Below are 72,089 nucleotides of genomic sequence, written 5' to 3'. Positions count from 1 at the left end.
GATTTAAAAAACACACTTTGATTAAGCAAAACAAAAACATAAGTAAATAATATACAGAAAGAATCAGGACAATGTTAGAGCAGAGAATATATGAAATGCCAGTAAATTTGAACATTTCTGTAAAGTGGACAATTTCCTAGCTCCTAAAGTTTACCAAAACTGACACAAGAGGAAATTTATAGCTGGAGTTCTTTCACCAGTAAAGGAATTATGTCAGTAGTTTACAATCTTTCACCAAGAAAATACCAGACCCAGCCAGATCATTTGGGAGGTGAATTCTATGAAACTTCTATTAAACAGATAACATCAATATGAACAAAGAAAAACTTCTAGAGATAGCGAAGGAAGAATTCTCCTTTATTCATCTTATGAAGTCTATAAAATCCTAATACTGAAACTAGATTAGGACTGTAAGGAAAAAGAAATTTACAGGTCAAATTTACTTGTAAATATAAAAGCAAAAATTTTAAACTATGATATTAGCTACCCAAGTTCACTAGAGTAAGAAAAAGCATGAGCAAGTTAGGTAATCCAATGAATGAAAAGGTAGTTTAATGTCAAGGATATATATCAATAGATTGAAAACACCACATTTTATTTCTTTCATCTGTCTCTTTAAAAAATGATAAGTACTTATATTGATCTCTCTTGTACTAGGCACTGTGCTAAGTCACTTACATATTTACTCCTTTAAACTTTCTATCATCCCTGCGGGAAAGTTCTATTTTGCTTCCATTTCTTAGCTAAGACTCTAACCCCCAGGAAAGTGAAGCAACATTTGTAAGTTTTTGTGGATGGTCAGTGATGGGACCAGTACAGGAACATCCAAAGTCTGTGCTTGGAAACAGTGCCCCATGTTGACACTCACATTACAGATGAAAGGAAAGGAACCATGCACTTACCATATAGATTAAGTCTCACATTACAGGTTAAAGGAAAGGAACCATGCACTTACATTATAGATTAATACCCCCATAACAGGTTAAAGGAAAAAGAAACATGTGCTTCCTCAAAAGTTGTAAAGAAAGCATATCCATTTCTTAATATATTTCCCAATTTCTTTTGCTTGTTTTCTGACCTTTGTAGTGCATTTTGCCATGAGGCAAATTTTATTTCTTATATCATTAAATGTATCCTTTTTTCTTTGTATCTGAGAAAGGTATTCCTCATGAATACTTTATTTCATGTCTCCCAGGTTTCTGATACTTTTACAGTTTCATTATTTTTTAACTTTTAACTACTTGCTGTATCTAGAATTTAGTAATGATAGCCATATTTTCCCACTTTTGTTGAATAATTTTTGCTACTGATCCAAAATGTGAATTTTATTTTAAACTCAATTCCCTTATGCTCTTGCATCTAATTTTAAGATGCTTCCTATTCCACTGGTTGTTTTGCCTATCTAAAACAAAATGCTACCTTAGTTATAATGTAATTATAATATAATAAATGTAATTAGTAAACATAATACGACATATAATAAATAGCATATATAAAATAACAAAATATAATTTACCATATAACAAGGTCCAAGGAGAGCAATACTATACAATCACTTGAAATATCCCGCAAAAGATAGTTTATAAAATTCAATATTCATTTGTAATTTAAAAGAAAGAGTAAAATAGGGATTGATGAATGCTTCCAAAATAAGAAGAAATTATATGTCTACAAGAGAAAGAGGTAAATGATAAACTTTAGTAACACTGGCAATAAATGCAGGACAAGATGAGGATGCCTGATATAATGTTAAAGAAAAAGTATTATGTAACATTGTTTTTGCAGCACTGATGAGTTCAGTGAAAAGAGAATCTCATAGAAAAGAGTATCTCGTTCTTCTTAATGTCTGTACACTTGTCCATTGCATGAACATAACAGCTTATTTAGCCACTATGTTACTGATCTGCATCTGGATTTCTAGGTTTTCATGGAGTATTTTATTATGCACAATTGTTTCAAACACTAGGACTTCCTCTTATGTTTATATCTTTTGAAAGAAACAATATCTCCACAGATGATTTATCTGTGCTGGCTGCTAGCTGACTTTGGGTACTTCTCAGTTCTTCCCTTTACCTTCCTTGTCAATATGAAAACGGAAGGCAAGAAGGTCTCCTGTTTAGAGGCTGTCAAGATAGATCTTGGTGATAAAGTCTTGGTGGTAAAGGCTAAAAGTATCAACCCAGAACAAACGTTTTTCCAGCTGTAACTATGTGTGATTCCCTTAGCTTGATTCCGTAGAGGATGTCAGACCAGACTGTAGAATCTGCCGTCAAAGTGCTTCCAGTAGGATGAGCTAAGTCAAGTATGGTGGCATATGTAATTCAAGATAAAATATAATGTCTCCTTTTCTCTCCTAGCAAAACTTGGTGGAGTGAATGTAGAAGTCACTGTATGCTTTGAATTAAAGGAACACAATAAATCTTGTTTTGGAAGGTAAGTATTCTGGTCTCTTTGTGGAGATGAATTGGAAATTGTCTAGAAGAAGGAAAATGAGGTTAACCAAAGTTAAACTCATAAATAATTGAGCATTAATTAGATATCTGTGGTCTATGTTTGTCTTTGATCATAATTTCTCCCAATTTATAGACCTCTTTGATACTTGATGAATCCTTGTCAAAGATGCACTTAACAATGGTTATCACTTGTGTATTAGGTTTTGCCTGGGCCCTGAAGAAACTATCCTAAATTACCAGCTATGATTGTCACTTGATTTCCTCACAGAGAACAATCAGAACTCCTTGTCTTAAGTGGCTTGGAATGTGAAACTAGTTAGTCTCTTAGATATTGTTAGAGGACCCTACAGAGCCCATTGGTGAAAGTTTGGAAAACATGGGGCTTCTTAAAATTGATTCTTGTAGTGCTATAGGAAAGATCACTGAACCAAAAGGATAACGGTGTTTCTGGTTCTGTTGTTAGCATTCTCCATGGAAACACTGCTGAAGCTTCTGGACTCAATTTCCTTCCCCATATGTGAATGTCACTGAAAATATCCAACTCCATTCTATCCCCATATAACTTCAGGAACTAAGCAAAATGAAGACTCAAAATTCATTTCAAATAATGAAATGAATATATAACGTAGAATGGAACTGGGAAAATACCTGGTTTAAATTCTGGAAAGTACCAACTATACAATTCTGGATAAGTTGCTTACTCTTGCTTAGTCTAATTTAATGCCCATCTCACAGGATGTTATGATTAATTTAATATCTTTGTATAACACAGAGTGTTATGTAATTTCTTCTTGTTTTTCTTGAGTAAATACATATCCTTAAGCAACTCACTGTAAACAATAGTTACTTACTTGCTTAAATTACTCTTATCTTCTATTATCACCTGAACTGTGTCCTGCTCAAGTTAATATGTGGAAGTCTTAACCCCCAATACCTCGTAATCTGACTGTATTTGGACATAAGGCCCTTAAATAAGTAACTGAGTTCAAATGAGGTCAAATGGGTGGGCTCTAATTCAATATGACTGGTGTCCTTATAAAAAGAAAATATTAGGACACAGACATGCACAGAGAGAAGACCATGTGAAGACCAAAGGAAAACATGGCATCTACAAACCAAGAAGAGATACCTCAGAAGAAATCAATCCTGTTGACACCTTATCTCAGATTTCTAGCCTCTACACCCGTGAGTGAGTAAATTTCTGTTGTTTAACCTCCTCAGTCTCTGGTACTTTGTCATGGCAGCTCTAGGAAACTAATACAACTTTTTATGGCCTCCTTGTCTCAAGTTGAAAGTTCAATATTTGGCATCATAGCTAAGAAACAAAAATATCATCTACATTCCTTGTTGTAGTCTTTCTTCCCCATTCTCATTGCTAGTAATTTCCATATTTGGGTCTGTTTTCTGTATCTTGTAAACAGAGCATTACGCTCATTTCTTGTCTTCCTGCTAATATACAATAAATGTGCAGATACGAAATAGATTTTGGAGGAGTGCAACATATAGTTGGTACACGTGTGATATGTGTGTATTCATATAATTTATACTTTTTCTCTATTTTCTTCCTTTGGTGTGAGCTAAGATTCTCTGCTTTTGTGACTAGCGCTCCTGAATACTAATCCCTGAATTTAATTCACCAAAAATTGTCAAAAATAATAATCATATGGGGAAAGAGAGAGTGATAGAGGGAGAAGAACAAACAATCAGGCAAGGGCAGTACTGTGAATTATTAGGCTCTTATTAATAAGATTATTTTAGTCTAGAGGAAATGACCGTAAGTACCATCAGTGAGCCCAGTTGGTCTTTACTGAGTGCTAGACACATCCCTGAGTTCTGTTCTTAGTCTCCAACTGTATGATGACTACTGTCTGGAAGTATTATCTGAACAACTAAAGTCACTTAATGGAAAAGGAATATGTCTTTAGAGAAGCAACAGTAATTTTTCTATCTGATTAAAAAGCAATGTTGACTGTCTGGAAACCTCAGTCATATTTGTAAGCAGAAAAGCATTGGCTATTCAAAGTGGATGATGTAAAGAGATGAGCAGCAACTTTGGCGATAGGTATACCCGGATTTAATTCTCACTTCTACCACTTGGCAGCTGGATAGCCTTAGGCAAGTTTCATACCTCCCTGAAATTCACTTAATTCAGTCTGTAAAATGGCATAATAACTTATTATAGCATCCTTTTAGGAATTTTAAATCAGTTATTGAAATAAAAGTACACACTATATAGACAAGTATGGATTCCTCAATAGGTGTTTGACCTTTCATTTCTCCAGTATCCCACCCCCATCAAATAAAGAAAAATACTTTTTTAAATTTACGAATATTTCATTATTCTAAAGTTAAAGCCATAAAAATAAAAATAATCAAATGGCCTACGATCATACCATTAGAAGAACAAAAGAATAGGTGTTCATGAGAGTTCCAAATTAGAATACAAGTTTTCATTAGGCACCTGTTTATGTATGCTATTCTGCTCTTTAAAATAAATAATTAAATTTGAAAGACTTATTTCCTCACTTTTAAGACTTTATTAGTTTACAAATTACATATCGACCTATGCTAAATATTATACCAACCCATGCTAATGAATTCAGTACAGAAAACAAAAAACACTGCACTCAAGCAAACTACATATATATGTGTGTGTGTGTGTGTGTGTATATATATATATATATATATATATATATATATATATATTACTTAAATGCATTTATATCCTAGCGTGTCTCATAAAGCATTGTGGTAACTCACCGGAATACAAACAATCAAATATAATGGCAAAAGCACTTAATATAAACAGGGCCAAGGAAACATAGACAGAAGATGAAGAAAAGATGAGGGAAATGTGAACAGGAGGAAGTGTAGTTAATCGAGTTGTATGTTTTGACCTTAAGATTCTCTGTGCGGGGACTTCCCTGGTGGCACAGTGGTTGGGAATCCACCTGCCAGTGCAGGGAACATGGGTTTGAGCCCTGGTCAGGGAAGATCCCACCTGCTGCAGAGCAAATAAGCCCGTGTGCCACAACTACTGAGCCTGTGCTCTAGGGTCCATGAGCCACAACTACTGAAGCCCGTGTGCCACAACTACTGAAGTCCCAGCACCTAGCCCGTGCTCCACAACAAGAGAAGCCACAGCAATGAGGAGCCCGCACACCACAACGAAGAGTAGCCCCCACTCGCCCCAACTAGAGACAGCCTGTGTGCCACAACAAAGACCCAACACGGCCAAAAATAAATAATAAATAAATTTATTTAAAAAAAAGATTCTCTGTGGATAAAACAACATGTAAATAATTGGTTACAAAGCCACATTATTTGAAGGTGCCAGACTGCATATTAACAGTCTGACACAAAGGGACAGCACAGGAAAACGATTCAAAGATAGAGATTTTTAAATATTTGCAGTTTGAAACCTTTTAGAGCACGTGTAATGAGCTCGACACACATTTCAACACTCAACATGTTAATCACATGTTCAAAGTATGTCTCAAAGTCATTGGAAATAGCTGTTGTCTCTGTCCCTGATATCCAAAACTGATCTGTGATGTGTAAAACTCAGGAGGTATTGATATCCACTTTTTGGCATCTGAACAGGAAACAAAGTTGTTTCGCAGTGATAATAAAGAATGAAGTAAATGCAAAAGGATACAAAAGACAAAGTACTGAGGGAATGTATTAACAGAACGAGTCAAACTAAATTCTGGTGAACTGGGGCCTACGATTGTACACACTCCATGGAAATACCCCAGCCTAAATACTGGCATAGGAGGAAGGGTACTGCGAAGCCCATCACAGTATAATCCTTTAAAATGTCCCTTTCAAGGTTGGCTCCACTCAACACTGAGTATAGGAAATCTTCCCATCAGGCAGAAACACTGGCTGCCCAATGATTGACCAAGAAATTAACACACTAATGAATAAATGATGCTAATTTATTTCTATCCCTGACAATGGGAAACAGCATACACTCTGTGTCAATGGTATGTCCTCCTTCCCACTTTTCTAAGTGGTAAATTATGTTTTTCCCTTCATTGCTTTATATCATGTGTGGCAGGCATGATGGGAAATGGCTATCAATGGTTCTGTTATTGATTTCTACCTTCCTTTCACTGTGGCTAAAGAAGATACTTTGTATGATTTCAATTTCTTAAAAATGTATTGGTACTTGTATTGTGGCCTAACATATGGTCTTTCCCGGAGAGTGTTCCATGTGTACTTGAGAAAAAGGTGTATTCTGCTGTTGTTGAGTGGAGTGATCTATATACGCTGTTAGGTTTAGTTGGTTAAATGTGTTATTCAGTCCCCCTACCTCTCTACTGATCTTCTGTCTAGATGTGTTTTCCACTATTGAAAGCAAGGTATTGATCTCCAACTATTATTTTAGAACTATCTATTTCTTCCTTCAATTCTGTCAATGTTTGCTTCACATATTTGGGGGTTGTTTGGTACATATATGTTTATAGGTGTTCTATGTTCTTGATAGATTGAACTTGTTATCAACATATAGTGGCCTCCTTTTCCTCTTGTGATAGTTTTTGATTTAAAGTTTATTTTGTGTGATAGTAACATAGCCATCCCAGATCTATCTTCCTTCCTTCCTTCCTTCCTTTCTTTTTCTGTCTCTCTTTCCTTCTTTTTTGTTACTATTTGCATGGGATATTTTATTCTATGCTTTAACTTTCAAGCAACTTGTGTCTTTTGAAATCAAGTGAGATTTTTGCGGACAGCATATACTTGGATTATGGTTGTTTTTAAAGTCCATTCTGCCAATGTTTATCTTTTCATTGGAGAGCTTAATCCACTTACTTTTTCAAAAATTACTGATGAGGAAGAACTTAATTCTGTCTATTTCCTGCTTGTTTTCTGTATGTCTTATGCATTTTTTGCCCCTCATTTACTCCATTACTGACTTCTGTGCTTAGCCGATTTTCTTGTGGTGAACTCTTGATTCCCTTTTCATTTCTTTTTGCATATGGTCTATTGATATTTTCTTTGTGGTTATCAAGAAGATGACATTTACCATTCTAAAGTTAAAACAATATAATTTCAATTGAAACCAACTTCAGTAGCACACAGAAACTCTGTTCCTCTACAGTTCTGTTCCTCCTCTTTACATTATTATTGTCACAAATTACACCTTTTTACTTTGTGAGCCCAATAACATGGATTTATGATTATTTTATACATTTGTTTTTTCAATCATGTAAGAAATAAAAAGTAGAGCTACAAGCCAATAACACAATACTGGCTTTAGTACTTGCCCATGTATTTATCTTTACTGGAGATTTCTATTTCTTTCTACAGCTTCGAGATGCTGTCTAGTGTCCTTTCATTTCAACCTGAAGGTTCAATTTAGCATTTCTCATAGGGCAGTGGTAGGAAGTTGTAAAATAAATGCCCTCAGCCTTTGTTCATCTGGGAATGCGTTAATTTCTCCCTACGTTTTGAAACCAGTTTGGCCAAATATAGAATTCTTGGTGGACAATTTTTTTTCTTTCAGCACTTTAAATATGGCTGGCCTCTTGCTTCCGTGGTTTCATAGAGGAAATTAGCTCTAATCTTTTTGAGGATCCCTGCTTTGTAACAAATTTCTTTTTTCTTTCTCCTTTGGGAGAAAAGATTCTTTCTGTGTCATTTGGCTTCTGAGAGTTTGATTATACTGGTTTTTGCTGTGGGGTTCTTTGAGTTTCTCTTAGTCCTGAAATCAGCCAAAGATTTATAGCAACCAAACACATAGTGAACCAGGGAAGAGGCAATTTGAAAATGGCAGGAAAGCTTTGTGGCATTTTTACTTGCCCTTGCCCCATCCACTGTTAGTGTAGTGATGGTCTTAAAGTGGTGGAGTCTTAATGCAGTGATAGTCTTAAAGTAACAGCAGACCATTCCTAGAATGGGACCCTCAATCCTGCTTCAGGAGGGAGCAGAAGAGACTGTACTCTCAGATTATTATGTGTATCTGTTCTAACCTGTCTGGGAGCTACCTGAAGGACTGACACAAGATGCTTATCTCTGTCTTAGCTAACTTGGAACACAGTCTGGAAAAGCAGCGGTCAATGCTCAAAAAAGTGCAAGTTGAACTAACAAAGCACAGATGGCTGGGGCAGAAGACTGTGCATTGAAATACAGTAGACCACAGAAGATGCAGGAGCCAAAGTTGGGGGAGATTCTTTGGGAAATTAGAACCTACAAAAAGTACACATGTGTCCAGAGAAATTAGGAAAGCCACATGCATACTCGAGATAAGATGCATGTTCTGAAAACACCAGAGGAGTCTCTAAGCTTTTACCATGGGCTGAGCCCTGAACTCAATGCAGGTCAGCTAAATGTTGAAGGAGTGATCCAGCAATCTGCACAATGGGCAGAGGTGTGTGGTTTTGGGTGTGCATGTGGATGTGCTTGTGTGTATTTATTTTTGTTTGTTTTAGGTGCAGGAATTCAAGGAAATCTCTGTCAAAACATTAGCTAAACATGAACTAAAGGAACAGAGACTTCGGTGCATACATACGATAAGGAAAACAGTCATTGCAAAAATAGTTTGGAAAGGTCCCTAAACAAACAGACTACTACAGCCTCCAACAATCAAAAGCCCAGGAAACCCTGGGAAAGTGGGAGAATCTGATTTCCATAGATACCACATTATAATATTTGAAAGACAAATTTTCAACCAAAAAAATCACAAGGTATACAAAGACATGGAAAAGTATGGTCCATTTAAGAAAACAAATTAATTGATGAAACCATCCCTAATGAAGCCCAGACATTTCTCCACTGCATATTCTTGCCTCCTTTGTCATAGATTCATTGACCATAAGTGCATGGGTTTCTTTCTGGGCTCTCTATTCTGTTCCAGTGATCGATGTTTTTGTGCCAGTACCATGCTGTTTTGATTACTGTAGGTTTGTAGCATAGTCTGAAGCCAGGGAGCATGATTCCTCCAGTTGTGTTCTTCTTTCTCAAGACTGTTTTAGCTATTCAGGACCTTTTGTGTTTCCATACAAACTTTAAAATTATTTGTTCTAGGTCTGTGGAAAATGCCCTTGATATGTTGATACAGACTGCATTGAATCCATTGATTTCCTTGGGTATGATAGTCACTTTAACAATATTAATTCTTCCAATCCGTGACCATGGTATATCTTTCCAGCTGTTTGTGTCATCTTTAATTTCTTGTATCAGTGTCATATAGTTCCCTGGGTACAGGTCTTTTACCTCCTTAGGCAGATTTATTCTTCTGTATTTTATTCTTTTTTACGCGATTGTAAATGGGATTGTTTCCTTAATTTCTCTTTCTGATAGTTCACTGTTAGTGTATAGAAATACAGTAGATTTCTAGATATAAATTCTGTATCCTACAAATTTACCAAGTTCATTTTTGAGCTCTAATAATTTTTGGATGGTGTCTTTCAGATTTTCTATGGATCATGCCATCTGCAAACAGTGACAGTTTTACTTTTTCCTCTCCATTTTGGAGTCCTTTTATTTATTGACTTTTCTTGTCTGATTGCTGTGGCTAGGACTTCCAAAAGTACCTTCAATAAAAGTGGTGAGAGTGGGCATCCTTGTCTTGTTCCTGATCTTAGGGGAAATGCTTTCAGCTTTTCACCATTGAGTATGTTAGCTATGAGCTTGTCGTATATGGCCTTTATTATGTTGAGGTATGTGTTCCCTCTATGCCCACTTTCTGGAGAGTTTTTACCATGAATGGATATTGAATTTTTTTCAAAAGCTTTTTTTTCATCTATTGAGATAATCATATGGTTTTTAGTCTTCAATTTGTTACTGTGATGATAAGAGACCTAAGAGAGCTACAGAGGCTAAGTGACCTATCCTTCCCTGAATGGGTAGGTATCCTTGTTCTGCCTTCTAATTGAGTTAGTATCTGAGTAAAGAACTGCCAGGTGTCATTTAGTTCACAATACACTGTTGTGGCAATATAGAAATGAATTTGTCTAAATCATTTGGCTTTTCTAAATTATAGTAAATGAATATACTGAATGAATACTTCAACTTAAGGAAATGCTCTTAAAGATATATTAATGTAGGCACTTCAGCGGAGAATTGAAAACAAAACAAATAATTCAGGTAAAATTAAAGTACACTCAGTTGTATCCAGTTTCCTCTTGTAAATCTCTCTTTTTCATTTGAGTGGACAGTCACTGGAGAATATCTGACTTGGGGCTAAGGAAATCTAAGCCTTCTTGGCCACACTGTATTCTCTTATGTCGTTTAATAAAGACACCAGTTGGGTTGCTGAAAAAATAGTGGGAAAAATCAATGCCTCACATCCAAAGGGCAGCTCTTGAAAATATGTGGATTGTTGTAGTCATTTTGCTCTTCTGGCCTCAGAAGTTCTAATCTTAACCTTAGCCCCTCATGCAGAGAGACTTTTTAAACCAATTCACACATTACTCATTATGTGACTGTTGAATAAGAGAAACCCAGCTCTTTTCCTGTGCTTTCAAGCAGTTATCTTCTTCAAAACTTTGTTTGGATTGTTATACCTTAACCTTGCCTGGCAAGGGACTTATGGGAAGGTTGTTATTGTTTGAAAGTTTGGTGCCAGTATCTGCAAAGAAAGAAGAAAGTAAAGAAGGAAAGGTGTGTTTATCAAACATCCCAATAGTGAAAGTGTGTGAAAGCAACTTTTGAAAAAGTGAATCTGTCAGAGTTCAGCCGTATTATTACATTTTATTTTATTCATTGAACATAAATAATTATCAGTGAATCCTTTCTAGATTTTCTAGTTTCCCAAAGTTCCCTGTATTCACATTCTAAGGTGAAAAATGGTATTTTAAGTCACTGCTCTCCACCTTATATTATTTATAATCACTCCTCATGACCTCTTCCTTCAAAGAAACGTGATCCTGAGAAGTGTCCTTTGTTTGTCTTTGTGGAATAAGTGATGGGGATGCATCCTGGAGACCTGTGAGATGTTTAAATTGTGGCCTAATGAAACTAGGATGGAGAGTTCTGGAAAGATCTGGAAAGATGGCTGGTAGAGTGTGGTCAGATGTGGGAGAAGAGACGCGTACCGAGAGAGGGAGAGGAAATTTTCAGAGGGAGACAATTAAACAAATAATTCAATAAGTTTTGTTGTGTGGTGTGGGATGCAAGCCTTTCTCTCCCCCTTTCCTTCACAATCTCTTTGTTAAAGACTGTGTTTTTCATTAGTTTTACTAAGATAGGATTTGCCGTTTTCTTTGGATACTGAGAATGGACCCATGGAAACAGTTACATTTGGGTTATCTCTGACTATCTTTAATGAAGAACATAAATATTGGCCACACTATCTATGCACATGCTATCACCATGCCTTTTTTGTTCTCTGTTCATATATCTAAGTCCTCTTCTTTGAGGTCAATCTCAAATCTCATCTGAAATGTACATTTATTGATAGATTCAAGCCATAATGAACTGTCCCTTCTTTGTGCTCCTTAGGCTCTGATTATTTATAAAAACTCATTTTTGAACTTAGACCCTGTCCAATATGATATATTACTTATTTCATCAGCATATGTTATATCCTCAACACAGTTATAAGCTTTTGTGGGGCTGGGATCATACATTCTGTAATTTTTCTCAGTACTTACACTTACTTTGATAGAAAGCGCATTCATTCATCTAAACATCATTTATTGAGTGTTAATTAAATGTCTCAACTCAGTCAATATTGTTTGAGTGAATGCATGCATGAATGAGGGAGTATGCAATAGGTAGCCTAATGTACCGCCCGATGTGAAAAAACCAAAAGCATAAACACAAAAGCAAGCCGAAAAGTGGCCCAGGACTTTCTGTAAAATATCCTGCTTTTGTTGGATGAGGCCATGAAAATCAAGATGCTCCTGAAAGGTCTTAAGAGCTGACCAAGAATAGTAAACAATTGAAATTCTCTCAGGCTTATTCAACCCTATCACTGGACACATTTATACCTCTCAGGAATGTTATTAAAAGAAGAGATTAATAAAGCTTTTATAGATGAGTTGATAAATCTCTAAACATTTAAATCTTCATTTCCTCCTAGGTTTCTCTAGTTTGGGTTTCCAAAAGATTTCAAGAAACCACAGGATAATTAAAAAATTAGACATTATCTTTCTTACCTTCATGTTTTTTGATGGTAAACACATTTTATTTTCTCCATAGTGCTGCCCAATTTCCACCAGTACAGTTCTTAAGTGAATTTTGCTCTGGATGGTGGGATATATAAGATGTAAATGAATTGTTTGTATATGTTTTAGAATTCTTCTAAAGGGCCTGGCCATGGAAATGCATTGAATCTTACTTAAATAAGTAAAGGAACTTCCTCAGAATTATTATTTTATTCTGGTTAGGATACTCTCTGCCCTGGTTTGTTAAAATTTCCCTCTAGAGTGGTTTTAATTTTGTTTCTGATAGGGTCCTAGGATTTATTGCCACACCCATCCTGCATCTGGTTTTCTTTGAATTCCTCTCCTTGCAGTTTCTGATTCATACAGGGCCTTACAGGTTAGTGACAACCTGGCCATCACAACTCTGGGAAGGACAGGCCTACTTTTCAGAGGTGCTGATGTTTTCTGTACCTGAAGGTTTTCAAGAGATATCAATCTTCCTCACCACCTCCCTTGGCCCTCTTAATGGACTAAGCAGTTCCTCATGAAAGTTCTGTAGGATATCTGTACTAACTTCTCCATATTGTTCCATCCTGAGTCTAAATTCCTGGCCTCAAGGTAATGTTAGATTTCTAGCTCCAGCCCCTATGTACATAAGGCCTCTACTAAGGAACAGAACGCATACACATCAGTCTGCTCTTATTTCTCTGGATTTAATTTCTCTGTTACTTTCTGAAACATGCAGGTGCTCCTTTCTTTCTTTTAATCTCAGCTATGTGCTTTTAACATTTTGAAAACTGACCCAGAATTTACATGTGTCTCCAGTAAGAGTACATTAAATTGAGCTTAGTCTGCTCTTCTACTGGCATATTTGAGATCCAAATAATTTGCTACTTAACTGGATTCAGTTACCTGTATATTTCAGGCACCTAAAACTCACCATGTTCCAAATTTCCCCCTTTATAGTTAGTAATTTTCTTGGGAATCTGGATAACATTAGATGGAATAAAGTTAGTGAGTGGCCCAGGATTGCCTGAAATTTTGTTTGTCAGAGTGGCCAGGGAAAGTTAAGCAAAGAAGCAAACCAAATGAAAAACAGAATCACATTATTATGGCTGAGACAAGATTCCATGCAGAACTCTCTGTAGAGCTGGGTTGGGTCATAACTTATGCCAGAGCTCTAGGTGGGGTTGACACCATCTCATGCCAAGCTCTCAGTTCTGGGCTAATGTCATCTCTGGTCCACTCTATGGAGTGGAAACTTTGGAGGAATGGCCAATGTGTTCCACAGTGTAGGAAGAGGGAAATTGTGAACGTTACTTTCTAAATTGTGGAGGAACTAACCACTGTAAATGTGCCTTGAACTATGGTGTTTAATTTGACCAGTCAGATCAATGACTTTCCCCTTGAATGAAATGCTGCTACGTATATGAGCAGAAAAACAAAACTGGTATAAGGAATAGATAGCTAGTGGGAAGCAGCCGCATAGCCCAGGAAGATCAGCTCTGTGCTTTGTGACCACCTAGAGGGGTGACATAGGGCGGGTGGGAGGGAGGGAGTTGCAAGAGGGAAGAGATATGGGGACATATGTATATGTATAACTGATTTACTTTGTTAGAAAGTGGAAACTAACACACCATTGTAAAGCAATTATACTCCAATGAAGATGTTTAAAAAAAAACTAGTGTAAGGAGCTGGAGAGACTGGGAGTCTTATTTTCCCAGCAATTAACTTTTCCTCGACCATGACCTTCCTTTTGAGTCTCCTAGACCTTGGGGATGATAGCAACCCCTTGGGTTGGGGGATGGCAACCCCATCTTCACTAGAACCTCTATAGTTAACTTTGATTTTTCCCACACCGTCTATCCATCCCATGTATGCAGTCAGACATTTGATCTTGGACTTTTACTGACAAAATATCCTTGAATATAACCATTTCTTTTCACTGCCACTGCTACTGCTTTTGTCACTGCCTTAACTAGAGCTTTAACTTTAAGTTCTTTATATAAATATCTAAATATCTATATATAAATAAAATATACAAATAAATAAAATGTAATATTAATTTTGATGATTTAAAAGTCTTTTCTTGATAAAGACTTTTCCTGATAAATATACACAATATCTTATATAAATATTTGTGTATTATCTGTTCTTTTCTTAGAATTTTAGTCATATGATTCTATCTCTTGGTATGTCTAGAACTTTTTGATTGAATGCTGACTATTTTATTTGGCTTTTAAAATTTTTCTCAGTGGAAATGTTGTTTTGCTTCAAAATATTTTACTCTACCTGGAAGTAGCAAATCTTCAAATTACAATTTGTTAAATGCTTTGAAATATCAATACTATAGGTGTCACAAAATCTAGAAAAATGACATTTGAAAATTAACTACTGCCAGATGTGTCTCTATAAAACTTTTTCCCCACTCTTGTAGCTATATATTCTTTAACTGCCTCCTGTTTTAGAAATAAAATTGTAAGAAATAAACTTTGTAGTTTATAGACATAGATTTCTTTTCACATGGTTGATTAGAGTTTGCTTTTAGTTATTAATAGTTTAGAAAAGTTTATTTCAGCATCACAATTTATTATTGATAATGTCGCATTAATGTTCATTGTTAACTTTGAGAAAACCTCTATGGATTACTTCCTCATAAATATTTACTATTATAAATGCATTACTGATTTCAGTACTGCTATAGGTTTGTGCATTACAGGAATTCTGATAAAATACTCATTGACACCATTCCATTACACACATTATTGATGGGGTATATTCTTTTATTTCTTTCTTTATTTATTTTTGACTGTGTTGTGTCTTCGTTGCTGTGCGCAGGCTTTCTCTAGTTGCAGCGACTGGGGGATACTCTTTGTTGCGGTGTGCAGGCTTCTTATTGTGGTGGCTTCTCTTGTTGCAAAGCACAGGCTCTAGGCACACAAGCTTCAGTAGTTGTGGCTCGCAGGCTCAGTAGTTGTGGCTCACGGGCTCTAGAGCGAAGGCCCCATAGTCGTGGCACACAGTCTTAGTTGTTCCGCGGCATGTGGGATCTTCCCGGACCAGGGCTCGAACCTGTGTCCCCTGCATTGGCAGGTGACTTCCTAACCACTGTGCCATCAGGGAAGCCCCTGGAGTATATTGGGTTTTTTTTTTTTTTTGCGGTATGCTGGCCTCTCACTGTTGTGGCCTCTCCCCGTTGTGGGGCACAGGCTCCGGACATGCAGGCTCAGTGGCCATGGCTCACGGGCCTAGCTGCTACGTGGCATATGGGATCTTCCCGGACTGGGGCACGAACCCGTGTCCCCTGCATCGGCAGGCAGACTCTCAACCACTGCACCACCAGGGAAGCCCTGGGGTATATTCTTGACAGAAGGAAATTTCCGTTTTGACTAAGCATTGAAGAAAACTGAATCTTTGACTTATCCTTCACATGCCTGATGATTGAAATAATTTTCCACAGAATAACTTCTGGTTTTATACTTTTCAGTTCTTTTTTTCTTCTTCAAACGCACATGCTTTGAGAGCTGTGAAGTGCAAGACATGGCTATATTGTAAGGTGGTTTTTGTCCTTACGCTTCTGTGTCTTGTGCTAGTTAAGTCAGTAGAGTAGTCAGTAAGAGTACTGGAAGTTATTCCTGTAATGGGATATTATATAGTCAGTTACATATGGTGGTGTCTGAAAATCACATAATAGCCTCACTTAAAACATCTCCTTAGCCAGATTTCAAGAAAGCCTGTGACCAATCCAATATGATCCAACATAGCAGAATATGATAGAAGGAAAATTGACAAAGAAATAGACGCTGGACTTACCTGATGGAAATAAAAATATCTCACTTTTGACAATTTTGCAAAAACCTATAATGACATGAACTAATTTCTAGGGTTCTTCGTAGGACCTAAAAAGGAACCCATAGAGTTGTGGAACAACAATAGAAGCTACTGTGATGAGAAGCCCGGACACCGCAACAAAGAGTAGCCCCCACTCGCCGCAACTAGAGAAAGCCTGCACGCAGCACTGAAGACCCAACGCAGCCAAGATAAAAATAAATAAATAAATAAAAATAAATTTATCTTTTAAAAAGTGATACTCAGGTTTGAGGCATGAGAAATTTGATGAGGAGAAATTAGCTAATGTTTGCAGAACTTTTAAAATATCAAACTCAGTCTCTAAGATTTTAGCATTCTATACAACATCGGTTACTTATTAGTGGTTTGGGAAGGCCAATTTAAAATTTTCTCATCTTACTGTATTGAAATTCACGGCCCTAATGTTCTCCACGTTGACTATATGAATGATGAAGAAAAGTCAATCATGTATTTCATTTCCAACTGGACAGAAAACAATATTTTGAAAAGTGTTTGGCCTACTGACTTTTGATTTCTTCTAAGGCAAATGGATAGGTAATTTTTATTCCCTGATTAGGAGAAAAATGGAGGAAGAGGGCAGGGTTAAGAATTAAGATTTCAAGAGCATGAGAGGTAGATGGCCAACCATAGTTCCTAAGGTTCGGTGCCTGTAACTGTTGCCGCTGCTTAAGCGTGCCAAAGCAGTGGTACGGCTGCTGCGCTCGTGTTTGCTACCACTAGAAACATTCTTGCCAGTAGTGGCGGCAGCGGGACTCAATTACTCCCTTTTTTCACTCTCTCCAGAAGCTCCAGATGGCGTCTTCCGTGGGCAACGTGGCCGACAGCACAGAACCAACGAAACGTATGCTTTCCTTCCAAGGGTTAGCTGAGCTGGCACATCGAGAATATCAGGCAGGAGATTTTGAGACAGCTGAGAGACACTGCATGCAGCTCTGGAGACAAGAGCCAGGCAATACTGGTGTACTTTTATTACTTTCATCTATACACTTCCAGTGTCGAAGGCTGGACAGATCTGCCCACTTTAGTACTCTGGCAATTAAACAGAACCCTCTTCTGGCAGAAGCCTATTCGAATTTGGGGAATGTGTACAAGGAAAGAGGGCAGTTGCAGGAAGCAACTGAGCATTACCGGCATGCATTGCGTCTCAAACCAGATTTCATCGATGGTTATATTAACCTGGCAGCCGCTTTGGTAGCAGCAGGCGACATGGAAGGAGCAGTACAAGCTTACGTCTCTGCTCTTCAGTACAATCCTTCTTTGTACTGTGTTCGCAGTGACCTGGGGAACCTGCTCAAAGCCCTGGGTGGCTTAGAAGAAGCCAAGGCATGTTATTTGAAAGCAATTGAGATGCAACCGAACTTTGCAGTAGCTTGGAGTAATCTTGGCTGTGTTTTCAATGCACAAGGGGAGATTTGGCTTGCAATTCATCACTTTGAAAAGGCTGTCACCCTTGACCCCAATTTTCTGGATGCTTATATCAATTTAGGAAATGTCTTCAATGAGGCACGGATTTTTGACAGAGCTGTGGCAGCTTACCTTCGTGCCCTAAGCTTGAGTCCAAATCATGCAGTGGTACATGGCAACCTGGCTTGTGTATACTATGAGCAAGGCCTGATGGATCTGGCAATAGACACCTACAGGCGAGCTATTGAATTGCAACCACATTTCCCTGATGCTTACTGCAACCTAGCCAACGCTCTCAAAGAGAAGGGCAGTGTTGCTGAAGCAGAAGATTGTTATCATACAGCTCTCCGGCTGTGTCCCCGCCATGCAGACTCTCTGAATAACCTAGCCAATATCAAAGGAGAACAGGGAAACAGTGAAGAGGCAGTTCGCTTGTATCGTAAAGCATTAGAGCTCTGCCCAGACTTTGCTGATGCCCATTCAAATTTAGCAAGTGTATTGAAGCAGCAGGGAAAACTGCACGAAGCTCTGATGCATTATAAGGAGGCTATTCGAATCAGTCCTACCTTTGCTGATGCGTACTGTAATATGGGAAACACTCTATGGGATATGCAGGATGTTCAGGGAGCCTTAGAGTGTTATACTCGTGCCGTGCAGATCAACCCTGCATTTGCGGATGCCCACAGCAATCTGGCTTCCATTCACCAGGATTCAGGGAATATTCCAGAAGCAATTGCTTCTTATCGCACTGTTCTGAAGCTTCAACCTGATTTTCCTGACGCTTATTGTAATTTGGCTCATTGCCTGCAGGTTGTCTGTGATTGGACAGACTATGATGAGCGAATGAAGAAGTTGGTCAGCATTGTGGCTGACCAGTTGGAGAAGAATAGGTTGCCTTCTGTGCAGCCTCATCATAGTATGCTCTATCCTCTTCCTCATGGCTTCAGGAAGGCTATTGCTGAGAGGCATGGGAACCTCTGCTTGGCTAATATAAGTGCCCTTCATAAACCACCGTATGAACATCCAAAAGACTTGAAGCTCAGTGACGGTCGACTGCATGTAGGATACGTGAGTTCTGACTTTGGGAACCATCCTACTTCTCACCTTATGCAGTCTATTCCAGGCATTCACAATTCTGATAAATTTGAGATATTCTGTCATGCCCTGAGCCCACATGATGGCACAAACTTCCGAGCGAAGGTGATGGCAGAAGCCAATCATTTCACTGATCTTTCTCAGATTCCATGCAATGGGAAAGCAGCTGATCGCATCCATCAAGATGGTATACACATCCTTGTAAATATGAATGGTTATACCAGGGGTGCTCGAAATGAACTCTTTGCTCTCAGGCCAGCTCCTATTCAGGCAATGTGGCTGGGGTACCCTGGGACTAGTGGCGTGCTTTTCATGGATTATATCATCACTGATCAGGAAACGTCACCTGCTGAAGTTGCTGAGCAGTATTCTGAGAAACTGGCTTATATGCCCCATACGTTCTTTATTGGTGATCATGCTAATATGTTCCCGCACCTGAAGAAAAAAGCCGTCATCGATTTTAAGTCCAATGGGCACATTTATGACAATCGGATTGTGCTGAATGGCATCGGCCTCCAAGCATTTCTTGATAGTCTATCAGATGTGCAAATAGTCAAGATGAAATGTCCTGATGGAGAAGACAACACAGACAGCAGTAATACAGCTCTTAATATGCCTGTCATTCCTATGAATACTGTTGCAGAAGCAGTTATTGAAATGATTAACAGAGGACAAATTCAGATTACAATAAATGGATTCAGTATTAGCAATGGCCTGGCAACTACCCTGATCAACAATAAGGCTGCCACTGGAGAGGAGGTTCCCCGTACCATTATTGTAACCACACGTTCTCAGTATGGGTTACCAGAAGATGCCATTGTGTACTGTAACTTTAATCAGTTATACAAAATTGACCCATCTACTTTGCAGATGTGGGCAAATATTCTGAAGCGTGTTCCCAATAGTGTACTGTGGCTGTTGCGTTTTCCAGCAGCAGGAGAAGCTAATATTCAACAGTACGCACAAAATATGGGCCTTCCCCCGAACCGTATCATTTTTTCCCCTGTTGCTCCTAAAGAGGAACATGTTCGGAGAGGCCAGCTGGCTGATGTCTGCTTGGACACTCCACTCTGTAATGGCCACACCACAGGGATGGATGTCCTTTGGGCAGGGACCCCCATGGTGACTATGCCAGGAGAGACTCTTGCTTCCCGAGTTGCAGGTTCCCAGCTCACTTGTTTAGGCTGTCTTGAGCTGATTGCTAAAAATCGGCAAGAATATGAAGAGATAGCTGTGAAACTGGGAACTGATCTCGAATACCTGAAGAAAATTCGTGGCAAAGTCTGGAAGCAGAGAACATCTAGCCCTCTGTTCAACACCAAACAATACACAATGGAACTAGAGCGGCTCTATCTACACATGTGGGAGCATTATGCAGCTGGCAACAAACCTGATCACATGATTAAGCCTGTTGAAGTCACTGAGTCGGCCTAAATAATGACTGTGTGCCCAGGAGAATTACCCCTGTAGCTGAGCCTCAACCTTCTGGGGGAAAGGAAACTACTTTTTCAATAGCATGGTGCAGATGGGTGACAGACAATGATAAGGAATAGCACAGCCAGACTTGATTCCTGCATGATCACGATAGGGAGAGACCCAAGAGATGCGAAACTGCTGTTCCACAAGGAGTCTCCATCGAATTTTGCAGCAGCCAGGTGTCTGGAAGGTCTGGAAGGTAAGTCTGGAAGGTCTGATCTCCCTTGGTCTTCCAGGGGATGGATGGTTAGTGTGGAAGGGAGATAGAGATTGCCCGGCCGTTTTGTGATTATCACGGATTGATTGAGTCTTCTGAATTAATTTTTTTCTTTCTATTTTGGGTATTGGAGCTTTTAAAAATGTTTGGTTTCAGGTATTTTTATTCATGTGAAGTGTATATGATTCTCTTGAGATAAGGTTTTAGGCTAAAATATTCCTTGTTTTAGTTTCTGAACTCTACCGATAAATGGGGACTTTGCTGGTGTAGTCTTTTTATAGGTTTTATAAACCACTTGAGCCTCTATCAGTCACTTTAGTGTCTGACATAACGTTTGGAACTCTCAGTGCTTTGTTGGTCTGTAGATGATGGCTTCAATTCTTTTTCTGGTCCGTTTCCTTCTTCCCTTCCCCCCACTTTAAAAATTCTCCTGTAACTTGGCTAACAAAATACCAAGTGTGATTCAAAACCTCCCAGAGTGTTTCTCTTCAACACATCATCTGGTGCCAAATGAAGATTGTTAGGAGTGCTTATTAATTATGAAGGGCACAGTTGTGGTACTGTCACTGACGATAATAATAATGGATTTTTGGCCTAGAGTTTTGACCTATTTCACCAGTGTTTTACCATTGACTGCCCCTCTATGCTGCTTCCAAAAGTGAGAGTGTGTGATAAGATTTTTACTTTCATTTCTAAAGTTTGTTTTTTTTAGGTGAGTCCTGTTCTTCCTTTTTCTTTCAGCAGAAATGAAATCCCAGGTAAGTATAAGTATTCAAATATTTGATCAGTAAGTCACAGTTATCTCCAGTACATTAAATAACTTTCATCAAAAAACATGTTATAGGTGAAAAGCTCTGAAGGACCAGCTATGTATATGATAATTATGTTTCAGGCCTTCTAGGGTATTATATATAATAACTTGTCTTCTGGTCGTGGTCTTGAAGTCTTTATGGATTCAGCCTCAGTAGTAGCGAACTGCACTGCTACTTGGTTTGGAGTACAAATTAGACTTTAGCCTTCCTGGAGGTTGAGTTTTTGGTATTGAAAACCATAGGAATGAAATTATTGTATTTCATCAAAGGATCGAGGGCTTGAGGCTTAAACAAGCCAACATATGTGTGGGAAGCAGTCAGCCTTGAGAGCAGGCTACGGACATGCCAGGCATGCCGCCGCTGCTCGAAGGGACTGTCCCTACTTGTTCCCCTCCTTGTTCCATTCCACGGGAGATAAATCACCAGGGCCCAGAAATCAGAAAGAATGTAAAATGAGACAAGCCAATCTGTCTCCACCCTGCACGTGCAGGTTATTTTGGATGATTCTGGGTTTATGGGTTTTCTCCCAGGGAAGTTAACCTTGAGCCGAGACAGTCATTAGATAATGTAAACCACCGTCTGGCAACCTTCCCTTTTCTAGTCGATATAATCTGCAACTGTAACATAATAAAACTTGCCTTGCAACCATCAGTTGTCTTGGTCCTTCTGACCCCATTCGTCGGTGCTACTTCAGTTCCTTACCCCGTCCCTTCTGACCCTGGGCGGTGAAATCCTCTTTCTGAGGCTGGTCCGTGACACATATGAATATGTTTTTGTCTTGCTGTACTACACATATTCTGTCTAGTAACAGATATTTTGTCTGCTATTAGTGTTTTAGATTATGTCTTTCCAAAGCGCTGAGGCAGTGCACCTATTTTGAAGTTGTAGCTGATGCCTGAACGTATCCTAGCTGACAAATTATTGATTAATAAAAACATGAATTTCTGAAAGATTTGTACTGTTAACCAAAATCTGGGCAAGGAGTCTCAAATGTAATTCTTAGCCAGAGTTACATGTTAATGAACCATTTAACAGTGTAAATCAAGGAACATCAATGTAGGGATTTCTTTTCATTTATTTCTTACCTGCTTGAAATATCAGTTAAAGGTTGCCAGCTTGGTTGCAGATGAACAGACATTTGAAGTTCCCCGAACTACTTAATGTGGAATAGGATACTAGACTTCCAACGCCCTCAAGGCTGTGACCTTGCAGCCATTTTACATAGCACATCATCCTCCTATAGGGATGAACCTTTCCCTGGCCCGAAAAGTAGCCACTCCGTTGAAGCTTTGCTTATTGTAACAGGCTTTTGTTTCCAGGTTACATGTCTGTGGAAGACTTAATTCTGAATAGAGATATAGATATTACTGGAAACTAATTGTTTTTGCTATTATACTCTGCTTTATCAAAAAAGTAAAACATTTAAATTGTGCTACAAAAATTCAGATGTTGTCTTGCAATATTTAAACAATAAATGAATGAATTGCCCTTTAAAAAAGAATTAAGCAGTTAGTTAAGCTGTTGGTCCCACATCAGACAAATTATCCTTATATCTTCTGTCAATTTTGTTAACAGAGGCTGTTATTTTATTAATCCTTATGATCCCGTGATTCTTTCTTTCATGTTTCGGGGCACAGCAGGTGAGAGAGTGGGTTTGTTAAGCTGGGTGGGTTTATCCTTCTTTTATGCGTTTATTCAATTTTATGTTCATTTACTTATTGTATACATATGGCAATAGAAGCTGCTAAGGCAATCATTGCTATTCTGCAAAACAACAAGGCACAGAAGCAGATGTCTTATTTCCGAGATTTCTCCCCCCGGGATTATTATGATTAAAGATCCTTTCCCCCCACTCCCTGGAGAGAACAAGGGGCTGCTTGCTGGAGGATTTTTAATGACTTGGGGAAAGGCTCAAATATCCCCCCATTATGGTAATCCACCCCAGGGGCAAACCCCACAAGAATATTATGAATTTATTTTATTTTTCTATCCTTGCAAAGGTAATACTCAGCTCATTAGAATATGAAAACTATACTGTCAAATTTCAGAATTACATGGATGAAGAAAATCACCAAAGTGGCATCATATCATGTGTGTTATAGTTGTATTTACTATATTGACTATATTAAATATGTTGTGTTAACAATGTATTGTATAACTATATATTGAAAAGGCAAAATGCTGTAACGTATTTCAGAGAAAATAATTATGTTGGCCAACCCCAAATTGTACATTGTAGACGGGTCCTAGGAAAAGAAGATTTAATTCATAGTGAACAAGAGGTTAGCTTCTGTTTTCAGCCATGTGCTATTTCAAGAATTAAACATCATGAATAATACAGGATATAAGAGGAATAGTCTAAAGATGGAAAAGCACATTTTGATTAGGAAAGAGAATTTAAGGCTTAAGTCTTTTTTTTTAAGGAAAACTGCCTTATTACTATGAGATAAGAAAATTGTTTCCTTCTTTTCTTCCTTGCTTTCTTCTTCTTTTTTTAACCTTTTTAATTTTGGATATTTGACCTCTAAGCTGAGATGACTGAAAATGCCTCCTCTGGGCATTAACCTTTTTGAAAGACCTTTTCCCCCTCCCTGAGGGCTATTTGTCTCTTGGAGGCTTTGTCTACATTACTCCTCAAGAGGCAAGCATTTGTCCTTGCACTAAATGCTGACATCTCCTGATAAGAGGGAAGCTGCAGAGTAGAAGAATTGAAGGTCAGTATGTTGATATTGGTCTCAAGTGCACTGATGTACATTTGTGTATTGGGGAAGGGGAGTGAAGCTTGAGAGTGGGCCAGTGGGGAGGGGTAAATATTTTGTGATGCTGTCTACCTATGGGCTTATAAAGTTTACGGCTGCATTAGGAGGACAAGCATTACCATTAGCATGAAAAGTAGGGCAGACCTCAGTTGCAAAAGCTTCTAGCCATACACATAGGGCAATACGTAAATGATACACCTTATTGCATTCACCCATTCACCCTCCCCTGTTCACGCTAATTGGAAATTTCCATCCATTTCAGAGAAGTAACACAACTATCAATCATTTTCCCTGGCACGAATCTTCCAGGAGAAAGAAAATGGAATACACCTAGCGACAGAGCTCACGCACTAGTAGTCCATGTGTCTTAGATTTAATATCTGATGACTAGCTGCATTGAAGCCAAGAGGTGGTTCACAAAGTTGCTGCACATTAGAATCACCTGGGGAACTCTGAGACCTTCCCGTGCCCAGGCTCCTCCCTAGACCTACTGAATCAAAATCTCTGGGGCTGGGACCCAGACACCAATGTTTTTCTTCAAAGCTCTTTAGGTAATTCAAACGAGCAGCAAAGCTTGAGAACCAGCCCAATAATGGGAACAAACTTATTTCACACAGATAAAGTGGGGCAATTCATATGTTAAAAGAACGTGAATATATGTATATATTTCTTTTTTTCACTTTATTCTGTTTGTATTTCAAATAGGCTTTTTTTTTTCCTTCTGCAAAAAGCATTATTGTTTCCATTTGGTCCAAGGCTTGGGAGAGGGCTCCAGGGCGGTTACAAAGCTGCCTAGTGGCTGCAGAGCGGGGCTTCAGGCAGAAGCTCTGACGCCAGAGGGTCTCCTCAGACGCGGCTGGACTTCAGAGACTCCTGTTTGGCTCGAGGGTGAGCCTTTCAAAGAGATACTCGCCCAGCACAGCCTGCGGACCAGCCAGCCTGCGGAGGTTGGTCAGGTGGTCTCCCATCTTCTGGATGAGTTTTACCTGCTCCTCCAGGAAGCGGCTCTCCAGGAAATCACAGAACTGGGAGTCTGCACGGGCAGGACCCAGGGCGCGCAGATCCGTTAGTGCCTGGTTCAGATTCTTCTCCCTAAGAATGGCGGCTTCCACAGCATCCTGGGTTTTACCCCACTCATCCTGAGAAGGCTTCTGCGCATCCTGGAAGAGGGCGCGGCCGCAGCACTGGTTTTGCATTTTCAAGAGGCGCTGGGCGCCCTCACACTTCTCCTCAGCCAGTTGGCGAAAAATGTGGCCCATACTGTCCAGAGTCCCATTGTTGCTGTCGAAATAGATGCTCAGAGAGAGGTAAGTGTCCACAGATGCATGTTGAACAGGCGGTGGACGGCGGCCTCCACCTCGGTGGAATAATTCTGACGAACCTGTGAACTCGTGGTTGATCAGTGATAAGGAGCTAAGCTCAAAAACTGGTGTTGGCCTGTCCTGGAGGCTGAGGATAGCTGAGTGTCTGATTCCAAAGGTTGCGAAAGGAAGAAAGGTTGGAAGGTGGTCGGGGGCTGGAGCAAGGAGCGTCCCTGGGTCTGTTCATTCCAAACACTGTTGAAGCAAAAGACAGATCTGCAGGACTGCCGAACGCACTGCCTCAAATAGGCTTTGATATAAATGAACAAGAAGTCCAAGCAAGGACAAAACTTACCCTTCCTCCCACCAAAATAGCTGGTGATACTAGAATCTAGATCTGGGAAAGGATTCTTCCATTGCTTTCTTAACATTCCAAGCCACTAGAGCAGTGGTTCTCAAAGTATGGTCACCTTGTAACTAAGCAGTACCCTATGGGGCCTTCCTAGGACAGACCCATCCCCCATATCCTCTATTGTAGTTTCTCTCTGAAGTACTCAGATAATAGTATCTCAGGCATATTTCTTGAGTTTTCAGATGCTAAAAACCACCACCCAATGGAAGAAATGAACTCCTTGATGATCATGAGCACGTAGCCCCCAGACCCTCTGGCACCTAAGGATGGATAATGTTACCTGCCTTGTGGCCTCAACATCAGCCAATCAGAGGATTGTGCACGAGCTGATCACATGCCCTGGGATGTCCCTCCCTCACCTGGCCTTTAAAAATGCTTTGCTGAAATCCTTTGGAGATTTCAGGGGTTTTGGAACACGGACCACCCCTCTCCTTGCTCGATCCTGCAATAAACCTTTCTCTTCTCCAGACTCCAACCTTTAGGTTTGTTTGGCCTCACTGTGCTTCAGACACACGAACCTGCATTCGGTAACAACCTGACCAGCTTTACCAGCGTCCCCTGATAATGTGTCAGATATTCAAGTTTTAGGGCCCTATCCCAGCCCTATGGAATCAGCAACTCTAGTGGGGCTCAGTGATCTCTGTTATAACTGGCCCTCCAGATGATTTTTATTCACCTTAAAGTTTGAAAATATCTGCATTGTCAGCTGCCAAAGCGTCCACCAGCAGGTGAAGGGGAGTGACGCCTGGAAAAGATAGGGAGTAGCCAAGGCAAGTACAGCAGCATTTGCCGTGGTAGTAATGGAGAATGCCTTTTCTCCACTGGTTGGCACAGACTAGTATCTGGGAGCAGTGGCAGGGTTATTTAGGATACTTTACAATTCAATGTAGAGTGACCGCTGTCCTGGTTTGCCAGGGACTTCCCCTGTGTGAACACTTAAAATCTCATCCTGGCAAACCCCTTAGCCCTGGATTTGAAAAACTTAGGGAATAACATGAAATTTAGGGGAAACATGATCTAGGATTTGGGCAAGTCACAAGTGCTAATTAAAGCTAAGCAAGTATGGACAACATCTAGCCTTCTTTACCCCTTTGTGGGAAGGTAAATCTGATTGGGTGAAAGGACTTATTGTTAAGAAATCTTTGTAGAAACATCCCCTTCTGCTTAGTCCGCTGGTTCTCAGTTCTGGCTAGACACTGGCATCGTCTGAGGAGATTTAAAGTTATTTTATTGGTCTAGGATGACCAACAGTCAGTGTGAGGGTTTTTAAAAAGTGCTTCAGATGATTCTAATATGCAGCCAAATTTAGGTGCCACTGCTTAAGCTTTTGAACCACTGCTCCTTTTTTCACCTCATCTTCCTATGAGTTGAGGTGTGTTGTTTTTTCTTTTTCTTTTTTTAACTCTCTTATTATAAGATTTCCTGTCTTAAATAAGATTGAATGTACAGAAAATCCTGCTAGTCCATCTGGTATAGCTAGATACTTAGGATAATATCGTTAAGATATATACCATTTAAGTACTGTGACTGGCCTTTTTAACATTAACATATGCATTGAATTAGTACAATCTCTTTTGAAGTTGTCATGTTGGGGAGCTATACCTGTAATCTGCTGCCATTGCTAATTATCTGGACACCTCTTATTAGGAATTGTTTTAAAAAATCTTTAGGGATTAAAACCAAGAGTGCTGTATTATTTGTACTGGGACCACAAAAACCTCACAAAGTTTCCCCACTGTACCTTCTACCCCCATCTCTAACCCTTGGCAACTTCTAATCTGTTCTCCATCTCCACAGTTTTGTTATTTTAAGAATAATATGTAAACATAATCATGAATTACTTAATCTTCGGAGATTGGCTTTTAAAAATTTTTTCTTCAGCATCATTCCCTTGAAGTTCATTTTAATGTTTGCATATATTAATAATTTGTTCCTTATCATTGCTCGGTAGTTTTCTATCATAAGATTTTATCTCAATTTGTTTCAACATTCATCCATTGAAAGACATTTGGGTAGTTGCCAGTTATTGGCTATTATAAATAAAACTGCTATGAACATTTATGTGTAAGTTTCTGTGGGAACTTAATTAAGTTTTTGTTTCTTTTGGATAAATGCTCAAGAGTACAATTACTGCATTGTAGGGTGAATCTACTTTTAGGATTAAAAGAGACTGTCAAGCTGTTTCTCAGAGTGGCTAAACCATTTTATTTTCCCACCAGTGACGTGATATAACTTTTCTACGTACTCACCAGCATTTGATGTTGTCACTATAATTTTAGTTATTCTCTGATATCTCATTATGGTCTTAATTTGCATTTCCCTAATGCTAATGATGTTGAGCATCTTTTCATGTGCTTCTTTGCCATGCGTATATTCTCTTCCATGAAATGTCTGTTCCTGTCTTCTGCCTATTTTCTAGTTGGATTTTTTTAAGTTGTTTGGAGAGTTCTTTGTATATTATAGATACAAGTCATCTGTCTCATATGGGATTTTCAAATATGTTTTCCCACTGTGTAATTTGAGTTTTCATCCACTTAAAAGGATCTTCTATGAAGCATTTTTAACTCATTTTGATGAGATCCAATTTATCAGTTTTTGCTTTTATTGATCATACTTTTGGTGTCAAGTCTAAGAATTATTCACCTAGTTCTAGATGCCAAAGATTTTCTCCTATTTTTTTTTCTAAAAATGTCCTGCTTTTACATTTAAGATTATGATCCACTTTGATTTAATTTTTGTGTAAGGTGTGGAGGTTTAGGTTAAGGTTCATTTTTTGTTTGTTTTTGTCGAGGGATGTCCAACTGTTTCAGTACCATTTTTTGAAATGTCTATTCTTCCTTGATAGCTTTTGCACTGCTGTCAAAAACAGGTTAAATGTATTTATGTCAGTCTATTTCTGGGTTCTCTATTCCATTCCATTGATCTATGTATCTACCCTCCAAAATTACTGCAAAGTCTTGAAATTGGGTGGATTAATTCCTCCCATTTTAATCTTCCTTTACAAATTGTTTTAGCTATTCTTCAGCCTCTTCTTACCATACAAATCTTAGAAAAAGCTTGTCTATATCCGCAAAAACCTTGAGGGCATTTTAAGAGTAATTGTGTTAAGCCTCTTAACTTGGGGAGAATTGACATCTTTATTATGTTGTGTTTTCTAATCCATGAACAAGGTATGTCTCCCTATTTGTTTGGGACTTTAAATTTTTTCTTCATCAGCATTTTGTAATTTTCAGTATAGAGGTCCTATAAATGTCTTATTGGGCTTGTATTTAAGTATTTATTTAGGTCAGTTGTAAATGGCATCACATATTTTAATTTAAGCTTCTACACATTAGTTATTAATATATAATGTGATAAAATTGTGTTGATCTTGTACTCTAAAACATTTACAAACTAATATTATTTCTCAAGCTTTTTGTGGATTCCTTGGTATTTTCTCCATTTAGATTATCATGTCCTCTTCAGACACAGACAGTTTTACTTTTCCTTAGGCAATATAATAGGATATATTACTCTTCAACATTCAGTAGGATATATTCCTTCCTATTCAACATAGTAGGAATAGTCCTTTTATCTTTTAAATGAACTTTTTAAAAATTTAACTTTTAAATGTATGTATTTATTTATTTTTGCTTTATTTTCTTACTAGAACCTCCAGTAATATATTTAATAAAAGTCGTGGGAGCAGATATCCGTGCCTTGTTTCTGATCTTACAGAGAATGCATTCAGTCTTTCACAGTTAAATATAATGTCGGTATAGGTTGTTTGTAGATCATCTTTATGAGTTTCAGTATGTTCCTTTTCTATTCCTAGTTTGCTTGGAGTTCTTTCTTCTTCTTTTTTTACAATCATGAATGAGATTGGATTTTGTCAAGTGCTTTCTCTGCATTATTGGATAGGATCACATGACTTTTCCCTTTAATCTATTGGATATGGTGGATAATATTGTTTGATTTTCAAATATTTAACCAACTTTGCATAACTAGAATAAATGCCACTTGGTCATGGTATATTATTCTTTTTATATATTTCTGGATTTAATTTGCTAATATTTGGCAGAGGATTTTTACAGCCAATTTCATAAAAAATATTGGTCTGTAGTTTTCTTCTTTCTATCATATCCCTGTCCGGTTTTGGTATCAAGGTAATACTGGCTTCATAAATTTAATTAGGAACTGTTCCTTCTACTTCTATTTCTTATCAAATCATGTAAAATTGGTGTTAATTCTTTATGTCTTGGGCAAAAGTGAAACATCTAAACCTGAATATTCCTTTTGGGAGTTTTTAAATGAAAAACCAGTGTTTCTAATGGTTACAGGAAAATTGAGATTATCTATTCCATCTTGGCTGAGTTTTGGTAGTTTTGAGTGTAGAAGCATTGGCCCATTTCACCTACATTTTTCAATTTATAGTGTAGACTTGTTCATAACAACTTGTCCCTTATTAACCTGCAGGATATGCCATGGTATCCCTGGTTGCATTTCTGATATCTGTGGTTTGTGCCATCCATCTTTTTATCTTTATCAGTCTTGCTAGATCTTTATTGATTAGATTGTTTATTTCCAAGAACCAGCCTTTTGTTTCATTGATTTTCCCCCCCTATTTTCCTGTTTTCAGTTTCATGGATTTCTATTTCATCTTTATTATTTCCTTCCTTCTGCTTGTTTAGTGTTTTTTCCTCTTCCCTTTTTACTATTGTAATATAGAAAATTAGATTATTGCTTTGAAACACTTTCTTTCCCAATTTAGTGCTATAGACTTCCCTTTCAGCATTGCTTTCACTTCATTCTGCAAACTTTGATCTGTTATATCTCCATTTCCTTTTATTCTATGCATTAAAAAATATTTCCTTGCTGCTGTCTTTTTTACCCATGAGTTATTTGGAATTGTGATGTTTAGTTTTCACGTGATTGAAGACTTTCCTGTTGTCTTTCTGTTATTGATTTCTAGTCTGATTCCATTATGGCTAGAGAACATACTCTATGATTTTAATTCTTTTAAATCTGCTAATTTTTTATGAATATATAAATGAAAGAAATAAGAAAACCTCTGAGGCTTAGCATCCAACACTTAGGCACATTACAATTTAAATCTGCTAAGGTTCTTTTTATTGCCCAGTATATAGTATATGAGTGAATATTCCATGGACACTTGAATATGTATTCTGCTGTTACTGAGTGTGTTCTTTAAATGTCAGTTATATCCTATTGATTGATGATGTTTTCATTTCTTCCATATTCTTGCTGATTTTTCTCTCTGGTAGTTCTATAAATTGCTGTGCTGAAGTCTCAAATAATAATTGTGGATTTAAAATTTTCTCCTTTTACTACTTTTTTTCAGTGTTTGCTTCATGTATTTTGAAGTTCTGTTGTTTGGTGCACACACATTTTGTATCATTGGGTCATCTAGGTGGATTATTCCTGTTATCTTTATGTAATGACCCTGTTTGCCCCTAATAATTTCCTTTGCTCTGAAGTCTACTTTATCTGATATTAATATAGCCATTCCTACTTTTTCTGATTAACATTCACATGATATATCATTATCTTCCTTTTACTTTGAACTCCCTATATCATGATGTTTAAAGTAAACTTCTTATAGACAGTATATAGTTGGATCATGCTTGTGAATTTTTAATCTACTCTTCCAATCTCTGTCTTTGACTTGGTTATTTAGATCATTTACAGTTAATGTAATTATTGCTATGTTAAAGATTAGGTCTACCATTTTATTTTTTGTTTTGTCTTTTACCTTAGTTTCTCAATCCTGTGTTTCTCTTATTTTGCCTGGTGGGTTACTTAAACATTTTTTAATAAGTCCATTTTAATTTAATTTATTTATAATCATTTGTGTATACTGTTTGTATAGTTTTCTTAGTGGTTACTTTTGGCATCACAGTATACATATGTAACTTACCATAGCCTACTGGAATCAGTGTTTTATTACTTCAAGTGAAGTTCCAAAATTTTACTTCCATTTAGTCTCTTAATATTCCCCAGTTTTAAAGTATGATTTTCTGTAGTATTTCCTTTCTCTACATTGAGAACCACATCAGATGGTGTCATAATATTTGCTTTGACCATTATATAGTATTTAAGAAACTCATGAGGCTAATGATATTCTCTTATATATACCCCATTTGTTTTCACCCATTCCATTGTTCCCCTTTTCTTTCTGAAGTTCCCAGTCTTCTGTTATTGTTTTTTTTTATGTTTTCATAACATTAGGTGATATCTGGGCTTTCCAGTGCCATTGGATATGAGTTTCAGGAAACCCTGAGTCTGGCTCACTTAATGCTGCTGAGTTGGAGGGTTTGTATATGTTGGGCCTGTTGGCGCAGCAGGTGCTAGCAGATTAGACTAATGTTAATGGGACTAGTGCCACAGGAGGATGGGTTCCCATTCAGGCTATGCTGCTGCTACAGTAGATCAAGTCCCCCTCTACCCCAAGTGTGGGGCAGTGACCTGCTGCTGTCACTGCTTTGTATTAGGCTGCTTCTGCCTCAGGTGTGTGGTGGGATCCCTTGGAAGCTGTTGCTGCTGTCAATCACAAGGTTAAATTCATTTCAGAAATACTTAAGTATAAATATATAGCCTGGCTCCTGTAGGACCCCTGTAATAGTTTTTTATTGCTTTCATACAAATTACCACAAATATAGTGACTCAAAACAATGTAAATTGATTACCTTACAAGTCTGACATTGGTCTCAATTGAGTAAAGTAAAAGTGTTGGCAGGATCTACAGATGAATGGATAAAGATGTGGCACATATATACAATGGAATATTACTTAGCCATAAAAAGAAATGAAATTGAGTTATTTGTAGTGAGGTGGATTGACCTAGAGACTGTCCTACAGAGTGAAGTAAGTCAGAAAGAGAAAAACAAATACCGTATGCTAACACATATATATGGAATCTAAAAAAAAGAAAAAATGGTTATGAAGAACCTAGGGGGCAGGGCAGGAATAAAGACACAGCCATAGAGAGTGGACTTGTGGACACAGGGAGGGGGAAGGGTAATCTGGGATGAAGTGAGAGAGTGGCATGGACATATATACACTACCAAATGTAAAATAGATAGCTAGTGGGAAGCAGCCGCAAAGCACAGGGAGATCAGCTCTGTGCTTTGTGTCCACATACAGGGGTGCGATCGGGAATGGAGGGTGGTAGGGAGATGCAAGAGGGAGGAGATATGGGGATATATGTATACGTATAGCTGATTCACTTTGTTATGAAGCAGAAACTAACACACCATTGTAAATCAGTTATACTCCAGTATAGATGGTTAAAAAAGAAAAAAAAAGTGTTGGCAGAGCTACATTCTTTTCTGGAGGCTCTTAGGGGTGTTTCTGTTCCCTGGACTTTATCCGCTTCCAGCGGTCACTTGTAGTCCTTGACTCAGAGTCCCCTTTCTCCACCTACAAAACCCAAAATGTTGAATCTCTCTGATTCTGCTTCTATTAGGACATCTCTCTCTTTCTCTTTCTACAGTTGGGAATGGTTTTCTACTTTTAAGGACTCATGCAATTAGATTTGTTCCATGAGGTAATCCAGGATAATCTTTCTATCTCAAGGTCTATAACTTCAGTCATATCTGCAAAGTCCTCTTCACCATGTAAGGTAACATATTAATAGGTTCTAGAGATTAGAGTGAGGGCATTTTTAGGAGACATTATGCTCCCTACCACACCCTTAACAAGTGACCTTGAGAAAATGACTGAGATTTTTAAAGCCTTACTTTCCTCAAACATAAAATGGAAAGAAAGCTAACTAGTTAACATCATGAAAGTGAAACAGTATATATGAAATCAACTAATTCAAAAAATAAGATTTCTTCTTTTTCTTTATGATTTACATGATTCTCAGAGTTCAGTTACTTGAAGAGTTACTTTTTTTTAAACAGAACTAAGGAATTTCAGGGTTCAGGTGCTGTAAGATTGTCTGAATTATCTGAGTAACAATTAGCTAAGCACAGGTGTAAAGCATTTGATTTACTCCCTGGTTTTCTTTATCTTCTCATCCCAGTAAATGCATATCCCTTTTCTAGCTCCAGCCAGTAGAGTCAGAGCTCGTTTTACTGTTTAACTAAAGTTCAATTTAAATTCTCTCTACATCTCCAGATTCTCGGCCCTGGTTGCATATTATAATCACCTGGGGAGATTTCAAGGACTACTGATGCCAAATTTCTACCTATCATGGATATTTGAGGAGGGACCTGGAATGAAATGCTCTAGCTTATGGTTTTTGGAACCAAATCATAGTCTACACTGAGCCAAATTATTTGCAAGATCACCTCTAAAAAGGAATTTATCTGTGGTGACTAATGCTCTTCCTTTGTCAGTATGCTTGATTTGTCCCTCTTTGGGGGAAAAAAAGAGGGGGAAAAAAACCCCAGCAGTTGTGCTCCCTGAATTATAACCTGATGCTGTGGAATTAGTGTTGGCTTAGAGCGCACATCTTCGGATACCCATTCTCTCTCCTGCTTCCTTGCATGAACTTATATCCTTGGGCAGTGTTTCATCCACCACCCTCTTTTGCTTCTAATCTTAGCAAGTAAAGTCTCCCCTTAATGAAATAGCATTTCATGAGGCTTACTGGGAGCATAGGTCTGTTCCAGACCTATCCTATGTTAGCTAAAGCAGATATAAGTGATGTATTTTTGGCATTCATCCTTGTGGGTTGGAAAGAGAAGACAGAATTTTATCTTTAGGTGTCATCTGACTGGACAAATGGGCTCTTTCCCTCTGCTGCCTACCATGTAAAAACCTGAGGGTGTTACCTCTAGACGGTATCTTCTAGTTATCAAAATAGTTCAGATAAGTCAAATTTCTCAGTAAAAGATGACAAAACTATGGCTTAGGTGGTTAATTTTCTATGTCAATTTGTCTGGGCCACCATGCCCAGTTATTTGGTCAGATATTATTCTGGATATTTCTGTGATGGTGTTTTCGTGTTTTTTACAATTTTATTTATTTATTTATTTATTTATTTATTTATTTATTTATTTATATTTTTGGCTGCGTTGGGTCTTCATTGTCACACGTGGGCTTTCTCTATTTGCAGCAAGCGAGGGCTACTCTTTGTTGTGGTGTGCAGGCTTCTCATTGCGGTGGCTTCTCTTGTTGCAGAGCATGGGCTCTAGGTGCACGGGCTCAGTAGCTATGGTGCACGGGCTTATTTGCTCCACGGCACATGGGATCTTCCCAGACCAGGGCTCAAACCTGTGTCCCCTGCATTTGCAGGCGGATTCTTAACCACTGCGCCACCAGGGTAGTCTCTGTGATGGTGTTTTTGGATGAAATTCATATTTAAATTGGTGTTGGACTTTGAGTACAGCAGATTATCCTCCATAGTATGGGTGCGCCTCATCCAATCAGTTGAAGCTCTTAATAAAACAAAGACTGACCTCCCTGTCGCAAAAAGGAATTCTACCAGAAGACTTACAGAAATTGAACTGCAACTCTTCCTAGAGTCTCTAGACAGCCTAACCTGCAGATTTTGAATTGACCAAGCCTCTATTATTGTGTGAACCAATTCTTTAAAGTCTCTCTCTCTCTCTTTCTATCTTTATATAGATATGGATATAGATCTAGGTATCAATATTGATATCTATATCTATCAATATATATGGGCACATTGTATACACATGCTGTTGGTTCTGTTTTTCTGGAGAAGCTTGACTAATATAGTGGCCCATATAAATAAAAGGATGAACCCAAGTTCACCCAGGTAGAAAGTAGTACAATGAGAACTGGAACTTAAGGCCTCATGACTCATTCAGCTGTGAACACTGACCCAGAACTGGGGTCCGCAAACTCTGGCCCACTGATCAGATCTCGCTTGACTCCTGGTTTTGTACATAACATTTTGCTTGAACACACCCACACCCATTCATTAACGTATGGTGCATGGCTGTTTCTGTGCTACAGCAGCAGATAGGCAGTTGCAACGGAGAGGTATGGTACACAAAATCCAAAATATTTACTATCTGACCCTTTACAGAAAAGATCTGCTGACCCTTGCTCTAGGATGCCATCTGATTTCTGATAACACAGAGGAGAATAATTCATGCACATTGGGGTTGATTGTTAATCTCCTGTCCTCCTTAGGTCAAAGATCTCTTAAATGCTCACCCTTGCAATAGCCAGCTTGGGGAGCATTGTCTGAGGATGCAGAAATATTTCTTGCCAGGTCTTTCCAATCCACACTGCTCCCTGACTATGGTTCTTAAAACCTATTTTAAAAAAAAATTTTATTGGAATATAGTTGATTTACAGTGTTGTGTTAATTTCACGTGTACAGCAAAGTGAATCCGTTATACATATACATATATCCACTTTTATTTTTTTTTAGAGTCATTTCCAAATAGCCCGTTACAGAGTATTGAGTGGAGTTCCCTGTGCTAATAAGAAGAGCAGGTTCTTATTAGTTATCTATTTTATGTATAGCAATGTGTATATTTCAGCCCCAATCTCCCAATTTAGCCTCCCCACCACAATCCCCTGGTAACCCTAAGTTTGTTTTCTACATCCCTGCCTCTACTTCTAAAACCTGTCTATTTTAACCAACTACCACTCATTGCTTACTGTCTCTGGCTTCATGTACTTCATAATAAATCTACCTCTTGTTCAATCCTGGATGACATGTTCCAAAGACTGAGATCATATCTTATTCTACATAACTTGTGCTTGATATTGTCTAACTTGGGGTCTTTATCTATGTCCCAAAGAAGACAGTCACACTCTGTCTTCTAGTACTACTAATAATACCACATTTTATGGCATGAATTTGACCCAATGCACTGAACTATCCCTTTAGAAACTGTATGCAACCTGTCACTGGGTTTTAGCACCGGGATAGAGCTGAAATTAGTGTTCATATTTAAACAAATCTACTTGACCAGAAACTTTTTGTCTCACCATTTATTTTATTACACAAGTAACTTCTCTCTTTGCATCTATGATGTAAATATTTTTAATTTCCTAAATTATCTGAAAAATTATTTAGAGCTTCCATTTCAGTAGGCATTGGAATTGCTGTGTTATGACTATTTCATTATTTTATTTCCAAATGTTAAATTAGGCTTCAAGCTTTGGCCAAGAGTAGACAGGAAAGGGTTTTAAAAGAAATGAAGAATGGGAAAGACTTCTGATGCAACGGAGACTTAATAAAGATTTGCTTTTGAATCAAGAATTTATAATAAAGGTTTGATTTTGAATCAATAAGTTATGTCATTGCAAAATAGCTCCCTGGTAAAATTCCATTCTTTTGTAATCATTAAGTACAGAAATTAACCATCAAAACATGCAGTGATCTTTTTCATTTTCTAAAAACAAACCTATATCTAGATGAGAGGAGAATTCATTTCATAACTCAGGCTCTGGACTTACGACTCCAAGTCCTGTTTTCTTTCAACCATGCCTGCTAAGTTTCTGTCTAACTTCTTGAGCATGAGGTAATGGCTTCAGCTTTCATCTCCTTACTCAGTATATAGCTTGGTGACTAAGAGTAAGGGATCTAAACCTTGAGAACTTGGGTTCCAATCTTGACTCTAAAATTTACTTGTTGAGTACTCTTGAGCATGTTATCTGTTTTTGCCTCAGTTTTCTCATCTATAATATAGAGATAACATTACTTCTCTCAGCGAGTTGCTATGAGGGTTAAAAGAGAAAATTCATACAATGCAAGAATTTATCAGTTCTTGGAACACAATAAATACCGAAAAGAAATGTTAGCCATTATCAAGGGCCCCTCATTTTATGGATAATATAGATTAGTTTATATAGGTCTAATATTTACATATACATAACTATTTTGTACCTATATGTGTGTATACGTTCTTCTTAGAAATTGAGCAGTCAACATTCACATCTAAAAGTATGTGCTCTGTGAAATGTAGATCTCCTGTGTACAGACACAGTGCTGTAGTTATCTATTGCTACATAATAAAGAAGTCCAAACTTAGTGGTGAAATAAACAAAAATTTTAATATGTGCCCAGATTCTGTGGGTCAGCAATTCAAACAGCACGCAGAGGAGATGGCTTGTCTCTACTCTGTGACTGATGTCTGAAACCTCAGCTCATGGGGATTCAAATGGCTGGGGCTGCAATCATCTAGATAATTTTAATTCACATGTCTGGCCCTTGAGATGGGATGACTTGAAGACTGGGCCCAACAAAGACTGTTGCCTGGAGTGCCTATAGATGGCTGCCCATGTGGCTTGGACTTCTCATAACGTGGTAGTTAGGATTCAAGATAGAGTATCCCAAGAATGAGCGTTCAGGGTTGAAGCATTCCAGGAGAATCATGCAAAAGCTGCATGACCTTTTATGACCTAGTCTTAGATGTTACATAGCATCACTTTATACTATTGCAGGCGTTGGAGACGTTTTTCCATAAAGTGTCAGACGGTCAATATTTTAGGCTTTACACGCCATACAGTCTCTTTTGCAACTACTTAGCTCCGCTGCTGTGATGTGAAAACAGACACAAACAATACATATACTAAGGAACATGGCTGTGTTCCAATAAAGCTTCATTTATAAAAGCCGGTAGCGGCCTAGATTTGGCCCAGCAGCCATAATTTACTGACCCCTGCTCTACTGTTTGAAGCCATGGAAAGCCTGCCCAAATTCAAGGGGAAATGCCCACATCTGGATGTGAAGAATGGCAACGAATCTGAGACCCTGTATTAAAACCACTACATATGGGATACTTAGAAGAAGATCTGTCTGCATACCTTGTTTCTCCCATGTATGGTGGATATGAGGTATTGGCACATGTTACATCTCTGTAAGCCTGGGTCAAGGTCAAAGTTGGAATCTGAACTCAATGACCTTGATTTCTGGAAGAATTGGTAACTCTACTTATGATATCCTTACACTCCTTACCCATATAAATACACCACAAAAGATAGATTTCAAGTAAACAGTTGCTTTATGGCAGCTTTTTATTATGTCTCCATTGACTGAATTATTCCATTTTGGTTAGAAACATGAGTTTTGTTTCTTTCCTAAAGAGATCTGCAACTTTTCAGATGTGGCATTTCGTTCTAATGAGAGGATGATGTAGGTTTTTATAAACGGAAAAAGCAGGGCAGGCTGAGTTCACTCAGATCATACCAATGCTTACAGGAATAACCAAAACTGGAGCACAGGCTTCCAGGTTTTCCCGTCCTGTGCTCTTTCCGGTAGGTGCCATTGTCTGCTGGGCCTGGCAGTAATAAATTTTGACCTTTACCTCTCTACACTCTTGTGAAGTGGTTTTGGGCTTTGTTAGCTTTCTTATGAGTTTGTACTAAATTGTGTCCATAAAGTAGGCTGAATTCCTCAGGGAAGGATGATAGCTGTTACTGTGTTATTACTGCAAGTGTTGTGTTGGTTACTTCTTTTTCTTTTCTTTTGTCCAGTTGTATCCTGAACTTAAAAGTTATATTATCTGAAATGAACGATGTGCATCTGGTGGAAAACATTAATTTAAGGGATGAAAATTCCTGATGATTGCTTCAGTCAACCCTTAATACACACTGAGCTTCATTAGTAAATAGACAACTCTCAGACCTTTCCCTTGGAAGAGGTCGCATAATCAGGCTTTGTGTTGATTTCGCATTCTGTTCGTTAGAGACAGAACAAAGTAGAATAATTGGCTGGTACAGGGAAAGCAGAAAGAACTTTCTTCTATTTTGGTGATGCATCCCGTAATAAGGGTTGAAAATGAGACTGGAGGTAAAAACGTGAAACTCAGAAGAGCAAAGGAGAGAGGATATTGTTTCTTTGAAAATATTCTTTCAGTGTTGGCCCAGATGAAATATGAAGCTGAGGAAATTTTTTTTTAAATGATGATTTTTGTGTTAACAATGTGAGTGTGGAATTAGTAAGAATCAGAAAGCAAGCATCCTTTCCCACCAAGGACTTGGGAGCAAGTGAAACCATAAATACTCCCGGTTCTTGGAAACCCTTTTGGAGCAGTAATCAGAGAAGGGTAAAGGCAAAGCCTCAGAGCAGAGGTGTTCAGAGCAAAGGGATAGGAGGAGAACAAAAGGAGAGTGGATATTTTTAGAGCTGTCATTTTGAAATTTACCTGCTTCTGATTCAGTGCTGCTTTGCTACTGTGTTGATCCCGTGGAAATCCTCAAAGCAGGAGCAGCCCTATTTTAAAATAATAAGGTTAGAGCAAGTGACTTGAATCCAGGTCTCTTTAGCTCAAGAGCACAGAGGAGAGTGTGAGGAAGGAGTGAGGCCACAAGGAATTGTTCACTGGGTACATTTTCCCCAAACCTCACTAACTGGGAGAAACTGACCACTGGATTATGTGGCTTGAAGGAAAGCAAAAATGTTGAAAGCAAAGAGTGTGGAGCTTGTTTAGAAAGCAGGCTCTATCATTTGGTCACCTGCTGATGATAATAGCATTGGCTGAGTCCTGACCATTTACAATGAAGGCACTTCTGTAGGTCATAAGTTCCAGGAGAGCCAGAACTGAGTATGTCTGTTTCAGCATTTAGCATGGTTTAGCATCTTAGAGCCCGGTACATTATTGGCATATAGTAGACTTAAAAATGAATATTTGTGGATTGTCTGAATGAGTGGATGGATGTGTGTGATTCATATCCTATTTGCAGGTCCTATGCCCTACAGTGGATTTTCAGTGTCAGATTGGGACCGTATTTATGATGGGGATTGACATTGTTCCCTATCTAATGGATAAAGATTACACATCAAAGGACTTTACACTGACATCCCAAAAACCTCATAGGAATTACTTAACAAAAAATTAAATTGGATTCTGTATAATTTCTAATTTATAAGCTGGCTAGACCACTGGTATTTCTGCCAGTCCTCTGGTAGTTCCGATGATGTCCCCATGATGACCCAGGCATAATCAGAATGGCTTTAGGATTTGGGAGCCAAAATGTTCCTCAGTATTTACTGCTTTGCTAGTCCATTTAAGAAAATGGACTATTGAAAAAATAGCTTCAGACACAATATGGCATTTTATGATTTAGCATAAAATCTGAGAAATATAGAGGTTATCTGAAGCCTGCAGTGGTAAAGTTCCCTCTGCTATTGAAGTTATTGTCTTTAAATAAAGATTCTACATCAGTAATGCTATATATATATATTTTTTTCTGATATTCAGGTTAATTTCTTATTCTCTATAAGGAAGTAATTAGTTGGTTGGTATGAGAGATAGTGTGGCTTCCAAAAGTGAAAAGTATTATTTTGTTGTAATTTCCAGCTACCTAAGGATGGGAGAGGCCCAGGACACTGCAATCAGTATATTATGTGGAGCAGGTTATATTGTGGTTTATTTATGACCTTTTACATGTTTATTTTCTATGCAATTTTGTGTGCTCCTTTTTGAGTTTTGGTAGATAAGTGTTTTGTAACTTCAGAATACTTGAAGTTATATATATATATATATGACTTATATATATATATATATATATATATATATATATATATATATATATATATATATATATATATATATATATTATCATAGTAGTTAAAGCCGTGGACAGTGTACTAGTCTACCTAGGTTCAAATTCTGGCTTTACCCTATGACTTCCCTGTGGCTTCCTCTGCTCACCGATTTAAAAGGAGTATAATAAGACTGCTGTGGTGAGTTATATACTAAGTGCTATTTAAGCATTTGCTATAATGATTATGTTACTCGAAAGCAAGGAACTTGCCCCTTGATTCTCTCTGTATTCCTAGTGCTTAAGAATTCCTAGTGCTTTCCTAGTGCATTGTCTTAGGATAGAGATAGCTCAGTATAGTTCTTCTCACTATAAAGTACTGTTACATTGAAAGTCTTTGCTTGTGTACTAATAATCTATGACATATCTGCTGAGGACAAGGAAAGGAATAGTTTTAAAACTGCAATGGATAACAAAAGATTGTATGATGTAATGCCTTTATTATGTAATTATAAAACTAACAAATGATCATGGTAGAAAATTTGAAAAACTCCTAGACAAAATAGAGATCAATAAAATTTGGAGTAGCGTTCAGAGTGTAGAGTTGTCCATGAATATTAGTGCTTTCACATTTTCCAGGACTTTAAGTAGACTCTGCTTCTTAAGAGTCTATTCATGATATTTTATTTTAATGATGTTTTCATCATGGGGACACACACACACACACACACAGAAATCTGTTAAAAAAAAAAGAAAGACATGTAAATCACTGATGTTTCAGATAGCCACATGAAATAAAGTGAGAAAGGTCAACAAGCTGAAAGAATGTGGAGTAGCATCTCCTTAATTGCTTACATAATTCTGATAATTACCTCTCTGTGGATAATGTAATTAATGGGGAATCTAATTCAAGGAAAATGTATGAACTTCAAGCCTTCTCGAAGCCAAGTATTTCTTTCCACAAAAGTTTAATTTCCACGGCCGTGCTTCCTTATTACCTGACAGGGAAAGTGTATTGTATGGCAAAGGATCTTCCCGAAGGAGGGTGCTTCCCACACTGATCGTCATAAATGACTTCGGAATTATTGTTGCTATATTACCAAAATCTTAAACTAGGGTATTTTTGACAAATGTGGTCCTTAGTTAATTTTTAGAGCTACAAACTCTCAGATGGCTCTGCAATAACAATTGACTGGCTGTTCTTCAGGTTGATCACAATATGTTAATGACCTTGAGGTACCACTAAAAAGCAGGAAGGTGTGAGTCTTCCTTTGGTTCCAGAGTGAAATGCGAGTTGGAGTTGGAGTTGGAAAAGAGGCCGACAACCAAGTGATAGAGAAGGAAATGTGAGGTCATTAGTGAAAAACCAGGTTTAAGTTAAGGTGAAGAGGCATGAGGAAATGGTCAGCTGTTACAGTATTACAAAGATCATGAAGAAGCATATCTATCCATGAATGTGGTTTGTATTGCAATCTGCTGAAAAAGAGACAAATATCCTGGCCTGGCCTTCATGGAGATTATTTTTATTGATTCTGATAATAGATTATTGTTGAAAAGGGCCTCCTATAAATTATAACCATGCAAAGGCAGCAAGATAATTTGTTTTTTCTTTATGTATGTGTTTCTCATTCCTACTCACTTCTCTCTTAGGGGAAGAGAAAATCACAAAACACAAAAATGTCAAATCTCAGCTATTCATTTTCAAAATAATTTTTTTTCCAAATTCCAAAGGAGGCAATAGGTTAACTGTTAAGATTTGTAAGGCTCAAAAAACTAGATTTTTACAAAGTGTAGCCAAATTTTGTTCCATAAGTAGTAGCTTTGGAAAGAATATGTGATGATGCAAAGTTGGAAAAAGCTGGTTTTTCTTCCGTAAATGACTTCACCGTGTGGGAGAAGAGGCAGAGAAGAAATCAAAGTAATTAAACATGGGGTGAGTTTTTCTGATAGGGGACTCTAGTGCTTTCAAATAGACTAGATAATCCTCGGGATAATCTGAGGGTAGAACAGACCAGTGCCTCATTTCCAATCTGGTACCCTGGAAGAAAACAGTGTATTTCCTTTGAGGTCTTGAGAGGTTTTTCTTCTTCTTTGTTTTGTTTTTGGTTCATTTTGTAATCAACTTTATTAAGGTATCATTTACACACAATAAAATGCAGACATGTTTAGTCAACGGTTCAATGACTTTTAATTAATGTACACATTTGTATAACTACCACCCCCATAAGATCGATAACAATTCTAAAACCCTAGAAAGTTTCCTCCTAGGCTTTTGCAAAAGTATCCCCATCTCCCACCCCAAGGCAACCACGGATCTGATTTTTATCTTTAGAGATGAATTTTGCCCAGTTTAGAATTTCATGTAAGTTGAATAATATGGTAGGTGCCCTTTTGATCTGGCTTCACTTGCTCAGCATATGGTTTTTGAGATTCATTCATGTTGGGATGTTTTAAAACCAGGACTTTAGCCTGGGTGGCTGATGTTGTCTGAAGGCACCTATAGGTACATCTGAGTCTCTGGCATTGTCACTGTCTGTTCTTGGCTCAGTATTTTCAACTTTACTAAGAAGCACAAGGTTGAAGTAAGGAAGATCATTGTCAGTATAATGGAGGTGAAGTGGGTTCTGTTATATAATATTCTCAGCATAAATTGACCTGCTTGGAATCATTGTGTTGATAATCGACAAGGATACTCTTCCTCCAAAAAACTTGATACTATAAAACTTCTAAAGGATGCTGTCCTAGGACTCTTTTAGTTTTTAATTTTTGGGAAACATTTCTGGAAAATTGAAATGCTCACAACCTGAAAGAAGCAATTATTCACCTGAAGGCTAACTCTGCTAAAGTTGAGTTGTCCGACCTTTACATGCTGATAGAACCCAAATAGCCTTGCAAAACAATGCTCTCTTATTGGATATAAGCATATAGATTATTTAAGACGGACGTGTATATGCAGTAAAGTGAAAAAACAAAGAATCTTTGAGTTTTCCTTGCTGTTTTTTTTTATTTTTTCATTTACGCTTCTATATCATATGCTAATAGTTTAGGGTAACCTCAGGTTAGTTTTAGGTCCACTCTTTACGTAAATGTTGATGTACTCCATACGCAACTTTTTTCTACCTTCCTTCTTTTCTTCCATCTTTCCTTTCTAACTTCTTATAATCCATTCTACTTAATCCTGCATTTGTTGAGGTGGCAAGTACTGTAGGAAAATTGAAAGCAGTGTGAAATTTTGCTGTTCAGAATGCATGTTGACCAAATTCTATATTGAGAAAAGGTCTGAATTTACCCACAGTAACCGTTTCTCAGCGTCTCTGAATAAAGGCCATAGAAACTGGGCTCTATATAATATCCTGACAGGTATGTAGAATTCATAGCAATTGCCCTCAAAGAGCTTACCTAGCATAGATGCATATGAATGCATTTAATGATTGCTTTATTGGCAGCAGTGCCAACATACACAGTCTATTTTGTTTTATATCATTATCATTACCTGCTGTTTACCACTGTATACATTGCTAATGGTGTGGTTTCTATAGCTTGTGAATTTCACGGCCCAATATTATGTAATTTATTGCACACTTTAGTGTAGAAGATGGAGACTCCATAAATTTTCGTGTGCTCTTTGCCCCTTTGGAATGTATTACACTGAGATCAGGCAAAGTAATAAATTTATTTCAAATGTGCGTGATAGCTAAACATCAATTAGGACTTGATGGGAAATATTTCTTCTTCCAGCAACATAACAGTTTTTAAAGACTAAGCCATTGAACGTGGAGTTCCTGAACATGGGATTCAGTTCACTGGGATCCCTCCTTAGAAAAATAAAGGAAAACTTGAATTGGATATGTGTGGCTTATTCAAGTAGTAACTAATCAGCTACATCTTTGATAACTTAATTTGTCACAATGGTTTGGTATTTTATTAACTCCCTTCCCCTTCTTCCCCTGACTCTCACGAGAATGGATCATGAGTATCTTAAAACATACTAAGTCGTCTTCCATCCCTGTTAATCTAACTACAAAAACACACTTCCCTTATCCAATGTAACATACCGTCTTTTAGAGTAGCTGTGGTTTTAATTCACTACAAAATTAAAACCAGCAAAGAGAAACATTTTCAAGGAGCCACCACATTGTAGAGCTTTAGAAAGAAGACTTTAGAATTAAGGGCAACTATATCATTTTATAGCTAAAGCACCTGAGACCTAAAGTAGGAAGGTAACCATCGAGGTCAGGGAAAGGGGTTGAAGAGCAGGTTTCAAGCTGAGAAAGAGTCTACAGGGACTCAATCTGAGCAGGTCAAAAACTGAAATGAGACCACGAATGTTCTGGGAAGGGTGGCACCTGGCCTCAAGTGTGGGATTCAGACAGGGAATGGGCCCCAGGGGAACTGAGCTTCTGCAGTAGGCAGAGAAGTCCACCTCATCTCTGGAAAGTGCCACTGACATCAGGGAGTTGAGGGGAAAGAGCAATGAATTCCAGTCCACCTGAGAAAGCAGGCCAATCTGATTAACTCTGAATTTAGGCTTATTTCAGATACTCCTTGAGAAAGAACTTGGACAAGAGCAAGTCCCACACAGCCTCTTTAAATCCATGTCCAGTATGTTCTGGTGGAGCTGCTTAAACCCTCCAAGTGACTCCAGTATTTTAATTTCACGTTATATTTAATTCCGACCGTTCTATGATTGATTATTTAATGGGCAAATAGGTAGGGTCACAAAAGAGTGTGAATGTATTTTACAGGATGAGGATGGGCGGAGTGGAGCAGTCTGGAATAGGACACCAATAAAAAGGGATCTTGGTAAATAAGAACGTCTATTAGAAATGGAGAGGAATTTGCAAGGAAATTAGTGCCTGACACCACGCCCTTCTCTCTGCATGTTTAGAAGCTAGTTTCTCATTTTATTTTCATGGGAGATGTCCCTGTGATGAATTGTCTTTTACCTCCACACTATTTATCACGTGACATATTGTGAAGTTTGTGTGAGAGAAAGTAAGTATTAGCATTTGTCTTGGAAGCAGCTATAAACATTTCCTGGAACAATCTAGGGTAGAAGGAAAAGGAAAGGAAGGTGGAAACAAAGGAGAAAGACAGCTAATGCTGCTGGAGTCTCTCGCTGGGATTTGTGGTGTCTCTTTTTGAAACTAAGTACAGAAAGTCAGAACTTGACCGATTGTTTCTTGATCACGGTTTGTTTTCATTTTTGTTTTTTTCTTGCTCTCTCATCAGTTATTCCAGCCAGTGCTATGTCATTTTCAGTTTCATTAAGCATGCCTGTCTTGTTTCCATTTGCATTATTCATGCAAACGTTGATTGAACTGATGACCCCGAGTTATCACGGAAACATTAGATACACCAGTGGATACATTTCTTAATTTTAGAAAAAAATTACCAAGTGAAGGTTAAAATAACTCCTCTTAAATTTGTCATTTAAAAAAAACTTCTCCTAACATACAATACCTCATTGCCTAATAATGCCAGATAAGTGAAGAATACCTATGTATTCATGAATGCAGGCTAGTCTGTATATTTTTTGGCAGGTATGACCATTACCGAGGGTAACGGCCTGGTTTGCTAGCCATGTCCTGTCTCCTAGAAAGTTGTAGTTTCTGTTGTCTTTCAGTTGGTCCATTGGATATCAGAGGTGAATTTATAAAACTATACTTCCCTTTACACTTACTTTGTTTTGTTTTGTTTTTTACTTGAAGTATAGTTGATTGACAGTGTTGTGTTTCAGGTGTACAGCCAAGTGATTCAGATATATATATATATATATATATATATATATATATATATATATATATATATATTTCTTTTTCAGATCCTTTTCCACTATAGGTTATTACAAGGTATTGAATATAGTTGCCTGTGCTATAGAGTAGGACCTCGTAGTTTATCTACTTTATATACAGTGTACACTTACTTTGTGTGATCCAGGCTGGTCAGACCACATAATTATTTTCACTTCTGATATAATTTTTTCAGGTTCAACCTCAAATCTTTGATAAGAAGATATTTTAAACTAAGTTTAGCATGTGTGTGCTCTAAATCCAACAGTAGTTATTAGAGATATGGTTTTGCACTAGGTATTCCTCTCTTTTTTGTTCTTGGCCAACCAATTGAAAATTAGCTTTTATTTTCTGGTTGGTTTGCTAGATGTTTATGACTATAATAAAAGTCTTAAATTTTGTCTCATATCTTAAAACACAATCTGAATTAGCAATGGATATTGTGCTATACATAGGGGCTGTGATATAAATATAGTTTCTAACTTCAAAAACATATAACCTAGAAGGGAACACAGACACATATGCAGCAATTATGGCAACTGCATTTGTTTACTAAGTGAAGTAGTACTGAGATGGATAAAGTGCTAGCAAGCCTTGAACAGACAAATCAGCTTCAAAAATAGATGTGCAGTTCTTTAAAAATATTTTTAACATTTTTCCAGCTACATGTAGAATATAACAGCATAAAAACGGTATGGGTTTTATTTTAAGTAATTAAGCATTTTGACATCCTCATAATGAAATTAAATCCAGAAGGAGGTTTCTCTCCATGATCTCTTGAAATGGTCCTTGATCATCCACAATATTTCCCATCATCACAAAGATGATACCAAGGGCAGGGAGCTCCAACATTATTAAAGTTTCATAAAGCAAAGTCAATTTTAAAAATATAATGTCCCCAAACTGATAAAGGTCTTGTCAGATAATTTCAAGGGAAGCATAAATTATTTTCTGTTTGTCAGAGGGCAAAAATATTTAGATTGAGTTAATGAATGGTAGAGTTTTTGAGTGGAGAGTGTCCTTAAAATATTTTGTAGATCTGTACTGTCAACAGATGCTAGCTATGTGGCATTATTTATATGTAAACAAAATTTAAAATAAGATTAAAAGTTCAGTTCCTCAGTTGCATTTGCCATATTTCAAAGATGTTTATTAGCTCCATGTAGCTATTGAATACTGCTTTGCATAGTACAGATATAGAACATTTCCATTATCACCAAAAATTCTATTGAGCAATACTAAAATTATACCCAGATATTCACAGAGAAGGCAACCAAGTCTCAAGGAAATAATATAACTTCCCCAAGGTCACACAGCTATGTTTTTAAAGAAAAACAAAATGACACAAAGGAAGTAGTAATAGAGGCATTAAAGAAACCCAGTAAGTTTCTGGAGCAGTCAAAGCAGGGCTTAAAAGTGCATACTTAGCTGTTAGCAGGGTTGAAGCTCTTGATGGTTGGTAAGATCTACCTGCCTGAATTTGGACATTAGCATTTTATTGCAATGAATTAAAAGCAAAAAATCATTTCAACGTGTGGCTGCCAGCTCCATAGTTTTAGCCACTGCCATGCTTCCAGATTATGTTTATCACTTTCATATACAGGGCACCACTGTGAAATGTGATGGTTTATCTGACCCCAGAGAAATCAAGAAATCTTGTGGGGGCTATGGCTCTATTTGAAAAGGTTGATTTTTAAATGCATCATGCAGACTGGCCCTGTTTTAAAGGGGATTCCTGCCATCAATAATCACAATGTAAACTCTCTTCTCACCTTGAAAAAGTCAAAGATAGTCCCTGCATCTTTATTATTTCATTGAAATCCAAATATTATTTTTCCATTCTCTAACTTGTTTTCCTCACAGTGTGATCAACTATTGCCAAGGAAGGAAAGGTTAGATTTATCAATCAAAGTTTGCTGAAGGTCCCCTAGGTGATTGAACGCTCAGGAAAAACAATCCTCATGTATTCTTTTTCTGTTGTTTCAATAGCTTTGTTTCAGTATGTTTTGTTCTGTAGCAGAGGTTCTGTGACGTGCTTATCTTCCTCAGAGGTCCAGAAAGCCTGCGAGTCTGTGGGTAAAGAAGGGTAAGGAGAGAGAGGGAAGGAGGATAGAGAGAGGCTCAGGGCTGAGATAAGGACAGTGATCTACAGCCTCCTGGGGGTGAGGCTGGGGTGCACAGACACCCACGACTAATCTAGACAGAAACTGAGTAATCAAGGGGACGGCCACTGTGAGGTCATGTGGTCACCTCTCCCTCTAGAAATAAACATTGCCCTTAGTAAGTCTCCTCCCACCCCAGAAGAGAATTAGGAAGGTCTGGAGAGGGGGATTATTGGCAGAAATGGAAAAAGCAGGTTGAAGGGATTAGCCAGGAGCAGAGAGACCAAGAAACCCAAGCCAGTAGGTGGAAGGCAGACTTTCCATGGAAGTCTCCAAGCCCAAGTCAAGTTCTGGGACCACCAAGTACAAGTCAAAGAGTGCTCATTTAGCCCCTTTGGGCCCCCATGGGAGTGGAGGAAGACTGGACAGAGACGGAGAATTGGGGGTACGGTATTTACTAAGGGATTTAACTCCTGAAAGTTCTCCCAGTAGCTTCAGATCTGCTCAAGAATCCTTCATGTCCTGCTGGTTTGCAGTGAGTGGCTCACAGCTTCAAGGCCTCCTCTGCCAGATGGAGAACTATTTCAACCATCCTGCCTCTATTTTGGACTGTAGCAATGCAGACAGGAAACCTGACCCCATTTTCAGGTTCTAAAGAGAAATTCTAAGTACCTGAAAGACTGAGGAACATGGTGGCTTTTATTTAAGATGGGGAGCTAGAGAGCACATACCTGGACTTGGGCCTGCAGCAGCACCAAATTGCACCAAGAGTTCCCTTTATTTTCTCTCGCATCTCTGTTTCTCCTTTTCTCTCTGCTGGATTAGCCACGGGGACTCCAAGTTCTTCATTATGTGGTCCTGGTACCAAGATTCTCCTGGGAATTGTAAAGCTATTCACCTTCTACATGGAGCACTTCTTGTTTTTTCCCCAGCAAAGTTAAGTCATCCTTAAGAGGAGTCAGGGTGCTAGCTCTTAAATATATTTTAGTCATCCCTTTGTACATTAAATGCTCTTTCTTGGAGACTGCTCCTGACGTGGCGTTCACCGTGCTCTCAGCTGGCCTCCTGAAGTTCTGCCCTGCCTTCCCCACCAGGTACAGTTCAGGAGCTGCCTACCTCAGGTTGATAGGTTATCTTCTAGTTGCTTTATTCCTTTCCCTTTTACATTTAGAAAATATAATTTGAATACATAAACTTCTCTGTGGCCACAGCTTTATTTGCAACCCACAGGTTTTGTTATGGCATATTTTCATTATCATTCAATTAATAAAATTCTAATTCCCATTGTGACTTTATCTTTGACTTACATAATGATCAGAAGTATGTTTTTAATATCCAACTATTTGGTAAAATATTGGTTATATATTTTTAAATTTCTTGCTTATTCGGAGTCTTGTTTTATAACCAGAATATAGTCAATTTTATAAATGTGCCATGTGCACCTAAAATTTTCTGCATAATATATATATTCCATCATTGTTGTTGCAGTGTTTTATGTAAATTTAGGCCAAAGTTTTTAATGTTGGTATTCAGATCTTCTCTAATCTGCTGATTTGTTGTTGTGGTTCTATGTTACTGATCTAGGTAATTTAGATTTTTCTATTTCTACTTAGTTTTTTGGAATTTCCCTTCATCTATTGCATTGAAGTTTAGATTTATAATATATTCCTTGTAAAGTAACAGTGGGTTTTATTATCCTGCCTTATCGCCAGTGATACTTTTTGCTTTCAAATTTATGTTAACATTAAAAAATCTTCTTCAATTTTACTTATTGTTGTTAGGACATAATTTTTGAATCCTTTAATTTTCAATCTGACTCTTGTCTCTTGTAGGTGGCATAGAATTACGTTTTTTGTTTGAATAATCCTTGTCCTTTAATTTGAGTATTTACAGTTAAGGTATTTTCTTGTAGACCGTTTACTCCTCGTTTACTATCTGTCCCACCTTGATATGTTCCTTTTGCTCTTCTTTCTTCCTTTTAGATTTCTTCAAATTCCATTTTCCCTTGTATTAGCTTGTTATTTGTACATAAGTAGCAGTTACACATGTACCATGACTTATTAGCTCTTTTACTGCTTCTCAAGCAATGCTGAGATCTTAAATATCTTTTACTACTTTTTCTCTTCCATTTGTTTTAATGCATTTTAATTTTTGATATATTTTATTATTACTTTTTTGTGCTGTTAGATTTTATTTAGGTTTATCCACTTATTTATTCCTTCTGTTATACATAATTCTTTATAAAGTCCTTATTTTCGTCTATGATAATCTTCCTTCAGCCTGCGGGTCTCCCTTTATAATTTAATTCAGTCAGTTCTGATGAGAACATATTTTCTAAATTTTGTGTGTCTGCAAATTTCCTTATTTCATCTTTCCTTCCAAACAACATTTTCTCTGCCTCTAGAATTCCCAATGGGCAGTTCTTTTCTTTAGCACTTAAAAATGTTACTCCATTATTTTCTAGTATCCAGTCAGTTTCCTTGAGAAGAAAGCTGTAATCTTAATCCTATTGTTCCTTTGAAAGTAATCTCTCTCTTTTTCGTCGGGCAGCTTTTAAGATGTCATGTTTTTCTTTGCTATTCATGAATTGTACTGTGGTGATCTCAGGTGTGGTTTTCTTTGGATTTGTTCTTGTTGCATTTTTTAATGCTTATTGAATTTATGGCTCCATATATTCTTTTTAGTTTTAGAGAACTCTCAGCTGTTAATATTTCTGAAATATTGTTTTCATCCCAATCTCTCTCTCCTTTTTTCCTTGGACTCCAGTTTACACATATGATAAAAAATATTTACTGTGGCCCATGTGTCTCAAATGCGCTTTTGTCTACTTTTTATTCTTTTCGTTTCCCATGCCTTAGTCTTAATATTGTTACTACTCTATCTTCCAGTTCACTTACCTCTCTTTACCTGTGTCCAATCCAGTACCGAGTTTTAAATTTCGTATAGTTTTTAATTCTATCAGTTCAACTTCAATCAGTTTATAGTTTCTAGTCGTCAAGTTAAGTTCTCCACCTTGTCATCTATTTTCTTGAACTTGATAATATTTACCAAAATATGTATGAACTTTAATGTTTAGGTCATCTATGATTCTGATTCTGTTTTGTTTTTTATTCTAATTCTCCTTTTCTTGGTAGTCTTGGTGGCTCTTCAGCGAATACCAGACTTGGGATATGACAAGTTGTATAGAATCTGAATGACATTACAGTTGCCCTTTGAACAACCTGGGTTTGAACTGCACAGATGCACTTATACATGGATTTTTTTTTTCAATAAGTAATACAGTACTGCATGATGTGTGGTTGGTTGAATCCTCAGATTCAGAACCACAGATAAGAAGGGCCGACCATAAAGTTATATGTGGATTTTTGACTGCACAGGGAGTCAGTGTCTCTAACCCCTACATTGTTCAAGGGTCAACTGTATTTTCCTGAGGAGAGAATTTCCTATTCTTAGGTAGGGAGCAGAGGGGAAGATCACCTCAGTCACTGGACCAACTTCATACTCATTTTCCTTCTTTATAAGGTTCAATGTAGATGTTGCCTGAACCTTCCTAACACACACACACACACACACAAACACAGACACACACACACACACACACATGTAGAGATTTCAATGTCCTAATTCATATCATTAGTTTACCATTGGGCCACAAATCTTTCATAGGTTCTGAACCCCAATTTTGTCTCTTCAGCATTATGAACCAACTAAGTCTTTGCTTTGACTTCAGTTAGCTTTTGTTTGACTTCTTAGCATCTTGCCTTGTCTACCTATTATACATGGAAAATACTGCAAGGGAACACTGTTGCTGAATCCAGCTCCGTTCTCTGAATCTTTACTCTCTCTGTGATTTTGGTCCTTAAAATTCTAGCTGCCTTGTTATTTCTCAATTCCAGTTCTGGTTTCCTTAGTCCTATGACACTGTCCTAAGATCTACTGGCTTTTCTACCTCTTAGGAGCCACATTTGGTTTCTCAGCCTTTTGCTCTTCATCAGTAGTTTCTAAATGACTGGGCTAGAAAAGCATGTGCAGAATATTGTTCTCACTTCAGTGAGTTTCTTTCTCTATTTTACTTTTCTAGGTCATGGCTACCTCAGTAGCTTTCTAACGCTCACAGTCCAATGTTGCTTATGATTTATCTGGCCTTTCTAGTATGTTTTCCTAAGGTAAACTGATATAGTTGGAAAGAGGAGTTCGTACCCACCATTTAAAAAATGCTGTTTTGTCTTTCTATGAACTCTCTTTTCGTCCCATCTTCTGTCACTTTTTCCCACCAAAAATTCCCATTCTCACAGATAGATTATTTTAAGATTAAAAATTATTATTAAGCTAATAAGTTAATTTTGAAAGGAATTAATTTTGCTTTGAACAAGAACACAGATTGGTGAATGGAATATGGAAGATTCCTTAAGACCTTTTTCATCTCTAAGAGTAGTATCCAACCATCGGTACCATAATAAGTTTGTCAACAATGGAAGAAAGCAGTCTTTATAAAATCAGCATTATTCAGTAATCTCAAAAACTGCTTCACTTTCCTGCTCATGCCACCAATTTCCAAATGTTCAATAGGAGCAGAGAATCATGGGATGGGATGTGGAGAAATGGCCTGTCATAGTAACTATAAATATTGGAAGAATGGAATTATAAATAAAGAGGGTTTTCTATGAATATATTTGAAGTGTTTGTTCCTAAAGAACTTCTAGAATAAGACTCAAAAGTTTAACATAGAAACACCTCTTAATAAGTATGAAAATCACTAAAATTTATCTCATAATACTTTTTTCTTTTGTGTTATGTGATTGTCAGAGTCACACGAAACTATTTTTATCTGGACTTCACAGATCTTCTTATTTTTACTATGGGATCAGTTACCCTACATTTTTGAAATTTGGCAAAATAGTTAAAGTTGGAACATTTCCCCAAAATCCAGGGCATATGACTTACATTTCTGTAGAAGGCAATATTATATTTCTGTCTAGTTCTGGGGTAAACATTTTCATACCTGCCAATCCAATTTGACGAATGTATCATTTTTCCAGTGCACTAGTGTAAAGTAAATGGTAAATTCAGTCAAACAGTCATTTCATACATCAAAAAGGAAAATCAGTCAACACAACTGTCTGACTGAAATGAATGAAGAAAACAAATCAAGGCAAACAACTGTCCCAGTAGACTTGTATAAATACAGTAGTGGTGTCATGTGCAGGATTAATCTTCCCTCACCCTTAACTGGAGAACACTGGGCCAGCCAATTCAGTCACTCAAATGATACTGAATTATAATATTCCAGTTTCATTTACTCTCAGTTACTGCTGACTGCCCTTCCTTCTCCTTCATCTGTCCATCAGTGGAGAATGTCAGAGCAGGAGAATAGTAATATTGGCATAAGTTGTAATGTACTGTCGTGAATTCTACAGCTTCAAAATTCTTAGGATAACTCAATGATCTTAAAGAATCTGGTGCAGAAAGGATATGTGAATTAAATCGCAGACCACTGTCTGACCCTTCCAGCACTAACACCCCTTATTCCTGGTTCTAATATATCACAGAATACTCAAGAGGAAGGTTTTGAGTGGTCAGCAGAAATATGGCTCCAAAGCAGCCACATGGAAAAGAAATGTTGTCATCTCTGATCCACTTTAAAGTTGACTTGTCTTTTACTCATAAACCAGATTCAGTGTGAACTCTGTTCTGCTAAATGTTAGAGAATCTATTGGAGGAGTGTGGCCAATTCTTTTGAATTTTTTTACTCTCTAACTTTTTGTTTTTTTAACATCTTTATTGGAGTAGAATTGCTTTACAATGCTGTGTTAGTTTCTGCTTTATAACAAAGTGAATCAGCTATACATGTACATATATCCCCATATCTCCTCCCTCTTGTGTCTCCCTCCCACCCTCCCTACCCCACCCCTCTAGGTGGTCACAAAGCACCGAGCTGATCTCCCTGTGCGATGTGGCTGCCTCCCACTAGTGTGTGTTTTACATTTGGGAGTGTATATATGTCCAAGCCACTCTGTCACTTCATCCCACCTTACCCTTCCCCCTCCCCGTGTCCTCAAGTCCATTCTCTACGTCTGCGTCTTTATTCCTGTCCTGCCCCTAGGTTCTTCAGAAGAATTTTTTTTTCAGATTCCATATATCTGTGTTAGCATACGGTATTTGTTTTTCTCTTTCTGACTTACTTCACTCTGTATGACAGTCTCTAGGTCCATCCACCTCACTGCAAATAACTCAATTTCATTTCTTTTTATGGCTGAGTAATATTCTACTGGATATATGTGCCACATCTTCTTTGTAATTCATCTGTCGATGGACACTTAGGTTGTTTCCATGTCCTGGTGATTGTAAATACTGCCACAATGAACATGGTGGTACATGTCTCTTTTCGAATTATGGTTTTATTAGGGTATATGCCCAGTAGTGGGATTGCTGGGTCATACGGTAGTTCTATTTTTAGTTTTTTAGGGAACCTCCATACTGTACTCAATAGTGGCTGTATCAATGTACATTCCCACCAACAGTGCAAGAGGGTTCCCTTTTCTCCACACCCTCTCCAGCATTTATTGTTTGTAGATTTTTTGATGATGGCCATTCTGACTGGTCACAGAAAGAACTTTGGCATGGTGTTCATCATCTAACTTATCCTAACATGCAGACATTTATGAGAGTAAAGTCATGTCTTTGCCAGAGTGGGTTGCTTATCTGGGCAACTGGGTCAAATCAAGAAGGGCAAATGTAGGCTGCCAGAGTAAATAAGGAGAGGAAAAACAAAAAGAACGAGCCATATCATTAATCAGTGATTTTCCCCCCAATATTCTTAGACTCCACCTATCTCCATCTTACTGGTAACACAGGAACTAGACTGAACTATCAGGTAAAAGGTCTCTACAGAAACTGAGGTAATACAGAAAATTAAAAAAAAAACATAAAATTGTAAATTTTCTTCCTAGGGCTAATTGAGATGATACTTCAATAATAACATAAGATCAGGTGAGGTCTAAAGAAATTTTAGAAAACCTGGATACAGTAAGAAAACATCTGTTCGCCAGCATCCGAATGTTAGAGAGACACCAAGACATGTGGGCCAAGTTCTGGAGAGAAGGGAAACACAGATGCAAGCTTGACATTTGGTGCAGCTTTTCTCCTTGGGGCATTTGCTGATTCAACTCATACAGCCTAGGAGCTGAAAAGCCAAGGAGTTCAAAAGACTGTAACCATAGAAGCCAAACGGCAAGAGCTCAAGCTAAAGGCAACAACTAATGGAATGACAAGCTACACGTATCCTTAGTCTCACAGGGCTGCGGGAAGCATTACATTTAAAGCCTAACAAATACAAGGGTAGTTGGGAATAGGGAGAATCCAAACTTTCGCATGGTTAATCCCAAAGGGCAACACCCGTAGAGGAAGGACAAGACAGAAATAGAGCACCCTTCACACAGACGGAAAAAAAGGCTTTGAATGAGCTCAAACTGAGAATGGACTAAGGTTTCCAGTCCCTATAGTAACTGTCTGCCATGGGCAAAAGGAAATCTTTTCAAGAGAACAATAACAACATCCAGAAAGTGGAGGTATCTTTATAGTTTCCTAAAATAAGTTAAGCCCAATTTTAATATAAAAAATAATTGGACATACCAGGAAAAAGACTCAATGATCAAAAGCTCAAAAAAGAAAGAAAGAAAAAAGACAATATAAATAGACACAGGAGGACAAGGGTTAGTAGGCATTGGTTAAAAAACAAAACAAAACAACTATGATTAAACAAAGAAAATAGACACATGGCAAATAAGCATATGAAAAGATGCTACACATTCCATGTCATCAGGGAATTTTAAATTAGAATAACGAGATACCACTACACACCTATTCAAATAGCTAAAATCCAAATAATGAAATACCAAAGTTGTTGATGATGCAGAACAACTGAAATTCTCATTTGCTGCTAGCAGGGTACTTGGCAGTTTCTTACAAAACTAAACATACTTTTACCATACAGTGATCTAGTAATCATGCTCTTTGGTATTTACCCATAGGAACTGAAAAGTTATGTCCGCATAAAAACCTGCACATGGATGTTTATAACAGTTTCTTTCATAATTGCCAAAACTTGAAATCAACCAAGATGTTTTTCAATAGGTGAATGGATAAACAAACTATGGTATATCGGTACAAAGGAATAGCATTGAGCAATAAAGAGAAAATGCTATGAAGCCATGAAAAGACATGGAAGAAGCTTAAATGCATATTGCTAAGTGAAAAAAAGCCAATCTGCAAAGGCTACATGCATATTATATGATTGCAGCTATATGAAATTTAGGAAAAGGCCAAAGTGTGGAGACAGTCAAAAGATCAATGGTTGCCAGAGGTTGCGGAGAGGGAGAAAAGGATGGGTGAAGTGCGGAATTTTAAAGGCAAAGAGACTTCCTGTGTATGGTTCTGTAATGGTGGATACAGGTTATTGCACATTTATCAAAAATCATATAATGTACAAAACAAAGAGTGAAGTCTAATGTAAACCATGGACATTAGTTAGTAATAATGTATCAATATGGGTTCATTAACTATAACAAACATCCTACGCTAATGTAAGATGTTAATAATAGGGGAAACTGGGTACAGAGCTAAGGAGGTACGAGAACTCTGTCCTTTCTGCTTAATTTTTCTGTAAACCAGAAACTGCTCCGAAATAGTCTGTTAATTTAAAAAACAAATCTAGACCTGCATACATAACTTGCACGTAAATCCAACCACAGCAGCATTATTCATAAGAGCCCCAAAGTGGAAATAACCAAATGGCCATTTACTGTGAATGGATAAATGAAACATAGTAATATCCACACCATGGAATATTATTCAGCCATAAAAAGACATCAAGTACTGATGCATGCTACAACATGGATGAACCTTGAAAACATGCTAAGTAATTGTATGATTCCATTTGTATGCAATGTCCAGTCTAGACAAATCTGTAGAGACAAAGTATATTAGTGGCTGCCTAGGGTTTGGAGAAATGGGGGAGTGAGTGACCTATAATAGATTCTTTTTCTTTTGGGGGGTGGATGAAAGTTCTAAAATTGATTGTGGTGGTAGATGCATAACACATTAAATTGTACACTTTAAATAATATGGAAAGTAAAATAGATCTCAATGAAACTATTATTTAAAATTATGATTAATGTATTAAAAGAAGGGCAACATGTACAATTTAAGCAAAAATTATCTGTGAAATGCAACCAAAAGAAACTTCTAGAATTAAAAAAGTTGAAATTAAGCACTCAGAAGATTGGTTGAACAGTACCTTAGTCAAACAAAAGAAAGGAATACAAATGTCAATTAAAAAATAACTACACAAAAATTTGGAGGGAAAATGATGGAAAACAGAGAAATAAGTACTTAAGACATATAGAGTATATGTGAAACACTGTGTCTAGCCAGCCCCAAGTCACACAGCCTAGGAAGGAGACACACAGCCTACCTGAATCACAAGGACTTCTCCAAAGTAAAAATGAGGTTCTGAGGCCAGAAGTGGAAGGAATGGATTACAAAGGAAAAGAACAACGGTAAACTATAATGTAGATATACATCAGTAAATACATAGGTTCCCTGGGGTTGTGATCTGGTACAAACAATAAAAAGAAAAGAGATAAGACTCATAGTAGAGGCTGCTAGATTCTGCTGAGGAAAATGTCCAGGGAGGGAAGAGTTGATTTATTTCATTATTTTTTTAGAGTCCACATATAAGTGACATCATGCACTATTTGTCTTTGTCTTATTTCACTTAGCATCGTGGCCTCCAGTTTTATCCATGTTGACTTAAATGATAGGATGATTTTCTTCTTTTTTAAGGTTGAATAATATTCTATTCTATATATATACCATATTTCCTTTCTCCATTAATCTACTATGGACACTTAGGTGGTTTCCATACCTTGGCTCTTGTGCATAATGCTACAATAAACATGGGAGTACAGATATCTCTTCAAATTATGATGATATTTCCTTTGGATATATACTCAGAAGTGGGAGTGAGGAAGAACTTATGACACAAATCGACCATATGTAAAAGATGTTGTAGGAATGAAAAAGTCTGAACACCTAGAAAGAGTGTGGAGTATTTGGAAAGGTCATTGTTCAAGGTCATACATAGTTTAAAGTTATGACATTTCAGTGAGCCTGTGTGCATGAAGGCTTGCTTATATTTGGGGATTTGAATACAGTGCAAAGAAGTGTTGCTAAATTTTCGATCAACATCAAAAAAAGGGTGGAAATGTTTTTTCTTTGATTATGAAACTGCAGGAAAGGAAGCCTAGAATTCTAGGCCCACTAGAATTTTCCCTGACGATAGTGCTAATTTAGGAGAATAAGAAGGATCCCAGGCTATAGAACAATTTTGAAAGCAAAATAAGACCGCCGAGTCTTCACACAGTGTATGAGATTAAGTTTTAATGGCATATGATGAAGTGGCCATGACACAGCCAGCAGAGCTCATTGAGTTGTGGAAAATGGCTCTTGAAGCTACAGGAAATGGACCGTAGACATAGAAAAAGAACAAGGTAAATCCCAAAGAGTGGAAGGACAAAATTAATCAAGAGAAAAGTCAAAAATAGAGAAGAAAAGCAGTAAACGTGACAAAGAAAACCAAAAGCTTGCTCTTTACAAACACCAATAAAATAAGCAATATTTGGCAAATATGATAGAGATGGGACTAGCTATAAAACAGAATTTTTTTTTAATTACAAAAGAATACTATGGTAGCTTTATACCAACACATCTAAAAATCTGGACAAAATGGCTGATTATGATTAGTTATATGCAGCCATTATTTACTCCTGTTTTGAGTAGAGAATACAAGAAGCTTTATGAAAATAGAAAACATAATCAAAGATATACACTTTAGAAAGACATCAGTTATTTTCCAATATATATAAAAAATTAGAAGAGTCCTAATACGAAAATCAGATATGGGGCTTCCCTGGTGGCGCAGTGGTTGAGAGTCCGCCTGCCGATGCAGGGGACACAGATTCGTGCCCCGGACCGGGAAGATCCCACATGCCGCGGAGGGGCTGGGCCCGTGAGCCATGGCCGCTGAGCCTGCGCGTCCAGAGCCTCTGCTCCGCAACGGGAGAGGCCACAACAGTGAGAGGCCCGTGTACTGCAAAAAAAAAAAAAAGAAAGTGAGTGACAACTTAAATGATATATGGAATATTTTGCTGACTTACAAGAGCATGCATAATTAAATATGACCCAGTTGAAATGTTAATTTTATTTTAATGTGTATGTTGGGATGGAGTCTTCAAGGTGCCAGAAAACAAGCATTCATCCATGCTGTTTGGAACTGCAGCACACAGACACCTTCAGTTACCAGTTCTGTTCATGCCACAGAATCATCTTCAGAAAACATACTGTTTTTTATGGACCTGGTATATATCTTAATTAGTTTGAAGAATTCCCCAAATACCTGTTAATATGTAGTGCTCCAATTCCAATCTTGCCACGTCCTGTACCAGTGACACAGCACATAGGAGTTTCATTTCTCTTTCTTTCTCTGGGTTGTTCAGAACCCAACGAAAGAACAATGGAATGGCATCAAAGAGATCAGGGTTCTTGTCCCAGAGTTACCATAAAATAATAGTGTCCTCTTGGGAAAATTATAGTTATTCTAGGCCCCTTTCCTTTTCTTTACTTTGACAGAGCTGCACTAGATGACCCCAAGTAACATTGCACTCTTTGCAGTAGTAGCTTAGATGTTATTGGTTTTCTGAAACAAATGAAGACAATGACACATGAAACTGTGCAACATCTCTGTAACTATGTTTTCTTAGAGTTGCCTCCATTTTACAGATGATAAGATGGCTGAGCACAGAAGTAGATGTCTTGACCAGAGGTTGCAGAGTAGATGGAACGGAACCACAAGTTTCCTTCTTTCCTGAAGCTCACTTAGCCAAAACATAGGCTTCTGAATATTAAGCTGTAAAGCATATTATCCGTATGCTTTAAAAGAAGCGGTTCTTCTAGGATTTCCAATTAATAGCAGGAGGTTTTGAAATTCTTCAAAGATCATCTAATTTTGTGAGATTTACAGCTCAATTTTCCTGTCAAGCAAGTTGTATTAGTGCCAATCATCTGAGCTTCTGGATGCTTCTCTGAACTTCTTGAAGTTTTCTTCTTGCTATCTGAAATTCATGCCAGATAAGCCTTTTTCTAGAGCGCATATACAGACTTGTGTATTTTTATACAGAAAAGCAATGCAGTGAGTCAGGATGGGGGTTAAGCCCCCATTCTCAGAGTGGTATTGAGCTCCTGGTGAAATATAATCATCATTTCCTCAGAATCGAAAAGCAGTTATCTCTAGTTTTTAATCCCATTAACTATTTATACATTTATGTATGATACATGTATTTATTGTACCTACTAGGTGTGTTCTCTTTGGGAAGTACAAAGCTCTTTGAGATATAGGTTGTTCATTTTTTCGTTTTCCCACAAATACTGTGACCTTTTGAGCAGGAAGGTCTATATTTTACTAACATCTAGAACCAGCAGTTAACACGGTGTCTAAGATGTAGTCAATAAATATGAAATACATAAATGAACACATTTTTAAGGAAGGAAATGAACAAATAGAAAATTTTCATTTCAGTCACAAAGCAACCAGAGACATAAAAATGATACAGACAACGAGTGCTACGGTCATTCAAATAAGGCATAGAATAGATACAACAAGGATCTCCTTATTGGCACAGGGAACTCTACTCAATATTTTGTAATAACTTATAAGGGAAAAGAATGTGAAAAAGGAATCACTGTGCTGTACACCTGAAAGTAACACAACATTGTAAATCAACTATACTTAAATTAAAAAACAAACAGACAACAACAACAAAAAAAACCCCGAAAGAGGTCATAGAAGTTTTTATGAGATTCCATAAGAGAAGCCAAATGAGGACGGGCGAGACGGCTTTTGAATCAATTCAGAGGAGAGGTCACAGAGAAACTTGTCTTTGACCTGAACTTGAGTTTCCATTAAGATTGCAACACAGGGATATTACAGATGAAGGTAATCACATAAACTTACTACACTGAAACTTGCAGAGGTTATGAGTGTTGTTCAAGATCCCAAAGCAAGTGCACTGTGGAATCAGAATTTTAAGTGAGACCTAATGAACTAAAAACAAACAAACAAAAAAACAAACCTTTTCTGTGATACCATGTTGCCTTTGAAGTCGTTATTTTGGTGGGTTGGTAGAAAGTGGTTCCCGTGTTTCTGGCAGCAATGACTAGTTCTGTCCCCCCCGCGGCCCCCCACCCCCGAGTTGATCCTCAAAGTTTCCTTTAGAATGGACTTGCTAAAATGCAGACATGCAAGTATTCATGACGCCTGTGTCCAATCATTTCTCCTGCCATTGCCTACTTCACTTCTGGATTATATGAACAATTCACTGTCTTCATTTATGCTTTTCCCTCCTCCAAGAATTCCTTTCTCCCTATGGGGCACCTGGGAAACCCACTTCATTTTTCAAACCTCAGTTTACATATTATGTCTTTTGTGCAGTCTTCTTTTTAGTGTTGTGATCACATGCTCCTTTTTGCTACCCTTGCACTTCTGCATGCCTGATTGTTGCACTCGCTACACTGTATTGTGATTGTGTTGTTTACATATATCTGTGTTCTCCTGGGCAACGTTCCTTGGGGCCAGGGACTACCGTTTTTCATCTATTGATGTTGCCTTAGCATGTTACTTGTTGCGAAGTAGTTAGTTATAAAAATGAGATTTGTTTAAATTGAAAATTGTTATGTACATATTAGTTATTATCATTTACAGATATAACAGGAAAAAATATTAATGCTGGTGCTGAAAGTTCACTTCTAGTAAATGATGGTGGTACTTGACTTCACTTATATTATTTTCCCCACTATTTTATATCTTTCTACCTGATATCTCTTCTTTATTCCCATCTCTTTCTTTATTACTAAACCAAGAAAAACAGGGATGAGGGTAGGGCTAGGCCATACTTGGCTGGAATAGTAAAGAAATTGTGTGGGGTTTTGGTGAGAAAATCCTGAAGCATACAGGTCTGCATCTTCCTTTTATTTTTATTTTTTTGTGGTACGCGGGCCTCTCACCGTTGTGGCCTCTCCCGTTGTGGAGCACAGGCTCCGGAGGCGCAGGCTCAGCGGCCGTGGCTCACGGGCCCAGCCGCTCCACGGCATGTGGGATCTTCCCAGACTGGGGCACGAACCCGTGTCCCCTGCATCAGCAGGTGGACTCTCAACCACTGTGCCACCAGGGAAGCCCCTGTTTGAAGTTTTTTGATAAATTAGATTTGATAACACAGTTTTATAAAAACTTAGTTTGGACATTTCTGAACCTCTTTTTTTGTTTCCTTATGTAAGAAAGCTGCTTGTTTAGGGTTAATACTAATTCAATGGGGGTAAGATTTACACAGGACCAACCCTAACATTCATAGTGTGTGGCACAGGAAACAACTTTGAATGGCCATTTCAAGGAACAATATACTTAAGTGTATACAATGAGTAAAATGGATGAACTACACAAATTTATGAGTTGAAAACCATAGAATCATAGAATTTTCTCACTGTAAAGGCTCTTACTTTTCCAACTGCTTAACTTCAACCTCTGTTAAAGCACTTCAGTAACAGGGAGTTCTTGAGTTTAAAATGCAGTCGGTCCATTTTATAGTTGAAAGGTTCTACTTGTCAAAATATTCATCCTTTTATCAACCTAAACCTGTCTACTTGGTCTAAAATCTTCAGTGTGGGACAGTCTAAACCCTTTTTCATAGGACAACTCCTAAAATAGTTTAGAGCGACCACCTACTTCTCTCCTGGTCTTGCTTCATGTCATCTATTCCCAGTTCCTTCAATTACTTCTTATTTTAGATTCCAGACACTTTACTGAATTCATCACTTTCTTCAGTATAATAACTCATTTGCTGAATGTGATATTTTAAGCCTAAAAGGATTTGTTTACTGTTTTCTGTAAAGAATTAAAACATAAAATGTCCAATCAACCAATAATTCTTCACCTAACATGATTCATATACACCAATTGATAAGGAAAATTTAAAAACTCAAATTACTTCATTCTTAAAGAGTGATCATAGTATGTCCTTATTTATAATGTACAGGAAATATGAATTTTCTTTCTGTGCATCTATAACAGTGCCCTCTTGCAGGGTACAGAGGATCCTCCATTGATGCTGCCTAATGATGTGTATGTGATATCCTGATATTTACTAAGAAGTTAGACATTCAGGAGGATTTTTTGTTCCCAGCAGACATACACATATGAATTTTTCTTCTCTATTTTTGTGTGTTTCTAACTTTTATTATTCATCTATTGGCACTTAAGTGCATTCCCCAAACTGCATCATAAACATCAAAGTAGATTACTTCACTTTTCCTTTTATGAGATTATTATACTTATCAACCAATATTTGAGCCCTTAATATGGGCAAATCATCCTAGCCTGTTAAGCACAGAGGTAAAGAGCATGGAGTTGAGAGGGCACACACCAAGATTTGAACAAATTACTTAATCTCTCTAAGTCTTCATTTTTGTATGTGAAAAATGAGAATAATTACAATGATTGAACTCATAAGGTGGATCGTAGAAAACATCTAGGTGCTACGTGCAAAGAGCTGGTTTGACTACCTGGCAAATATATCCATTCTTTATTAACATGATGGTGATGATGTTGATGGTGATGATGATGATGATGCAGCTACCAGCAGGTGTCCTTATTAGGTTGGTAAGGATGGTGAATAAGCCACAAGATCATGTCTGTGAACATTTGCATTCTAAGGCTACACTGCCTTTGCCTTCCCAACTCCGGCTCCACTCCTCATCTGTTTAAACATCTCCCAAGATAGCTCAGGTCTTCTCTTCTGTGAAGCTATTCTGAACTACTCCTCTAGAATGAACTTAAAATACATTGCTTGCACTTACACTAATTTATATCAAGTACAAACTTCTGCAGTGGAATCACTCATCCTCCGTCAACCTTATATGGACCTTTACCTCCAACACTGATACCTAGCAAATCCTTCCACTACATTATTTAGCATGTTCTCTCTTCCAAGGTATTTAGAACTTTAAAGGAGAAAGAAGCCTGCCCAAGTGGACAAAGCTAACACTTATCAAGCATGAGCTCCCAACATTTGCACCAGACAATTTCACATCATCTCATTATAAACTGACAATAATCTTTGTGAGGTTGGGGTCCTAACCTTCTTTTTACTGTGGATCCCTTTGACAATATGGAGTAGCCCATTTAAAGAGTCTTAAAATAACACTTTTAAATTCATAAAATATAATACATAGAATCTCAAAAGAAACTAGTTACTATGTTTTAAGTGCAGTCATTAGAATATTTTAAAAACCAAATTTGTGATATAGTAACGAATGGGTATTTAAACTCATTAAATAACGAGATACAACAGAGACTCTATTAACTACTATACTTAAAAATAGTGATGTTGGGGAGATGGGTTCACAACTCTGATACATGTGTACTGAAATTGAACAATTAAATAAATAGATGGTGGATGGTGGTAGCCACATTTCTCAATATTGAAGTATGAATTTACAGATAAACAAGAGGAGAAGGCTAAACTAATCTCAGCGTTAATGCATTATAGTTGCAGACATCAGTATACACTCAGCTCAATATAGATATAGATAGTTATATATAGAAATATTTACTGATATGTGTATATACATGGGTTAGTATACATATATATTTCTTTGTTCCCTCAGTTAAGAGAGCCTAATCAAATAACAGCCCATTAGCAACAGCACATCTAGAGCCCAGATCTTGGTTTCTATTACTACTCTCCAATAAAAGGAATCAGGGCTCCTCAGAGAAATGACTGATTCTAGGACTGGGGCAGGAAATACACAAAATGAGCCTGGAGCATCTTGTGGTACCAGAAAGTCAGGAAGTGTTAAACACACACACAAACATGCATGCTAAACACAGATACACAGACACACACAAACTCACACACCCCAAAGGGAGTATGTCAAAGGAGCACAGGCGCCGAAAGCAAACGCTCCCAATGGCCAAAGCTGGAACAATTCAAACAACAAAATAAAGTAGTATTGGATTATAACCCAAAGGATAAAATAGATATCCATGAGTCTATACTGATATAAATAAATATCAACAATTGAATAAATTAATGTTTAGGGGAAAATAGACAAATCTGTGTGGAAGAATTCCAAATACTTTATGTACATACTCTGTCCTCAAGGAGGTGGATCATAACTCTCCACTCTTTGGGTTTGTGCTTCACATAGTGACTTCCTTCCAACAAGTGTAGTGTGGAAGGGGTGGAGGAGTAACTTTACAGTGGAGAAATCTGAGACACGACCTCAGCCAGGTTATCAAGGTCAACATCAACAGGCAAATCACGTTGATAGCATGTACCCTTGATAAGATGTTATAAAAAAGGCACTTTATCTGGTTGTCCTCCCAATAAACCATAATCCCAGTCTTACCATGAGAAAAGCATTGGACAGTTTACATTAGTGAGGTATGCTACAAAACACTTGATCACTGCTCCTCAAAACCGTCAAGGTTGGGGCTTCCCTGGTGGCGCAGTGGTTGAGAGTCCGCCTGCCAATGCAGGGGACACGGGTTCAAGCCCTGGCCTGGGAAGATCCCACATGCCAGGGAGCAACTAAACCCGTGCGCCACAAGTACTTAGCCTGCGCTCTAGAGACCGTGAACCACAACTACTGAGCCCATGTGCTGCAACTACGGAGGCCCACGCGCCTACAGCCCGTGCTCCACAACGAGAGAGGCCACTGAAATGAGAGGCCTGCGCACTGCAACCAAGAGTAGCCCCCGTTTTCCGCAACTAGAGAAAGCCCACGCGCAGCAACGAACACCCAACACAGCCAAAAATAAATAAATTAAATAAATACATTTAAAAAAGAAACTGTCAAGGTTATCAAAAACAAGAAAAGCCTGAGAAACTACCACAGCCCAGAGGAGCCTAAGGGGGCTTGATAACTAAATGTAATGTGGTGTCCTGGATGGAAGCCTGAAATGGAATTAAGGACACTAGGCAAAAACCAAGGAAATCTGAATAAAGTACAGACTCTGGTTAATATTACTGTATTAATATTGGCTCGTTAATTGTAAAAAAGGTACCACACTAGTGTACGGTGTCAATAATAGAGGAAATTGGGAATGAGATATATAAGAACTCTGCATTATCCCCTTAATTTTTCTGTATATCTAAAACCATTCTAAAATAGATATAGTCTATTAGATAAAACAAAAAAGGTAATGATGATTTGATTGTAACATCAGACTAGTGATACTTTGAGATAACTATAAAAACTGCCTTAGGAAATTGTCTGTGGTATCTGCTGGGGATATAGTCACAGGTACTCCTAATATTATTGTGGTTTGTTGTCTGCATTTAGATTTAAAGGACATGCTAAATACTAAATTGCAGCTAGAGGTTAGTGAAATTAAAGATGTAATATTCCCATCCAGATTCCACATACACTTTGATACATATTAAGAATCCCCTGCTCTTTGGTGAGGTCTAATTTTATGAAAGTGAAACTCAGAGAGATGAATTAGGTTGTTCCAGCTTTTAAAAAGCCCGCATTCTAGGGTCAAGAATTCTTACTGAGCCTTGTTGAAACTGTTTGCTACACTACCTCCTAATTTTGGAACTGCTAAACAGAGAGTTGGGAACTCTTCCTAGATTAAAAGTACTGCCTTGGCCTTGTGCAATTATACTGTTTAGGTTGCTGGACAAATCCAAGGATAAAACTGGCCTGGACCTAGTGATGGGCAATTCCAAAAGCAAGCTGAATGTGAGAAGTTCACTCACAGAGAACCCTAGTGTCAAAGAGCCTCTCTACTTGGGAATGGCTCAACACTGGGAAAATAAGCCCTGGTTCAGCTGTAAAGAGAGCACATCCTTGGCCTTTTTTCCCCCTTAAGTCCGGAAACTGATGATCTGGTCAGCTTAGGAGAGGGAGGAAGAGAAGGAGGGAGGGAGGAAAATGAGAGAGAGAGAGAAACCTGTTAATAGCTGGTGCCAATTTAAAGAGAGAAGGAAAGGGTTTATTATATACGTATATGCTAATATTATTCCTAAAGCCAATTCTGATAAATCCTTCGGGAAAGAAAGAGATGCAGCCACCTGTTAATGTGGCTTCAGCTTCTTTGTGTCCAAATGTTACAGCGGTCACCAGACCAGCCATTCCACTTGGGGCGGGGCCAGGGGGTTAGAGGGGGAACATCTGTCCACTAAGGACACTACTGAACAGCAACAAAATCTTGGGGCGACCCCTCTCTCTTTCCTCGAGTGCTTTCGCTAGCCGGTCCTACTTCCCCACTCCTTTGGGAGTTTCCTGTTCCATTACGTAGGCAAGAGGGCGAGAGGTCCCAGCTTTCCTAATTGTGAGTGGTTTGGCTGGGTGTGTACGTGCGAGTAACTGTGTGTGTGTGTGTGTGTGTGTGTTGAGGGAAAGTGGAGCTTGCTACAGGGGCTTAGAAAAACTAGTCGCCAATTTAAAATATTTTCAGAGTGTTTGAATGATATCTTCAAAGCTAATCCCACTCTCAAATTCAGCGAAATGAACAATACAGATAAGGAAGATGAAGAGGGTGGAAAACCCACACAGCGGAATGGAGCTGTGCATGCCGCGGGAGTGACAGGGGAGCGCTCAGAGGTAAGGCGCTCTGCAGAGAAAGTCACTCTGGCTCTTCTCTCTCGGTCCACCAGCCGGCGACGCTTCTTCTGTAAAAGCATTCCTAGAAAATAACCCTACAACCGGGAAGGGTAGCGATCTTTGAGCGCAGTTTCCAGGAGCTGGTCCCCGCAGCAGGGAGAGGCCCCTCTCCCCCCGCGGCTGGCGCGGAATGTGGCGATCCGGCCCGGCGCGGGGGATGACTTCCTGCGGCCGGAGCTCGGCGGCGGGAGCGGCGGGAGCAGCTGCTGCAGCTGGCAGGTGGGGTGGGGGCCGGCCGAACTGACCAAGCACAGACCCGGCGCGGCGGCACTGCGGCCCCGGGGCAGCCGGCGCGGGGACATGCACTGATTCGATCCCTCCGGAGAAGGTAAGCAGCCCGGCTATTATTAGCCTCGGCCACACTGCGCGGTGCTTTCTGCTTGGTTAGTAATGGGGTTTGTAATACAGAGGGAAGAAGGGGAATATCCCTGCCGCCTTCTGCAATGGGAAAAGGAGCAGCAACTGGAATTGAAATATTAATCAGCCAAGTGCTTGAGATTATTGGAGGAGCGGTGTTACTGGGCAAACAAAGAAGGCGGTCAGCCTCTGTAATCTTAAGATAATCAACCATTGCTGTGCCACACTCGCTTCGATATTGAAGAGGATTCAGAATGTAAAATAATTTGAGTTGCACTTTTACGTTGCTACCTTCAACCTTCGCTTGGTTAATTTCTGGTTTGCGAGCAGCAGGTTCTTGTCAGCAGCCTCGAGAAGTAATCGGAAATCTTCCCTCTCCTTTTGCCTTCCTCAGTCTTCTCCCTTTCCAGTTATTAGAATGGGTCTGCACATTTCAACGTCAAACACCCACTTCAATACTGAACCTTTAGAAAGAATCTCCAATTAGAGGAGAAACTTACCTCCTGGAGTTCAGCTTGGGTTGAGCAGCACTTGTCCCCACTTCTCCCTTCATTTACCATCTTCTCTTGTCAATCATTTCATGGATTCCCCCACCCCCCACCCCGGGGATGCTGTGCTCATTAACAAGCCAGCTCTTGTCAGCTCCTGTCCACCACCTCTGTTCCGTGACTGATTTTTCAAGGACCCAGAAAGGACATTGCCTTATACCATGTTTGGACTATTATCTGTGTCCTTCCCCAAAATGCATGGCATGAAAAATCCTTTAAACCCAGTACCAACATGGTTTCCGATAACTCCCTTCATTGTAGTCACTGCAGCTACCAGATGGGTTTCGAGGACAGCAGGATCTGTTGGGGTGTGAGAAAGAGGGCTATACCTACATATTTTGCTCCACGTGCATAAGAATAGGTGGAAGTAGAAATGCAAATGTCAGTCTGTCCCGTTTTTCTTGAAGCTTTTTTAGTCCAGCTAGGTTGTGAGACACCTAGCTGGGTAGGGTATGGGGCAAGTCCTCCTGCAAAAGCAAGCAGTGTGTTTGTCCTAGGATTCCCCCAATAACCTCAAAAGAGATTCCAGAGAGGCTTTTCCCACAGGCAGTCAGAAAGCCAGGGGAGGTGGCCAAGGTAAACCTCAGGTTATTTGGGCATCCTCAAGTTAGTCTCCCCTTTTGGGGGTTCTGACCTAGGATTTCCCCACAAACGCTTTGCTGCTGAGCTCAAGTGCCCATTCTTGTTGCCCACCTAGGGATGTACAATTGAATGATATTCTGTGAAATGGTGAAGATTGCTATGGTGGGGATTACAAATGTGCCACTTCACCAACAGAGAACAGTTGCAATAAGCCAGACTGTGTGGTGTCTGTGTGCCAATATTCCATTTAAAAAGAGATTTGTTATCTTTAAATCTGAAATTAAAGAGACAGTTTGACTCAAAAGGCCATGGATTTTATTTTAACAAATTAAAATAGGAGACCAATGAAAAAGAGGTCCAGGGTTTATAGCTAACCTTCTTACCTTCTTTTTTAAATATTGCTTTAGAACAAGATACTGGTTCTGAAAAATCATGTTACTTCTATTATATATCGTTATTGTTTTTCTGATTACAAATTCTCTATTTATAGATACACTTTGGAAAGAGTTGAGTTGGTTTCTTTGTCTCTATCTTCAGTATATGAGGCAGAAGGAGTGGAGGGGGGTGGGCAAATCCCACTCCAAATGGCCCCCTCAGAGAACTGTTCCCCGGACCATGCAAACCTCTGGACCGATATTGTTTTGGCTGGTTGTTATTATTATCTTTAAATGTGGTTTGGGTTTGAAATATTAAATTTTCAATATTCTAAAATTTTGGCTCAGGCACACCAACTAGAAGAGAGAACAAAGAACAAGAATAGCAAAACTACTTTCCACCTTTCTTACCTAATTGTAAAATATTTAATTATATGAATAATTATTCTGAATAATAAGTGAAAAACATATTAAAATAATAATTCATTTTTAGAAAGTAGCCCAAGGTTTATGAAATACAGGTTAGTGCAATTGATCTTAAGTACAGTAAAAATTTCTGTAATTTTGAAAGGTGTTTTTATGTTGAGTATTAGTACATGAAAATATGCTAATGATGGTTAGAAATTGAAATGTCTGTTACTTGGTTTCTGAAGAAACTGAGTTCTTTGGCAAGAAATGGGTCAGGATTAGGGGACTGGAGCTGCCAAAGCCGGCATCATACCTGCCAGTGACTTTATAGGTGAGATGAATGCATTAAGTTATGGATTAGGGTTGGAGAAGCCTTCTAGGGAAGAAAGAAAACAAGATAGAAAATAGAATTTGTTATTTTAGTGCAACTAAGATAATTAAATTTAAGGTATTTCTGAATTTGGACTTCGTTATATTTAAACAATTTCTGAGGAAAGTTTCTAAATTCAAAGCCCTAGGTAGAAATAGTTGTATGATTTCCTAACCGAAACTAATTTATGACTCTATTTCCTTTGTTAAAAACGTTTCCCAGAGAAAGGAAAAATTAATTGCCCCGTGTTAAGGAGGAGTAATACCAAATAGAAGGATGTATTCTATTAGTTGCTAAATGAACTGTAGGAACTTTTTTGTAGATATGACAAGATAGAATTGAAATCAATCTGTTGCTTTCCAATCACATAAAAAAAAACATTTAGTCTGGTGGGTGGTCAGTGTTATCAGTAATTTAAGACTTGAGTACCCACTTAGGATTCACAAAGTTGCCCTCTCTTTACA

At 38.1% G+C, this 72,089-nt stretch overlaps 1 protein-coding gene and 1 pseudogene across 2 annotated transcripts; one reads left to right on the top strand and one right to left on the bottom strand.

Annotated features, from left to right (window-relative positions):
- The first annotated feature begins 17,091 nt into the window (after positions 1 to 17,091).
- Positions 17,092 to 20,398, top strand: LOC308609848 (UDP-N-acetylglucosamine--peptide N-acetylglucosaminyltransferase 110 kDa subunit-like). The gene has a single exon (XM_081259136.1). It carries the CDS (start codon positions 17,210 to 17,212, stop codon positions 20,348 to 20,350), a length of 3,141 nt encoding a protein of 1,046 aa, XP_081115262.1. The 5' UTR covers positions 17,092 to 17,209; the 3' UTR covers positions 20,351 to 20,398.
- A 4,479-nt stretch (positions 20,399 to 24,877) lies between these two features.
- On the bottom strand, positions 24,878 to 46,898 carry LOC308609846 (ferritin light chain-like; annotated as a pseudogene). Its single transcript has 2 exons — positions 46,870 to 46,898; positions 24,878 to 25,568 (listed from the first exon to the last, which is right to left on the bottom strand). The product of its transcript is annotated as a ferritin light chain-like (transcript).
- Between the last annotated feature and the right edge of the window lie 25,191 nt (positions 46,899 to 72,089).

Source organism: Mesoplodon bidens, assembly GCF_964165515.1.
Source record: "Mesoplodon bidens genome assembly, contig: HAP1_SCAFFOLD_723, whole genome shotgun sequence".
Taxonomy (NCBI): domain Eukaryota; kingdom Metazoa; phylum Chordata; class Mammalia; order Artiodactyla; family Ziphiidae; genus Mesoplodon; species Mesoplodon bidens.
This window is presented reverse-complemented; position numbering and strand designations above follow the sequence as displayed.

Coding starts and splice junctions, on each gene's coding strand:
- LOC308609848 (XM_081259136.1), top strand. CDS start 17,210: ATGGCGTCTTCCGTGGGCAACGTGGCCGACAGCACAGAACCAACGAAA.